General features: G+C 37.4%; 2 protein-coding genes across 8 annotated transcripts in view; both read left to right on the forward strand.

Moving 5' to 3' along the window:
* The first annotated feature begins 330 nt into the window (after positions 1-330).
* Positions 331-48,318, forward strand: ZNF280D (zinc finger protein 280D). 5 transcript variants are annotated; one of them, XM_085233647.1, is made up of 18 exons: positions 331-608; positions 5,483-5,628; positions 9,345-9,431; positions 9,532-9,902; positions 15,751-15,868; positions 20,906-21,015; positions 22,672-22,901; positions 24,407-24,564; positions 25,002-25,102; positions 25,222-25,368; positions 25,920-26,054; positions 27,520-27,755; positions 28,890-29,030; positions 30,730-30,792; positions 31,313-31,431; positions 31,622-31,658; positions 41,911-41,966; positions 46,561-46,918. In XM_085233647.1, exons 2-18 carry the CDS (start codon positions 5,490-5,492, stop codon positions 46,764-46,766), a joined length of 2,454 nt encoding a protein of 817 aa, XP_085089773.1. In that variant the 5' UTR covers positions 331-608; positions 5,483-5,489; the 3' UTR covers positions 46,767-46,918. The 5 variants fall into 5 exon arrangements, with proteins under 5 accessions (XP_085089773.1, XP_085089771.1, XP_085089770.1 ...); XM_085233645.1 differs by lacking the exon at positions 41,911-41,966 and adding an exon at positions 2,568-2,659 and having other exon boundaries at positions 333-608; positions 46,561-48,318; XM_085233644.1 differs by lacking the exon at positions 41,911-41,966 and adding an exon at positions 2,597-2,659 and having other exon boundaries at positions 333-608; positions 46,561-48,318.
* A 23,419-nt stretch (positions 48,319-71,737) lies between these two features.
* Positions 71,738-72,089, forward strand: part of MNS1 (meiosis specific nuclear structural 1) — a 7,093-nt gene continuing 6,741 nt past the window's right edge. The window contains exons 1-2 of one of the 3 annotated variants that reach the window (XM_085233649.1): positions 71,738-71,890; positions 71,966-72,088. In XM_085233649.1, the coding sequence (XP_085089775.1) occupies positions 71,888-71,890; positions 71,966-72,088 (126 nt within the window). In that variant the 5' untranslated portion in view covers positions 71,738-71,887. Of the gene's footprint in view, position 72,089 lies in introns of all 3 variants that reach the window. The other 2 variants (XM_085233650.1, XM_085233648.1) reach the window with 2 other exon arrangements.

The raw sequence follows: 72,089 nt of genomic DNA on the forward strand, positions 1-72,089 counted from the left end.
AAGGGCTCGTCCCGCCGGTCGGCGACGTTCCATCGGAAGCACGGGCAGCGCCGTGCCGCTTTCGCACTCGGCCATCATGCAACCCCTGAGCGAACCGCTGTGAAAAAACAGTGGAAAAACGGGCACGCCACAAACCCGCACCAGCCCCGCGTTCTACATCTTGATCTCGAGTACTTTCGTTCCTACGCTCTCCGGTCAGGCGGTTGCGTTTCACGGCTTCGCCTCAGACGCCCGATCCCCGCCTCTGAGGCCGGGCCCGCCCAACGAGGCACAGGGGCGCGAGGCGCGCGGCCGGGTGTGAGGCCCGGCACATGGCACGCGGCACATGGCGCCCGGCCCCGCCCCGCGCGGCCCCGGCCCGGCCCCGCCCCGCGGCGGCGGGAGAACAGGCGCCGCTGTGGGGCTGCCCCGCGCTACCCGTCAGGCGCCGCGCGGCCACCCACCCCCTCCCCGCGCGCCCGCCCTCCTTTCCCCGGCGGCGGCTGAGGTGGGGCGCCGCTGTTCGGCGATGTGAGGCGGCTTCGCCAACGCGGCCATTCCCATCCCCCCGCCGGCCCGGCAGCCAGGAGCGGTGCGGCGCGCCGCGGCTCCTCCGGACGCGGAGCACGGTAAGCCGGCCCGCCCGCCGCTCTCAGCCCTCCCGTCTTCGGACCGCGGGGAGCTTCGCCGCGCGGCGGGCGGGCGGGCCGCGGGGGGATTGTCGCCTGCGAGACCGACGCCATCTTAGGTCGGAGCGCGGCCTTGCGGCCTCCGGAGCGGGACCCCGGGATGCGAGGGCTTCCTCAGGAGGCCCCGCGGGAAGTTGAGGCGCTTTCTACGGAGACCGTCTCCGCGAAGGTCTCCCAGGCCGGGCCCCTCTGTCTCGCGGGGCCGCGGCTGCCGGCGTTGTGCGGCGGGCCCTGGCCAGGCCTCCTCCCGCCCGCCGTGGCGCGCAGGCCTCGCCCGAAGCCCGGTCCGCGGCCCTCGGCCGAGTTCCTGCGGGCTGCGGTGCTGCCGGCGTTCGCGCGGCCCTCGGACCGTGGCGGGAGCGACGCGGTGCGGGCGAAGCGGCTCCGGGCCGCCTGGAGACCCGTTTGACTCCTGCCGCCTCGCGCCCATCGTGGCGCGGGGTGTGAACTCCTGACTTGTTTGCGGAGGCATTGCCCTTCCCTAGGCGGAGCTTACGGCATCGCAGGGCAGGGAGTGCGGCGCTGGTTGGGTTTGTTTGGCTTTTTTTTTTTTTTTTTTCTTTCTCCTGAGGGAGGTTAGTTTATGCTTTTAACTTTTTAAAACTTTTAGATTTAGTTTTTGTTTCGTTGTTGTTTCTTCGATGCAGAAGAAAGTGCGGCACCCAACAAAAATGCGGTTGCTTTCATTCCTCAGGAAGCTGCAGATCTCATGCTCTTTTGCACCTAACGTGGCACCAAGCTTGTGTGAACTTGTGTGAGAGGTTGCTTGGAAAATTACGTGTAGGTGCTCATAATATCAGCTCGTGTTGTAAATAAAACCATGATCCCTTTAATTTGAAGTGTGGCTATTAAACCAGAGGGTAATAAAAACAAAGGTTGAATAATTCGTTGATAAGTAATATGGAGAGATGACAAACAAGGCTGGTCTGGAAGCTTTCTGACTAATCCAGGTACTCTCACTCTTCAAGCACGCCACCAATTTCCAGGCTGGTCGTTCAGTTTCAGGTACTCTTAAAGCAGTCTGAAGAAATGTTGATTGTTGGAACTTTGGTAGTTGACCATAAGAGTGGAACAAGAATCTGAAGAAACACTGGCTTCCAGTAACTTTAAATCTTATTGCAACTGTATTTGCCATGATTTTCTATAGTACTAATTTCTGTACATCTCTAACACCTCCTTCAACAGATTGCCTTCTGGTGTTCCCCATGGTCTTATGTTTTTTTTTTTGGGGGGGGGGGGGGGGGGAATGTTAATTATGTATGTAAGCCTAATAAATTTCAATGACTAGCCTTAGTTTTTGCTGGCCAGAGGCAAACAAACATCAGCTGTGCAATAGTGAAAACAGGAAGCCTTTTTTTCTTTTTTAATATTGTTGCCTTTTTAAGCTGTATCTTTATGAATTCTCATGTTATTTTAAAATGTTTTGAAGAACTTGTTCACAACTCTTGACGCTTTCTAGGTTAGAATGGAGGTTTACATATTTTAATTACATATCTGGGATGTCACTGGAGTTACGGACCTTTCTGATCCATTGGCTGCTTTTGAGATGTGCGTACGAATTCATGCTTGTATTTGTACAGAGTAAAAACAAACTAATAAACAATGCAGTGGAGGCTACATCCACTGGCAGATATTGGTGGAGAGGGCAGAAGGTGTCACTGTTATTGTTGGCTTTGAGAGCAACCACTAGCAGAATTCTTGACAGGCATGTTCTGCATTTATGAAGTTAAAGCTGTAAACTTTGAAGCAAACTGTACACTAAAAACTGATGTAAATGTTTCTTTTGGCAGTGAAGACTATTTGAGCAGTTCCTGCAGATTTCCTGTAGTGAAACCTGTTCCCCTTTACTGCACTGTGATTCCTTAGGCTACTGATTTTTTTTTTTTTTTGACCTTTCAGTCACACCAGGCTATTTTTAATGCGCACAGGTTTGTGTCCTAGTGCCTTGAAAAGCTATACTAACACAGCTGAAGGAGCAGCACAGGAGCAAGGTAGGAACTTGTTTGACTGTGTTGCCAGGGAAAATGTCAGATAAAGTATGGCTTCCCTTCATGGCATTGGAATGAATGCTATGGAGAGAACTGAAATAATTTGGTACTTGCTTTTAAAAAGCATTGCTTCTTTTTGAGTCACCTCTTGAGAATTCTTTGAGGTGCATTGATTCATAAAATGGAATGGCTCATAAGAGGTGATACCAGTTGATATAACCTTCTAAAAGTCCAGGCTTATGTTATCAAATTTACATTAAAAAATAAAAATAAAAATCAGTCACATTATGGTGCAACTGAGGTTATCACATGCTAATGTAGTTTTCTTGGTATCCTGTTTTTGTATAAACTATTTGTGCTCTCGCATTCTCTGAGTATGTTTTATAACTGATTACTTTTTTCCTAAGGTGAAATAAAATTAATTTTCTTAAATAAAAATACTTCTTGCCTTCATATATATGTGTTCAGTTACATGAGCAATGGCTCTTAAAATGCTCTTTGCTTTCTGCCTTGAAGTTTGACAAACATCATCTCTCAGTAAGTAAAAACAAAGGCATCTACAGAGGAAGAGTTGGCTTTGACTCTTAAAACCTGGCACATGGCCCCTCTTGTTTCTGTAACATGGAAATAGGCTTCACGCTCTTTTTTTTTCCTGTGACAAGAGCTTGGACTCGTGTCCTGTTTTCTTAGCACCTTGTTGAACTCCAGCACCTTAATCTGCAGAAGTAAGGAAGAGTATAGCTCTCCACTGTTAGATTATCTCCAAAATGTGGCATGCAACATTAGCAGGCCCGTTCTTCACACTTCAGTGCAAATAGAGGCAGGATTTTGACTGCTTCTCTGTGATAAGCTGTCTCAGACTTGCTGTCAGTCCATCACCCAATCTTGCAGTGCATTCCTCCTGTCCTGAAGTTGTCTCGTCTTATTAGATATTAGATGTTTTCTTACTGAATATATGCAGAATACTTTGGTTTCAAATACTGTTGAAAGCTAATGAGGAGGTATTCTTAGCTTTGAGTCATTGTATTTTCAAAAGAGGAAGTTGTATCAATGTTTAATATATATGTTGCTCTTCAAATATTTAGGGAAAAGAGAAGATCCTGGGAAACCACAAGGAAAATTCTTGAGTAAACACCCTTTACGCATTAATTATTCAGTTTAAGAAGAATCAATTCATAAATATAATCTTGATTTTGATCACTTTGTATATAAGGCTTGATAGTCTTTAATGCCATAATCATCCATAATCTTTATTTCTAAAACATCCGAGCTTGATTGAATGTGGGCAGTTGATAAATAGATAAACAGAATTAAGATTCAGCTCAATCCCTGAAGTCTTAACATTTACTAAGGGTTTTGGTGTTAGGGGTCTAGACAGTCAAAGAAAAAGATCAGAGTTCATGATGCGTTTCCAAAATCAATGCCTAAATGAATAGTTTTTACCTTCACATAATTCCAGCTGCTTCTGAGCAGAGATTAGCTTGCAGCTACAGAAAATTGCAAGGCTTTCAATTAAGTGCTATGGGATCACAGACTGCAGGGGTTAGAAGGGACCTCTGGAGATACCTAGTCCAGCCCCCTGCAAAAGCAGGCTGCACAGGAAAGCATCCAGGTGGGTGCTGAGTATTTGCAGAGGAGACTCCACGACCTCTCCAAATGGTTTGTTCCAGTGCTGTATCACCCTCAAAGAAGTTTTCTCATGTTTGTTTGGAAATTCCTGTGTTCTACTTTGTGCACGTTGGCTCTTGTCCTCTTGCTGGGCACCACTGAAAAGAGCTTGGCACCATCCATTGACTCCCGCACATTAGTTACTTATAAGCATTGATATGATTTTCTCTCAGTCTCCTCCAGCATGAACAGTTCTAGGACTCTCAGCCTTTTCTTGTATGGGAGGTGCTCCAGGCCCTTCATCATCTGTGTGACTCAGCACTCCAGATGTGGCCTCAGCAGAGCAGAGTAGTGGGAAGCACTGCCTCCCTTGATCTTCTGGCCACGTTCTCTTTAATGCTTCCCAGGATGTTGTTGGTCATCTTGGTCACAAGACGCAGTAGTCAGTCTGTTGGCCATCAGAAAGCTCAGTCGGTCTCTAGAGCTCATTTCCAGCAGATCAGCCCGGAAGCTGCACTACTGCATTCAACTTCACTGTTTTACTGTGAATCCTGATCCTGCTTATTGCAGAGGCAGCCCTTTGGTTTTATGAAATGAAAACTAGTGTAATGTCTTATTTCCTGTACTGTTCAGAAATGCTTTCAAGATTATTTAACAAGGGATGGGAAGCCCTGGTAAAATCTTAGTTTTTGCAAATGTGGTGAGTTGTGAGCTTTTGTGTTTACATGCGTTGTGTTTTTTGGCTTGATATTTTTTTAAAATATGTGAATAGAATACAGCTCCATCTAGGCTTTAAGTTATTCAGTTTTGCCATGTATATTACATGTTTTGTCATGATAAAGGCATTCATATGACTTATGAGTAATATAACTGTAATAGAGGTGTTTTAAAGGATACCTTCCACTGTAGTTTAGAAGCTTGCTCTTGTGGTTACTTACATAAATGATTCAAAAACAGTTTAAGTGATATGAGAAATGTCTTGGGAATTTTCGGAAGCTTAATAGCAAAGATGAGGATTCAGAATTATCAGAAGTTAAATGAACTGTTGATCTTTGGAGATCACTTAGATCAGATCAGGTTGAACCTGTGTGGAATGTGGTGGGGAGGAAGCTATTCTGTGGGGATCATTGGCAAGTACAGTAATTTTTGTTACTTAACAGCTGTCTCACTAAGTACGAATGTTTATTGAATATTGTTTTTAATTTATTTACTGTCTAGTCTCAAGATGGCAGAGTTGTTCATGGAATGTGAGGAAGAGGAACTAGAACCATGGCAAAAGAGAGTGAAAGAAGTGGAGGAGGATGATGATGATGATGAACCGATCTTCATCGGGGAAATCTCAAGCTCAAAGCCAGCTAGTACATGTAAGATAACATTTTCCATAATTTGACAGATACTTTATAGTGTGAAACTTCAAACTTGCTTTAAAAATACAGAATTTGTAGTGTTAAGATTTAAGGATTTCTTCATTTTAGAGCTGTTTTTTAGTTTGTTGTCTTATACTGAAGCTTGGAAATTTTAGTTCCTAAAATATGCCCTAAAATATGCGTTATGTGCAGCTGTGTGTACCAATAAGCTTAAATCTCTCAAGTAGAAGCAAAGACATTTGAGGATTTTAGCATTGATAGTATGGTTAAAAGTCTAGTATAGACAATGCTGAAAGCATGCAATTGCTCTTAATAGAGTTGATATTTAAGTAGATACCTCGCCTCTCCCTGCTAAAGTAAATGCATGAATTCTAGTCTTCATGCGGCAGTTCCTCTTATTTTTCTCTGCTGCTCATTTTGTGTGTTTAAAGTCAGTCTGAATGTGTGGACATCATTCTGGTAACTATCCAAGTGTGTATTAATAAAGGCATAATCGGGGAAAGTGTATAATGTGAAAATAGTACGAGCCTCTCTGCTAAGTTAGAGGTTTCTACTAATAAACTCATTCACTCCCTATAAACTAAGAGATTTTTCATCGAGTTCTGTAGTTTTCTCCGATTGCAGGTAGTACAGGGAATGAGTGTAGGTGGTTATGGTGACAGCAGATGTATAAGGATTCAGTGTTTGTCCTGTGCTTGATCTTTGGCAGGTAAGTGAAGGAGAATACTTATTTTTGCTACTTCGATTGATTTGAGAATGACAAATTTTGATCCTATGTGTGGCTTGTAGTCAATTGTTAAGAAGTTTTGCCTAAGCATTCTCTGGTTATCAAATACACAAGACTACCTGGTTTCACGCTGTCTGGTTTTGCCTCATCTCTGCTGTGTTTTTATTTGAGATTGTCATAGGCATTTTCTGAAGGTATATAGTTTATGGTAAAGAATCTCAAGGCAAGATGTTAAACTAGGCTTTTCCCCTCGCTCTGCTGTGTGGACTCTGGAGCTATTACTGGCTATTCTGTCATCTTCAATCATATTACTTTCATCTTGCATCTGAGCTCTGTTTTACTTTGTTACTCGCTGGGAACTATCTTTAATACTTTTTTGCACTAGCTTAAAATTTTTGAAAATGATGTTTTAAATGTTAAAGAAGTTGATGTTAGAGCTCACCTAAAAATAGTTATTAAGGGTTAATGGTTTTGAATGCTTGAAAAATAGTCTAGATCCTCTTGAAGATTTTGAAGAATACTTGAAATTTAGCCTAAGAATCTGTCTGCAGTTATAAGCTTCCAGAAGGATAGAAAAAACACCCTTTACTGTAATGTTATGAGCTCTAAGACCTCTGGATTTCTGTTGGTTGTTAGCATTAGATCGTGGAATTGGAGGATTATTAATGTGCTAGACATACATTAGAGCAACAAGTATGCCAAGTTTCATTGCATCGTTCTATCTAAATGTTTTTTTCAAGTCATAAAGTACAGAAACGTGTTGCAGGTGAGAACTATAATTTTCATACAATTCAGTAATTTCAAGAACTGCGGGTAGAATAGGCTTGCAATGTATGCATCTTATTCTAGAGCTGTCCATGCTCAGTCCTGACACAAGTAAAATCACTTATGGTGTAACTTCTTACTTTCTCTTTTCCTTCCCTTTCCCAATTTTTCTCCTTGTAATCTTCTACTTCACTATCAAAAACAACTATGGAAGAATGACCTCAGTTCTTCTTTGGCTTGTAAGTAGTACTGCCTGGCAGTAGTCAGGCTTTGGTTTGCAGAATCTTTGTTGGTAATAGGCAAACCACAGCACTCAGCTTTCCTTACCACTGCTGTTTGGTTTTTACACAAGAAAACTCCTATCTGGTCTGATGGCAAATGGAGGCTTGCCTATTATTCCTAATTTTTCTGAAAGGTATGTTTTCTGCAATATATGGCCATCTTTTTAACCTTCTGCTGGCAGTGCAGTTATTAACTGTTACACAGACTAATGTGGAAAATTGGAAGGAAGTAGTTAAGGACCCCAGCTTTGACATGCTGGCTCAATGAATGTTTGGTCAAGTGACTCTTCCACTTCCGAGGATCAGTAGAGTGGGATGAAAAGTAATTTGCACTTTATTTCTTTTAATGTTTCTTACAATTGTTCTTTTTTTTTTTTTTTTTTTTTCAGCTACTGTGTGTGTTTTTCTTGCTTACGTTTTTTATGATCATATAAACTTGCCTTTTGGTGCTTTAAAATGTTCTTCTGTTATGGTTTGATACTGTTTTATCTAAACAGGACAAATAATACGTGGGAAGGAGAAGGAGCAAGTCAAGTCTTTGAGAAGTCGGTTGTCACGCAAGTTTAGTTTCAGAAAATCAGTGCTTTGAATTTATAAATGTTCTTTTTTTAAACAGTAAATTGTCAGTATGTTTTTAGGATATGAATTTTCAGTGCATCAGGCTGCCTGAAGCGGAAAATGTTCTGTGAACCATAACTTGTAGGATTTTACAATAGCTGTTTTTTTTATTTTCTTCTGTTTTTTTTTTTTTGTGTGTGTGTGAGGATAAACAGAGGCTTTTGTTTTGTTGAACTCTGGAATTTAAATACATGGTATGGATTTGCTAACTGAAGAATATACATTTTCAGGTGAATCCCAAATTAAGCTAATCCTTGCTCATAGGTGATGTTGTTTGAAGTAAGAATAGTACAATTTTTGCAGAAGTAAATTTATCATATCTTGAAAATGCAAGCCTGCTTGGATCTGTTCGTTGCAGCTGCTTTTTCATTAGTATTATCTGCGTGAGGGTAACAGGTTGAGAGCTGTGATCTGAGCTCTGCTGCCATTCAATTTATTTATCAGTCTGAGTACTATATGAACTTATCTGTGAAAACAGCCTTAAGATGGTTAAGCATGATTTATAGATGTTCTAAGATCTCTTGCTTGAGATTCTGATGTAATTTGACCCTGGTTTGAGAGGGTACTTCTGATCTTGTTGATTTGGAGCTTTAATATATGCGTGTTTTCGCATGTTTGAGCAAGAAACCTGGCAGCAACATGAAATTAATTGAGAATCTGGTGGTAGAAGAGTATTTTGATTTGGTGAATGTTATTTTAGCATTCTAGAATTAACCTAAAACCCCATGTGAAGATGGAGATAGCTGAGGAATATTGGTTAGGGAGTAAGCATCAAATCTAAGAAACTTAACTTGTTTCTAAAAAATTAGAGTTCTAGTAATAGACTGCTATCTAGGATATGTTAGAAAATCAGTCCACTCCAGTATGACTCTTAAGTCTTCTCTTTGATTTCCTTTGGTGCTGGAAACTGGAGTTTAGAAGTTATTGAGAGAAGATGGTTCCTTTTTTCTGAAGCAGTGGTAGCATTTGGGGGACTTCTTACATGCTACAAAGAGAAGTGAATAAATGCATTTCTTACAATCAGATCAGCTAAATATTAATGAAATGTTCATACTTTGTTTGCACTCTTATTTGTATGTTCAACTATCTCCAAGAAAATAAAACTGAGATTCTTAGGTAAACTAGCCAGCTTAAGAGAAATAGGGTAAAACATATCTTAATTTGTACAAATGATGTTTGTTTTGCCAGGTTTTTAATTTAGAAATAATATTATAAGTCAAATCTTACTTGGCTTAATTTGTGGTTATGAATGCTTCTTTTAATTTGCAAAGAGATAAAGCTATTAATTTAACTGCAATTAAGTTAAATGTAACTTTTGACAGATATATTGAACAGAGTCAACTTCAGCTCATCACGAAGGCAGATACAGAATGGTGCACCCAGTAGCGGTATTATATTGTCCTCATATGGTAATTGGAAAAAAAACGAACACACACAGAACCACAACTCTTTATGTAATATCTGGCCACAAAAATTATGTAATGTTAACTTTGGAATCCTTTGCAACAGGTACAGTTACTTCATTCAAGTCTGACAGTCACCGTTATGCAACACCTGCCTCCAGTCCCAGTGCCATGCCTGTTTCATCAGTGTTTCAGTCTGTATCCAGATCTACTGCTAGCTCTGTAGCAGTTCAGCCATTGTCTAGACCAGTGAATGTTTCAGGAGCTTCACAGACGCTGCAGAGACCGGTTGCTGGATGTTTATCAACACAGCAGATGACCCGATCAAGTTCTGGAATATCACAGCCTGTTAGCAGACCTGTAACCATTCCAGTCACGACACAGCCAGTATCAAGAAATATCACGGTTCCTCTAGTGGCCCAACCTGTATCCAGGCCAGTGACCTCTGTAACAACACAGCCTGTCATACTCAATCAGGTGAGTTTTTATTCCCTTAAATTTTAAAATACTCAGATGTAATAGTGAATAAATTGAGGAACATACTGATTCACATAGTTAAATAACTTGAAGACCTTGATTAGACTTAGAACCTAGTATTACATAAACTGTAAAGATTGTAGAACCATAATCTTGCACTAGTTAATGAAAATATATATTGATAATACTGATTTTACAAACTCTTTCTAAGTGTCAGATGTGCTGCTTGGCTTGAGAATGATAGCTTTAGCTAGTAACACTAGTGTTACATTAAATGAAACTCAGCATTGTATTAAATGAAATCAGTGGACAAAGGGAAGACAACTGATGTCATCTATCAGGAATTCTGAAAGGTTTTTGGCATGGTTCCCCACCACATCTTTATCTCTAAACTGAAGAGTTATATATTTGAAGGATGAACTATTAATTGCATAAGGAATCACTTGGAAGGTGGCAGACAGGCTTGTGGTCAACATGTCCACATGGAGGCTGATGGATGTCCATCCTGGGACCTGGACTCTTTAACATCTTTTATCAATCACATAGGTGATGGAATCGAGTTGCACCTTCAGCAGGTTTGCTGATGACTGGTGCAGTTGATATAGCAGAAAGAAGGGATGCCATCCAGCAGGATCTTGATAAATTCTAAAGGGCCCTTGTAAACCTGACAAGGTTCAACAAAGTGTAGTCCTTGTGCTTGGGTCAAGGGAATCCCAGGTATGCATACAAACTGGGATAACTCCTTGAGAGTAATTCTGCAGAAGGGGGACTTGGGTCCTGGTTGATGGGAGAGACAACATGAGCCAGCAGTGTGCTCCTGCAGCCTGGAAAGCCAATGGTATCTTGGGTTTCATCAGAAGAGGAGTGGCCAGCAGGGTCAGGGAGGTGGTTGCCCCCCTCTGCTCTCATGAAGCTCCAGCTCGAAGTACTGCGTCCAGGTCTGGGGCCCAGCACAGAAAAAATGTGGAGCTTTTGGAGAGGGTCCAAGAGAGGGCCACAGTGGTGATCCAAGGCCTGGAGCATCTTTACTATGAAGATAGGCTGAAGGAACTGGGCTTTTTCAGCCTGGAAAAGAGAAGGCTAGAGGGAGACCTCGTTGAAGTGTTCCAGTTTTTAAAGGGTGTTTGAGGAAAATCAACTTTTTACACAGGATAGTGATAGGACAAGGGGGAACAGTTTTAAACTAAAGGAAGGGGGATTTAGGCTAGATGTCAGGGGAACATTTTTTTAGTGAGAGAGTGGTGAGGTGTTCTAACACGTGTCGCAGAGAGATTGTGAATGCCCCGTGCCTGGTGGTGTTTAAGGCCAGGTTGAATGGGGCCCCGGACAATCTGATCAAGTACTTGATCTTGAGCTGGCAACCCTGCCTGTGGCAGGCGTGTTGGAACTTGGTGATCCTTGAGGTCCCTTCTATCCCAAGTCATTCTATGATTGTTAGTCATGCATCAGTGGTGTTTAGGTTATGTGGAGAAATGATGGAAATTCTCATTCTCTAGATTTTACAGAGATACATTCTCTGCTTAGAAATGAATCTTCAACATTGATGAATTAATTTAATATTTCAGTGACTTCTTTTGGTGCTTAAAGTAGTGTTGCGTATTTCCCACCAAATTTTTACAATGCTTCTTCTGGAGTTTTAGTGCTTAAGAGAATGTACTAGCTTCTTAAGTGTTTTTCTTTTTGGTTTATTTAGCAGCTGTAGTAAAAAAAAATAGTATGAGAACAAGGAAGCAAGCGATTAGAAGTTGCAGCATCAGTATTTGAAATGCTGAATTCTTAAGATTTGTTCTAAATCATTGTGGAGGAGGGGAAGATGGATTATAAAGAAAAACAATACAGTGGAATTGTTGCCTGGAGACTCTTGCTAGTTCATTAGGGAGGAACTCACACTTGCCAATTTTCAGTCTTAAGCAGCTGATTGGGAATTTGCAGAGAGATATTTTGGGTTACATCTAGTAAAACATGGTAGCTGAATCAGTATCTTGGTGTCTTTAAAAGCCTAAAATAATGGATATTTGGGCATCTGATTATATGTTATACCTAGATTGCCTCTGTAGTGCTCTTTAATCTGTATTATCAAGCAGACCAGGTTAACATGGAAAGGTCTGCTATTTCATGTAACATACTCAAATATTTCAAGTCTGTGAGTTTTCTTTTAATAAATATTTATTTATGCCATAGTATGCATGTTAATTCTTTTGAAAGAGTGTTAAGGTGTATTGCAGAATCTCTGCTGCAGAAGATTGCTTCCTTCCATTTTCCATCCATCTTTTCCAGAGAAGTCCAGTGCATATGTATTCTGTGTTCTCTTAAGAAACTGGCACTGCTGAGTTGATCTCATACTGTGTGGTTTCCTCAAAGTCTTTACGTTTTGGTCATGGCTTTCATGAGCTCTGTAATATTTTAAGTTTATCCTAAGTACGTTCTTTGCATGGTACTGTTAGGAAGATTGTTCTGATGGTTTTGCTGGTTATTTTTTTTTCCTTTCTTAAAACATACTGAAAGTGGGTCTTTCATGTGTTCAACTGAAATCTTCCAGATTTTGAATTAATTTTCAGCTTCAGCTTTATCTACAATAATTTCCCTTATCCTTTTATTGTTCCTGTCACTTCATTATAGTATACTTTATTTTTTTTTTCCTTTGAGGTGGGGGAAAGGCTTTTATGATGTGCTGCCTGTTTTTTAGTGAGCTTCTTGGTTAAAGTTCTGTGATTTCTTTTTTTAAATATCACTCCTGACACTTTGTCATTTATTCTTCTTAGTGCTGTATGTATGCTACCTGTATTTTGGTTCATGTCCTTGGTTTGAATTGTCTTCATTCGATAACAACTTAGGCTTTTTGCATTTTTTTTTCCTTTTCTCTTTATTTCTCTCCAAATCACCACTCTATATTGATGGTTTTCTGCCTTGAGCTTTCCTATTACATTTTCATTCTTGCATTTTCTATTCCTTCCCAACTTGATTCTTCCTTTTTGTATTCTTGTTACAGCGCTATTGTTAATTCAGTTTCAAAATGTTTCAAATTGAGTTTGGCTTCAGTGGTACTGTCTATGCCAGTCCTAATGAATCCAGAGCTCCTGCTATTGTATATGGTAGCATAGGCTTATTATCTTCTTTAAGATGCATTCGTTAGGAGTGATGAAGATTTTTCTATAAGTCAGCACTCAGAATGCTTTGCAGTAAGCCAGTGCCACTTCTGTGCTTTTCTCCCCTAACTGGCTAGGCACTTTCCTCGGTGTGAGCATATTCAGGTTTCACTTCCCCCTAGTGAAATTTTGGGAGAGCAAAGGTCTGATACCGTGCATCATTCTAATTCTGTGTGGATTGGCTATTAATTAGCATGTTACTAATTAGCATGGTTCTGGCAGTTTGGGAATCTAGCCGTGCACCTTAAGTTTAGTATTTTTGCTAGTCTTCTGGAAAACTGAGTGGTGGCATATAGTTATTTTTACTTACTTGAGCCCTGGCAACATCATTTATAAGAATATCAGTCTTAGACTTTCTGCACATGAGATCACCTATGCGGATTGGATTTTTTTCATTGATGTGGTAAAGTTCTGTTATTCAGAACATCTTTGTTTTCTGAAGCGTGAGAAGATGTTTATTTTCATCCACTTCGCTCTGTTGTTTTGCATATAAAACCAAAATATTTTAAACAAAAGGGGACATTTGGAGAATATTGTGACTGAATTTCCAGGATGTCAGTTTTTACTTCCTTCCTCCTCATGCAATCAGTACACAGTAGGGAGATGTACACATGCCGTCAAAATTCCTGGTCTTTTGGAGAAATGGTAGCAGCTCTCCAAACAAACAAACAAAAAAAGCCCACACAAGGTAGTAAGAAAGGCATGTTTTACTTTCATGGATGTACTGATCATGTTTAAAGTTAAGGTGGTTCTGCAAAGTCTTCCACCCAGTCTAAGAGCTACCACAGGCTTACTAGCTGAAAAGAGGGGTTTACAGGATAAGCTGCTTTGCTTGTAATTTCGCTGTCTCGTACGAAGCCATCATGGATTCAGTAAAACCTGATGTGTTACAACCTGTGTAGTTGTTGCTCATAAAAAGTAGAGCAAAGATGTTTAGTAACTATTAATGTTCTTAGCATTATTCTGATTTGCACAGCTGCTCTTGAACATTTATGTTTAATTTGGTTACATTGGATTAGATCACTTGCCAGAGAAAAGAATGGCTCTTCATTATCATTAAGGTCCTATAGTGTCTTCATTTAAGAGTTATACAATAAGAAGAGGGGGTGGAGAGAAACACCTTTTGTTTTATTAAATTCTTTCCTGGTACTTAGGAGTCCTAAAACAGGTTATCATACCTGAATGCTGTATGTGTATTTGTGTATTCCTTGAGACTTGTTTCCATCAGTCTTAGTGTGGTGGTAGTTAAATATGTAGCAATTTAAATGTGAAAATATCCCTTTGTATGCTTGCTTACTAGGGTGAGAAGCATTCTAAGGGACTGAACTTTACTGCATAAGATGTTGTGGTCTTTGTTTCATGAATACGTTGATGACAAAATGCACGTATCGTAGAATCATGGAATGGGTTGGTTTGGAAGGGATGTGGAAGATCGTGTAGTTCCAGCCCTCTGCATGGGTGCTGGATAATCATTTTTTTATGTATGTGCATTGGGTTATCATTTTTTTTCCAAAGGATATGCAGCTAATCCTTTCTAGTTTTGTTTCAAGTGCAGTTTGATGAGGTGCAACTAATTGTGTTATTCCAAAGTAGAAAGGTCAAGTGCCACCATAAGTGCCATTCATACATTAATGTTGAAATTGAATGCAACTCTATCATAAGGTTTTTCTTAATGCATTACTACTATTACTGAAAATATTTCATTTTCCAGATTTGGTTAGTATGAATGGCCTATTGAGATGTGAGCAGCACTGATGAAGTTTGGGCAGTGTTTTTCACCAACTTTACCCTCTAGCTTTAAATATTTGTAAGGAGAAGTAACTTTCATGGTTCTCTCAGGTTTCTTCAAGCAGTACTTAGTAAGTGGTCACGGAGGTTGTTCAGTTTTAGTAGTTTTCAGTGCTGCAGCTGAGAAATGAAGACTATTTCATTTTTTAAATAATGGGTCTTGCTAAAGGACAAACCTGTTAAACTGAAGGGTAGAAGGGTACCTGTACTTGCAAAAGCGTCAAGATGCTGAGAAACATGAACCTACTTTTGCATTAGCTGTGCTTTGAAAATCGTGTTGGAGTGTATTATTCCAAAAAGCCCTTTTGAAATTATTCTATGTTTAAAAAAAAAAAAAAAAAAAAGGCAAACCATAACGACATCACGAATTTGAGTGCTGCTCACAGTCAGTGTGCTGTAGGTATTGTTGGCTTTCATTAAAGCTTGGTCATGTGCAGCAAGTTTGTTCACCTGAGTTCTGATTTCAGATCTTTTAAAATACAAGTAGCTATTACACAGGAGTGAAAGAGAAAAAGATAAGTGTCTGAGTTTGTGTTGAAGGAAGAAAGCACTACAGTTTTCTTAGAAAAATAATTGAGTACAATTTGAAATATCATAAGACTTGTACAAAAGCAGGTACCATTAGCAATCTACATAGTTCAAGTTGTGTTTCATAAAATGTTCTTTCTTGGGTCTTACGGCTATTTTTTGGAGATACAGCTATGAGTAATTTAACAAGCACTGGTAAGAATTGCATACTTCTAAAATGTCAAAATAAACTATTTTGGGGACACTGTAATTAACTTGATTTACAGATGAGTACTTATGAGTACTTGTAAGCAATCATATGTTTTTAAGAATAAACCCTTTGAAGCCTGAAATTAAAAAAATGTTAAACCTCAAATTTCTTTTCCTTCTTGAAAATATCTTACTAGGATTATATTATGGATTCTCCACCAGATGCACCAGATAATACATCTGGTATACTGTTCGGTGTGAGACAGAGCTCGGGAGTTCCACAGTACCAGACGGAGCCAACAGTGAGTCTGACAGGTGGGTATGACTGTAGTAGTTGGTAGAAGAAAGAAACAGAGTAATGGCATTTAAGTGTGGTGCAGATCTTTGGGTTGTAATTTTAAATAAAATTTTTAGAATGTAGAAGTCTAGCGCTTTTTTCTTCCCCTGTATATTACACTGTGGCTATATAATGCTTAATGAAATAAACCTCAGAACTTTGTGTTGTCAGACTTGGCTTTTTATTGCTTTAGATTGAATTATTGTGTAATGTTCATTTAGATTAAAAAAAGAATACTGCCAGATCCACTGTAATCTTTTTGACAGATAAAGGCTTATTTTCTTCATATCAAACACTCTTTGGCTAACATGAATAGGAATGGCTGTTAGCAAGAGAGGGGCTGTGGAACAGTGCCAGAAGAACTTCCTGTGTCTGCTGAGTGGATTCCCAGTGATGATTATCTTGGTTTCCTGACTGCTATATGTAGCACTTTGAATAAATGGGATCAAAAGGATCCTTGTAGAAAGGGAAAAGGAAAGAATATTGTTTGGCAATTTTTTTTTTTTTTTTTTCAACTAGCTAAGTTGTATTTCAGCAGGAACTATTTTACCTACTTAAAAACAGAACAAACCACTTTTTGGTCATAGCAAATGGAAGCATGTAGTATCTTCAATCGTAAACACACTGTAATTTGAAATTTCCCCTTTTTTTGTAAAGGATTGCACTTTTCTAATAACTGACCATAATCCTATCAGCAAGTTATAGATAAAAAAATTTCTGGTTTGTATGGTAATGGGCTATGTAAAACGAATGGCCTAACAGTCATAATAGAAGTAACATAAACCCAGTTGTAGATTGCTAGTCTCTTCTGCTTGATATGATAATTTTTTGTGTGTCTAGTTTAGGTATTTGCTGCAGCTACTCATCAGTGAAGGCAGTACATTTCTTTGCATGTGTCCAACTAGTCTGTGATCTGATTCTCCTCTTAGTGGAACAAACAGCTTTTTCTAAAGTAAGCAAGGGTTTTATTCATTGCACATGGTTTGGTTTCAACTCCTGTTCTTCAAAGCACAGATATTAGTATAGTTATAACTTTCTAATTTAGGAAACTTGCATATTTAATAATTATGTATATTTGGCTCTTATCCAGAAAAATGAAACACTTAAAGGCATCAAGGATTGTAATTCATTGTGTCTTAAATATTCCGTACTTAGTGTATGTCTATTTCAGTAAGATACGTGCACAATTCAGATATTGAAAGGTTTATAATTCCTGTTTCAACCTTCATTAAATGTCTTATGCTCCTTTATGACCCTGAAGGCTAATGTAACACATAGATAATTCTAAATATCACATTCAATGATACAATGTGCATTGCAGTAGCCAGGTGTCTCATAATGGCTACAAAACATTTAGGAAAGTTTTCAGCAGGAGAGTGAAGTGAAGGTGTCTGACAGTTTTGGCTGTGTGGTCTGTTGCATTGAACAAACTAGTCTGAAGCATCAGTGATACCAGGAACTTCTGTTTCAGTGTATCAGACCGAAGCCACCTTAAGATGACAATCAAACCAAGACCTGTTTTATACCAGTTAGATATTAAATAATACTTAAAATAAATTTTATTTTTGAAAAATGCCTTAAAATAGATGGTTTTTTAAATGAATGAACAGCAAAATTCAAATGCAAATGGATCTGTGATCTAGTATGTTTATAACTTTTTTGAAAGAGGGAATTTATTAGGTGAGAGGTGTATAAATCAAGGTAAGAATGCTTGCTTTATAGCTTACTGTATAAAATAATCCTCAGGAGATTTTAAGTGTCACAGATAGGTGAAGGTTTTGGGTTTTTTTTTTTTTTGTAATAGGAATTATTACTAATTTTGTTAACATGTAAGGATTTTTTTTCTTTTGAAATCAGGGTTTCTGTAGTAAACTGAAGTATTTTACTGAAGATTCTTGAAAAAGGCCTTCTGTCTTATCCCTATCCCTTACTACCCAGCTATACATAATTAAATATATAGCATTCATGACTGATGTGGGTTGGTGGCCTTGTGCTGAGGTGGATTCAGCAATGCAGAAGAGTGCAGAAGTTGTAACAGCTGTATGAAAACTTTTTGTGGTCAAGTAAAGAAGAAATAGGAAAATATAGCAAGTGAGTACATATGAGGCATAATGTGATAAATTTCCAGATGCTCAAACATCAGCCTTTCCTGCTGGGAATCTGCCTCAGAGGACTGGACAGGAAGACAGTTTGCTTGGTGTAGGTAGTTATCACTGAATACAAACAGCTTAGATGTGGAGCAGAGGATTGTTTTCTTAAATATTGGAATACTTCTATGTAACAAGTTATCTCTGATCATTAAGAAAGTTCTTAAGATAATAGTTCAGCTCCTAATTACAACAAGAGAAATTATTGGAACAGTTGGATAGATGATAGTGGAGATCAATGTCTTGGACTAGTTTTCTGCAAGTGCATACCTTATTATGCATAGTATTAAGGCTGTGTGCAGCCTGTGATTGTGAGATTCTGACAAGACCTGTGCTGTGACCTCAGATGTGCTGATATGGTGCTTCAGGTTTGCTTAGAGATTGATCTCTGTGTCAAGATAATGTTGACTGGGTCCCTAGTCCAAGGATAATCTTATAGTAATGGATGTGCTGGTTTCAGGACAAGATGAAGTCAAGTACTTAAGGGCCAGATTATTAGGTAGTAGGCCTCGACATTTTTAGAAGTATTTTTAGGGACTTTTGTCTCAGAAATATTGCAAATAATCAGTGAATTGATTTATTTTCAGAAACGGGCAAATTGGCATGCTGTGATCACTTGCTGGAAATAACACTGTTTTCATCTTAGGTATTATTTTATGTACAAAATAAAATCTCAAATGTTTTATAGAGTTAAATTAGCTTGAACAGAAGCTGTTCATGAAAGACCTTTCCATCAGAATGGCCTAAGTCATTCCAAATAGCAGGCACTGCAGAAACCAGCTGGTTAGTTATTGTGAATCTATCTGAGATTAGTGTGAGTGAGGATGTAAACAGCAGACCAGAGAAGTTCAACTGAGCATAATATGGTCTTTGAGCTCAGGGATGGGGCCATAGATCTTGGCTTTTGTCCTTTTCTCAGCTGATTTGAGAAAATTGAGTTGGATATCATTTTGTTTACTCCTGTATGGTTTATTATGTTAGGGAGATCTTAACTGCTGTATTGCTTTGAGTGGGGTGCAAGACAAAAACACCTGTGCGCGTTCCTCCTGAGTTCTGTGATCCTGCTACTTGGACTAACTGTTGCCAAGTGTTTTTTGCAGTTTCTATCCTTCTTTTGCAGTGATTGTTTTTGATACAATTTAAAATACTAATAGAAAGGGAGGAGGAGAATTCAAGTTTCAGGTTGCTCTTTGAATGACTTTCCCTTCGAGAAAAGAGGTAGTCTGGCTATCTCAGTATATTAATAAGCAACCATGTTTCCTTCTCAGCCAAAAAGTGCTTTCCAGCTGATCATAAAAGATCAGGACTTATTCTCAACTTTGAGATATTTCCATCTGTGTATTTTCTCCTGTAATACTAAAATGAGAAGCTACCTACAGAGTGATTCTATTGTATGGAATCATTTCATATTTGTTTTTACATGTCTTGTTTGCAGCTGTTCTACTGTCAGACTCTTTCCCAGCAAACAGCAGAGAGTGGCTATAAGATGAAATATTGATGGAAATGTTTCCTCCTCCCTGCGTTAGGTAAAACAGTGCATTGCAGCCTAAAATGTACAAAAGAGGTTCTTATCTGTATTCAGGAATGAAGAACTACATCATATTTACTGAGAACCTGATTTGTATGAGTTTGTCTCTAAGTTCCATAATTGCATACAAATGTGGTGTGCCTCAGAACTGAGGCACTACAGAACACTAGGTTTGCTGTAAAACTTTCCAACTTAGTTTGCCCTCAGCAGACTTGTCAAAGTATTTTACAAACTTCAATATTAAGGACTATAGCATCGCTGTTGTGCACTACATCTCTTGCACGGTCATCCACTCGTGTGAAGGATTACCTGCTGAATTATGATTTTTAGCAGTAATGTTATGCTCTTGGAAAAATACTGCTTGATCCATATTTAGTGTGTGGCTGTGCAAGATTATTTTTCTGACGAGATGTATGAGGCTGTTGCGTAACCATCTCTTAACCTGTATTTCTATCCTTGCTATAAGGTAAATGTATCTGTGTTTCATAGCCTCGCAGAGTGCATCTGACCCTGAAGTTGAGATATTACGTGAAACTTTTTTTTTTAGTTTAATCTGTTTTAACCTGCTTAGTTTGCATGGAGTCCTCCAGATCTGTGAATGACTTGTATATGCAAGAGAACTTCTGAAAAAGTAGCTCTCACTGGTGCTTTTTTGCACTTTGGAGAGGACTGGAAGATTGGGTTTACTCACTAGAGTTAGAGATGAGACAGTTTTTGGTTTTATTTCTGTTTTAATTTGTGTGAAAGGTATTAATTTAGTCTGATAAGAACACTATTCTTTACTTCCATCCATTCCTGGGAGTAGTTATTTAGAGGATTTGTTCTCTAAAGACACATTTGTTCAAAAGGAGTGATGCAGCTGAATAGGCCTAGGTTACAGCTACTGCCAGAGAGAAGTAGGCTGATTATTGAGAACCAGGTGGTGAAATTACTTTCAAAAACAGTTCTCTTATCCCTGTATGATGATGACTAGGTCCTGACATAAAAGTAGTTCTGTGTGCTTCTTCAAGAATTTAAAGCTCTTAAAAATATCACAAAATCTGTCTCGTTTTGGGGGTATGTGGGAAGGACAGAATTAATGCTTTGTCTTTATCATGTTCCTGTCACCTCCCGTTTTTCTGTGATTACTAAGATTTTGTAAAAGTGTATGATGAACTGAACAAACTGAAGTTGATTTTGGGCGAAAGAATTTTAGTTAAAAGATGGTAGTAAAATGTTGCATATGGTCGCTTCTGTCACATCAGTTGCAGTTTCATTTCAAATAGTATGTTTTGCTAGAATAATAATTAACAAATCAATTATTCTGATTGCAAATTCTGACTTTTATATGTGTTTTACAGATTCAAATACTGCATCAAGCAACATTAAGAATGGAGGGCCATTTCCAAGAGCTTGTCCGAAGTGCAATATTCATTTCAATCTTATGGATCCTCTAAAAAATCATATGAAGGTAAAATAATTTGAGGATGATGAACGTTATAAACTAAAGTGGGCTTCTGGTCGTGAAAAATGTTTCAGTTTGTAGATAGTCTGGCAATTAGCTTTGATTAGGTGGGGCTGAAGTGTTGTGAAGTCAGAGAGATAAAGATTGGAGATGTAGAGCCCTAAGTCTTGTTACTTTGGGCATTGTTTTTTCCAATGAAATGAGGCATATATGCTGCCTCTGTGAATTCTCTCTCTCTCAGCTGTGACTTTTTGAACATTTGGCCAGATAATACATGAATTTGATGAAAGGAATTGTCTATAGTAGCAATGCAAGTTGGCCCACTAGTACTGCTAGTAGCAGCCTGTTAACCCACATCTGTGGTAGGTGATAACTAAGGCAAAGATAACCTTGTAAATTAAACTTTTTTTCCTTTATATATCATATGGAAACTTGAAAAGTCTTCTGAGGGAAAAACGTTAATTTGTAATTCATGCTTAAAGGGATAAACAAAGCTTTCATAAACTATGCATCCATTACTCTTTATGAAGTCTACTTGTTGTTTTCAGAAACATTTCCTGGAAAATGCTTTTTTTATAATTTGGTATAGATTAGCACAGTTCTCAGGCTTCTATTCCATTTCAGAGAGAACAGAAATGTCTTTGCATGCAAGAATAAGTCATGCAAAAAGCTGTATGAATTACTTTGGAATAGAAGTTTTTGATGCTCTCAGTTGCTGGTAACACAAATTGTTGTAGTTTGAACGATTTAAGATAAATTATAGCTAGTGTCCTATTTTGCTTCAAAACACAATTAAGAAATGTTATCTTTCTCTAATCATTTTTTGTAAAGAACTGCTTTTGTACTTGGTACTTTAAATGAATGAAAGAGCCATGGATGACAAAAAAAAAACTTTCTAAAATTCCTATTTACAAAGAGTGTGCTGTCTTTGATTTCTGCACCAGAAAATGAACAAATGCATGGTAGTCATGCATGGTAAGACCTGTTTCCCAGTGGGAGATGAGCATTCTGGTTTTGTTCATGGTTACAAACTTGATAGCACGAAGTATCTCATATAGGATATGCTATTAAAGCATTAAGCTTTGTAGTACAGCTATTGGGTTAAGCATTCATTGTCTACTCTTTCAGGTGAATACAAGTGAGGTGTCTGCTGTGTGACCTAGAACTTCTAAATTTTTCAGTAAAGCTGAAAAAAAACCTTGCAATTCTCAACAAATGTCCTCCCTAAGGAAGTAAAAGAAAATTTTGTATGAAGTCCTCAATAAACTTGTGCTTGTCAGTAAAATACTGTATAAGAGTTGCTTTTCTTTCTTGTTTTTAAATTTTAGGAAATAGACATTTTTCTAATGAGTAAGGCACCACTAGGCAACGCTGACATTCTGATTTGAACTGGAAACTTATTTACATGAAACTATGAGAATAGTTATTTAGTGTTAAAAATACTTTGTATTTTATTACCTAAATGTTACTGAAAGATCAGTTCAGAGTTAAAATTGCGTATGTGAGTGTGGGTTTGAGTCAGTGTGTCACAGAATTGAAAAGCTTTGCATGTAGCTCTAATTAGCAGGCAGTTGCAGTTTTAAGATGCTGTTTTTGCTGATGGAGTTTGTTAAGGGAGTCTTACACCTTTTGTCTCTGTCTCTTCTATCCCTTTCCATCTAGTATTGTTGTCCAGATCTGGTTAATGACTTTTTTCTGGGCGTGGTCCAAACCGAATGTTCTACTGCAACAAGCAAGACTACTGAATATGAGAAAGGAAAATTGATTATGTTAGTTAATGATTTCTATTATGGGAAACATGAAGGTGATACCCAACAGGTACAACAGGAGCAGAAGACTCATACAACATTTAAGTGCTTCAGCTGTCTGAAAGTTCTTAAAAATAATATAAGGTACTTGAACTTGCTTCCTTAATGTTTTAATGATTTACAACCCGTATCAGTTAATGTCATGCGTTTGAAATTTGTCTATTTGGAATAGAAAAGATTTGTTTTGTGCGTCTCGCAAACTATTAATGCTGGATTATTGAACCGAAATTGAATTAATTTTTAGTATTTGTGTTTATCTGTAGCTTTTAACTTATTTACAGATTAGAGAACAAATCTTGTCTAATGGAAATAGTGTAGTTCTAATGAGAGCAGTGATAGCACTTAAAGGTTGGAAAAGGCAACAACAAAGTATTCTACAATTTACCATCCTGATTGATGGTGTTGTCAGTAGATGTGAGTGTTGTTTCTCTTTAGGGATTCACAGTGACTAATAGTTGGTCATTTGCTTATGTAACAACTGTTATTTTGATGGAGTAATTTTACTTCCAAGTGCTACAAAAAGCTTCAGTAAGCTGTTTTAATAGGTAGACCAATCCATGTCATTGTTCATTTGGAAGTTAAGGTCATTCTCTTTTTTCATGTGCATTCTTTAGGGGAAGCTGAAGTAGCAGAACGTAAAACTGAAAAATGGACTATTCTTTCAAGGGCATAGTCTGCAAGTCAAACTGAACAGCCTTGTGCTAACATCAAACCCATGTTTTTGAACAAAAGTTTCTTTAAACTCTGAACATTAAACTTGCTGTTAATATCTGTATAAGTGAAAATGCCAATATTACATATTTAAGCAGAGTTTACTGTTCTCCATATGAAATACTTATTTTTGTTACTTAAGAATTTGTATTCCAAGGTATTTTGTGTACTTTATTTATTATGGTGGGCAATGTAAATACATATATTCTCTCTAATTCTAGTGGAAAATTTTTTGGACCTTTGTTCTCAAAATGAAACCCATTCAAAATAAATTGATTTATGAAGTCAGCAGTAATGGGTTATGCAGCTAGCCTGTTCTTGTGACAACTTACTGTTCCACAAATGACTGAGCTGCCAACTTTGTGATAAGTTTCAGCTTAGACTTCTTAGCTACAATAGATCCTTCTACAGGCAGATGGATATATTAACAAGGAAAATACAGTGACTTTTGGCAGTGAACTGCCACAAGTTTCTGATAACCTTTTGGTTGTTATTTGCACAGTGGAATTTCTTGAAAACTGTCTTTTGTAAGTATTTAGGTCTGAAGACAATTTACAAAAAAGAAAGCTCTTGAAATACTCTCACTTTTGTGTGGAGGTGTTTCCAGATAAAGCTATGAATGTCCTACATGAAGATATGGTCTTAGTACTTATTAGCTTTCAGCAGAGCTGCAGTTGTGCTTCACAGTGTGGATGTGAGAACACTGGTGGTGATGAGGTCTGAGTGGCTGGCATATTTTAAGTATTTACTCTCGAATTTCTTCATATTCGAAAGTGCTTTCAGAACAGTGTTTCTAAGGTTCCTTTGTGTTTTGCGTGTGATATGTAATGCATAATGTCTGTGTACATCTTTTTTCACCTGTTTACTCTCATTTTAAGGTTTATGAACCACATGAAACATCATTTAGAGCTTGAGAAGCAGAGCAGTGAAAGCTGGGAAAGCCACACCACCTGCCAGCACTGTTACCGTCAGTTTCCCACCCCATTCCAGCTGCAGTGCCACATTGAAAGTACACACACACCTTATGAGTCTTCTAGTAAGTTGGATTATGTTGCACCGAACCTTTTTGTAGCCTAAAATTTTAGATATTTTTTCACTTGTCTTTTGCTGGTTAGTAAATTCAGGATGAAACCGTTGTACTTCAAGGGCAATAATCTGGAGGATTGTAAGCAAAAGCTGGACAGTCATTCAGCTTCTGTCAGAGCAGTGTATCTGGAAAACTTTTTTTTTTTTTAAGTTGGAGGGTATTCCTGTTTTGTTGGTTTTTTTAATTGCAAACTTGATTTCAAGAGTTCATACTGTTGAAGGACCTCACATTCCTGAAGTTGTTGAGAGTCTCATATGAAGAGCTGGAAGATCATTAGATTGTTTTCCCTTTATATATTTATACGGTTCACGTGTATGTATGTATTATAATTGATTGAATTATGATCCCAAACTAATTTGTGTTTTTTTGCTTTTTGCTTTTTCTAGCTATTTGTAAAATCTGTGAATTATCCTTTGAAACAGAACAAGTTCTTCTTCAACATATGAAGGACAATCATAAGCCAGGTGAAATGCCATATGTTTGCCAGGTATTTCAGAATTTGTTTTGTTTTTACTTACTCCCTCTGCCCACCCCATAATACACACACACCACGTCTGTTTTTACTTTTTATAGACTTTTAACAAGAAGTAACATTTCTTATTTTAGGTATGCAACTACAGATCCTCAGCTTTTTCAGATGTAGAAACACATTTCAGAACAGTTCATGAAAATACAAAACATCTGCTATGTCCATTTTGCCTCAAAGTAATTAAAATTGGAGCACCGTATATGCATCATTACATGAGGCATCAGGTAAGCAGATGCTTGCTTAATGCTAGAAAAATGCTAAATATCAAGAATCTCTTCCGAAAAAAAAGTTCCTGAAAAAAAGTAATTGATTTGTATAGTTGTTAATAGATAAAAATAGTCAATAAAATATGAAGACCTAGAGCTGCTTGTTGTGAGAAGTTTTTAAGTGAATTGTTAGACTGGCATGTTTTTGTATGACAGGAGTTTCCTGCTTAAAAATCTCTGGATATTCTTTAAAAAAAAATCTTTCTTCATTAGGTCATTGCCAAATGTTCTGCTTTATTTTTGGAGTTTACTAGAATGGCCTTCACAGATTCAAGTAGAGAAAAGATTGTGGATTACCATGTTGTCTTACTGTGACTGGTAACCTGATTCCTTCTTGGAATCGACACTGCTTTACATCTGTACAGAGTATCTTGACCTTGTGCAACATTAAGAGTTTGTCAGGTTGATCTTTACAAATGGAATAGCCGTTCTTTGAGACTGAATAGGGTTAGAATCTTGTTTTCTGTGATGTCCTTGCTTACTCTAGACTGGCTTCCTTTTTTTCCAAGAAAAAAGGAATATACCGTTGCACTAAGTGTAGACTGCAGTTTTTGACTTGCAAAGAAAAAATGGATCACAAGACTCAGCATCACCGAACATTTAGAAAGCCTAAACAGTTGGAAGGATTGCCTCCTGGAACAAAGGTAAGTAAAGAAAAATAAAGGGAGCAAATGAAAGAAAACATATTGGCAGAGAAAGTGTTGGAATGGAAAGAGTGCTTCTCTCCTTTCTTTTCCATAGCAAAGAAATTTTTGTTACCTCTAAAACAGAATACTCATTTCCTCTTAAAAGAAGGGCTAGCAACAGTTCACAGCTTGCAACAGTTCACAGCTTCCACCAGTTGGTCTGTATCGTTGCCCTGTCCCATTCCATTCATGCATGTGGTAGTAGTGCAGTCAGTGATACCTTCTTGAGCTGTCTGTTAATTTGTCCCTTTCTATTTATTATTTATTGTGTTAGGAGAAAAGCAGATAATGTGGATGTTGATCTGTAGTGTCGTCATAATTTCTTATGTAAGACTTCCAATATGTGGAAGGTAGTAGCAAAATGCAGGTGGAGTGCAAGATGGTTTTCCATAGGCATTATGCGCTTACAGCTGAGTACACAATGTCTTTTTATCTTCTGCATTTCAAGGGGTGAGGAGAAGAACCCAACAGTGTGTTGTGATGTGAATTTGGTTCCAATTAAAATATTTAGCGTTAAGTCCATGTCTTGAGAAGGAACAACTTGCCTGTAGATTTCAGAACTTTCTTACAGCCTTTTATTGAATTGTGAAGATTTATTGCCTTTCACTTGAGGTGAATAATAAAATGAACATTTTAATTAACTACTCACAGTTAATTTCCTCTAAAATCACTGTCTTATATTTTGTAAGGAAAATGACTGAAGTTGAAGTTCTGTTGCTTGGTAGTGATTCTGGGTTCTGTGATGTCACTACAGTATTTTGGAAGATTCAGAGTATTTGTAATTAGTAAAAGCTTAGCTTTGTGTTAAAGTTTTGGTGTTAGGAGACCTTGACAGTGTGTAGATGATAGAACTGAAGAGCCTGGAATAAGACTTAAGAGCTGAGCTGCTTCTAAGCTGTAAGTAGGGGCAAGAAGTATAATTCAGAAGCCAGAATTTGTCCTCGAAGGTTCTAGAATGAAGAGCAAAAATTATCTGAAGTACCTTGACTAATCGTGAGGCAACAATACACAGAGGTTTAGTTTAATTCAGGAACTAATTTGTTTGGTATTCTTCTGAGCAGAGCTAATTGATCTGACCCATCTGTCTCTTATCCAGAGCTACTTTTTCTTGCTTGGTTATTGGTTTTAAGAATAGGATATAGGCAGTTGCAGGTCTGAAGAGAGAGTGGTGTTTTTTTTTGTCATAGCTAATTATTTCCACCAAAACAAGAGCTTTTTAAGCATCTAGTAGACTACTGAGTTTAGGTTTACTCTAGTCAACAGTGTTACATATTTTTCAAAACTGTATTTACTGCGGAGGATTTTGGATGCTATGCAAGATAGTCACTTCTGTCCTGAAGTAACTGCAACTTTGAGAAAAACAGAAATGGGAACTTAAACAGCTTACATCTAAATAGAGAAACTTTTGATTTTGTACTTGTAGGTTACTATTCGAGCATCTATTGGATCTCTTCAGACAGGATCTTCAGTTAGCACAAGCACATCTACGTTTCAGTTATCACCTAAAGCGAAGAATACAACTGCTAGAAATCATAGCAGATCTAATTCAAATAAATCGAAAGCAAAATCAAAACCAACTGCATTGAAGAAGCAAAATGCATGGACCAACAGCAGTAGCAAAAAAAAAAAGGTTACAAATACAGCATTGCATAATCTAAGGTAAAATATGAACATTAAAAATACACTGAAGTATGCTTTGAATATAAGAATTCCAGTAATTTAATTATTATTCAATAACTTACTATCCTGCAATATAGAATATTTGACAACTTAATTTTGCAGAAGATGGCTCAGACTTTCCATATATTGTGATTATAACTCTGCATTGTCTTTTTTCATAATTTTGTTGGTGATGGACTTGATGGGAAAAAAAAAAAGCTCTCGCAAGTTTTCTGTTCTAAATTTAGATTTCTTTTCTCTGTGCAGAACTCACAGTTATTGAAATATTGATGCACCAGGCAGATTTATGTTGAAAAGTGACCTGAGAATGGACTCTGTTTTTTGCAAGCTTAATGGAGAGAAAAGTGTTTTCCTCCTTTAGTTTATAAAGTGCTATTTGAACCTGTTATTTGAAAGGTTAAAGGTCTGGTTACCTCAATTTGGGAAAGTATTAAAAGAGTCAATAAGATAAAAGCAAGCTGTGGGGAGAATGCTCTCCTTACATTTACAATTTAATAGTTTTCACAGTTCTTTAATAATTCCATGGGTCTTTTATGGACTAGAATATAATTTTGTTGGTTAATGTGCAGTAGCAATTCTCTGTCAAAGAGGTTATGGGTGACTCCCTTTCAGTAAGGTGCTAGCACTCAGAATTTAGCTGCTTTAAACGTCTAAAAATGACCAGCAAGCATAAATAAGAGCAGGATTACGATCCTCATCTGTAGTTTTCAAAGCTTGCAGGGAATACTGGATGATGAAATCCATATTTGCTTGTGCTCACTGTGTGAATGAAACGTTTCTTTGAAATTCTTTTCAAGCACAGAAAGACAACAGCAGCAGCTGAAATTGGAGTGTCTCATCTGCAGTATCTTGTTTCCAGAAATGCTCAGTAACAGATGCTTACACTGACCTTAATAAAAAAAAAAAAAAGTAAAAGCTGTAATGACCATAATACAAGAAAAAACAGACTTATGTCTGCTATTATAACCTGTAATAAATACTTATCTGATACTTTTTTTTTTTTTTCCCCTCCAACGTGGGCAAGCTTTTTACAGATGTAAAGCAAAAGGTTTGGAATAGTTATGTTGTCCTAAGGTACTGATGTTAACTATGAACTTTTCCATATTATGTTAGGTGTCGTTTGGGAGCTCACAAATGCATTGAGTGTTACTCAGAAATAAAAGATTTTGCAAGTCATTTTCCTGCGTATGTCCATTGTAGCTTATGCAGATACAATACTAGCTGTAGCAAAGCCTATGTGAATCACATGATGAGGTAAGAATTCTATACAATTATTTTGAATTATCATATACTTTTAAAGTTCATATAAATTGTATGAAGTGTGTGTGTTAACACGTTGTGATATAGGTCTGACAGGGACACATATATGTTGGATTTTCACTTCTAATGAGGACCTAAATCCAGTATTTTTCTTGTACCTTAAAAAGCTAGGAGTTCAGGCAGCTTTCTGTCTTAACCTCACAATTTCAGTGGGGTCTTTCATTGTCATTTCAGCCAGACTTAACAAATAATGGTTAATTGTTGCATATTCTCTGAGTTTCAGATTTAAGACCTCATCTGTTTTGCTATCACTGCTATCACTAATGAAATCCATGCTCAGAATGCCATGTAAAGGGTGTCTCAAATAGCATAATCAAATGGATACCACTTTGATCATCTGTGAAAATAGCAACATCTGATCTTGTCTGAGGTTTGTTGCTGTAAGACAGTTTAGGGTATTAGTGATGACAGATGTAAAAGAGACTTAAGAAAACAACATGCAAGTTTTCAGAGCAATGGGAGTATCACATACAATGAGTGGACATAGATTTTTTTTTTTTTTTTTTTTTTGCACTGAAGTTAAAAATTACTTTGAAAACCTACTTGTGAATCCTGTGCCTTTAAAAGGTCAAATGTATTGTGGCAGGAAAAAAAACAACTGAATGCAATTATCTTTTTAAATATTTATGTTTAAAATGCCTCAATGTTTTTGAAGTCTAGAATACTTAAATGTATGACTCATACACTTTTATGTATATCTTCTGTGCATTGTCCTAGTCACATTAATGTCAATGTTCTTGTATGAAATAGTTTACAAAGTTCCGTGCAGATAGCCTGTGGGTTAACACAAGTTGCATGCTTAACAAATAATAAAAATTAATCTACCTAATTGTAATCATACAAGAAAAAAGGCAGAACAGAAGAAGGGAATCTACTGTAAACTATTCCTGCTGTTGTCCATGCTCTGGCTGTTGTCCAGTTCAATCATGCAGCAAAACAACTAGTCTTTTGTCCTTTATCTCCTCAGTGCTCTGTCTTGACTGTCGCACTACTTAGACCTCTTGCAGCTATCACCACCTAAGGAACAAGAAGTGGTGTGGAAGAAGGCTGTATGTTTTTGCTGTAGCAGCATCTGTATTTGGTTGCTTGTTTTTCTTTAATATTGGGAATATATTATGTTGGCACGTGCTTAACCTGCATGTGTGATAACTTGAAGTCAATTTTTAATGTCTCTTGAGGAAGTTTGTGTTGAGAAAAACTTCTTCACCGTATAGATTTCACTGTGTAACTTAAGCACGGTGCTTCAAGACCTAAATTGCTGATGGAAGCAAACTGTGTTCGTGCAGTACTGTGCCAAAAAAAATTGAAGTCTTGCCCCTCCCAAGCTCCTTACTAGAGAGCTCAAAAGTAGAAATGCTTGGTGTTCCTGAGGTTGTTTGTTTCTTCTGCTCTTCAGCACAGCAATGTGGAGTTTTCTTTTACCAGTGTTTTGAATTGGAGATGAGATTCACAAGCATGTACAATTTCATCAAATCAGTTTTTTAGAATAATGCAGGTCAGTAGTTGAACACTGTGTTTTCTTGCCTTGTCAAAAGCAAATTTCAGTACCGTGTGTAGTATGTAGGGAATACGTGGAGTAATAAACTCAAGAAAGACAGATTAAATTATGGTGGTTTGTTTTTTTGTTTTTTAGTTTTCACAGTGCTCGTCCAAGTAAAAGATTTTGGATATACAAGAAGCATTCAGAAGAGCTACGGTAATTCTGCTTTTATTCAATTGTAGATCATCCTTTTTGCTTTATGATAGTGACTTGATTGTTTAAAATAAATTAGAGCCTCTTGAATTTCTAGGCATCCACAAAGATCAGAGAAGTGAAAATGTTATGACTTCTACTAACAGTGTTCTCTTTTTGACAAACTTTTTTAATCCGCTTCTGTTGACTTCTTTCTCAGGGCTTTTTAAAATATTTTCATAGCTTTGTTTTCCAATTATTAATAATGTGCAAGGTCTGAAAGAAGAGGGAGGTGGAAAAAAACCAAGAAACTCAAATTCTGTCTGTGGTACTATAGTACTTTTTTATAGTACTTTGTTCTGTGTTCAGCATGGAGATGTCCTAGGCAGCGACTGGAATTTCCACGTGCAGCTCTTCTATGAGTCACCTCATATAAAACTGCAAAAGCAGGGTTGTTCTCTTCAGTGTGTCCAGTAGGTGTAGGTTAAAGCTGTTTTCACAGCCATATTGTGTTTACACATACTTTTTACTTTCTCTCCTCTAGAGGTGTGACTGTAGTATGTCTTAACTGTGATTTTCTGACTGATGGTTCTGGCTTAGATAGGATGGCCACACATCTGAGCGAAAGCCATGCTCATGCTTGTCAAGTTATTATAGAGAATGGTGAGTATGTGTAGTTGTTTTCTTCTTACATAGTACACGTACAAGTACTCACATGAAGGTGTCTGTCCGTTATGGTAGTTTTTTTTTTCAATTACATTATAATGTCTGTGCATAGATTTGAAAGTGAGTACTTGTGTATTTCCACATTTTTTTAAGTATTTCTAACTTGATCCTTTATTCTTATTTTCAGTTTCTGTAGATTTACCAACTGCTGAACAAGTATCTGAGTAAGTTTTGTTTTACCACTCAATATTTCTTCTTTTCCTATTAATTCAGCGACAGATGGCCAAAAATTGTACTTTGAACTTGGATTTCTTCCAAATTCATTAGAACCAATAATGTATGGAATGTACATTTAATGTGTTTTTACTCTTGACTATGTCCAGAATTGCAAAAAGGGGAAGATAAATTGCCTAGGTCATAAACATAACAGTTCTTGCAGTATTAAAATTTCTCCATCTTAACTGCTAAGCCTAGGCCTAGAGAGACTGTTATTTCAAGTTGGTTTTAATGTTACCAATATTAAATGTGTTTAATGTTCTTTACACGATGTTGATATAAACACAAAGAAAGTAAAAACCTTTACGTGACATAGGGTACATTATTTAGAAATTGTTTTCCAAGTAATGTCATTTATTTGACAAAAGGTATACTAATTAATGTCTTAATTTTTTAAATGCAAAGAAAAATTTGAAAAGAAAAAATATGGAAATTTTGGCTTTTGGTTAAAGATTTGAAAAAAAAAAAAAAACCTGTAATATTGCAAAGGCCACGTTTATAGATTTGTGTTGTGGTTTTTTTTTTTTTAAATGTTAGAAGACTCAAATATGCTAAACCTTTCCCTGTTTGTGCCAGAACAGTATCTGAGACTTTACAGTGTAGTTTGTGAACCTACTTATGCCTTAACTGAAGGTTCCGAGGTATGCCAGTTGAAACAAACATTTGAGTTCTCTCTGAACTTCATTTGAAGGCAGGAATAAAGATGTCAATTATACTGCAAAGAAGGAAGTTTTCAGAAGGCAGAAGAATAAAGTTTAACCCAGATTTGACAGCAGGGTGTCATTGAATCCGTATAACCTATAGCAGGATTCTAAAAGAGATCGGAGGTTCTCATGCACAATGAGGACTTCAGCAGAGAGAGAGCAGTCTTCACTGGGTGTTGAAAGTATTCCCAATAGGTTATCTCTGATACAGTGAAAGGTGTCATATTCATGCCAGGTAGGTTGGAGTTAGATGACCTTAAAAGGTCTTTTCCAACCCCAAGTGTTCTATGATTTCATTACTTTCTAATAATATTTATTACTTATTATATTGTTATATACTTGTCTATATAGTTGTCTTGTAACTTAAATTTTCTAATGAAGTAGTCAGAAAGAGGACATTCTGGAATAATCTCTCAACTGATCCAAACATGGAAATACATTTATTTGGTTATGAGTAATAATAGCACAAAAAGTATGCTGTGAACTTCAAACCTCTAATAGTAACTGCTTAGCATTTGATGTAGTTGAATAGAACTTGTGATTTGATAAGATGAATAACAGACATTATTAAGAAGAATAGAAGTTATCCTGTAAGGAGCAGATGGGAAGGAAGTTAATTTGGGAAACCATTCCAAAAAAATATTTAAGAACGAATGAAATTTCTCTTCCTGGAGTACTGAATATTAAGATCTGACAAAATACTAGGAAAAGTCACTTAAGAGAGTGAGCTGGATATTCCCTTCATTAATCCAGAGTGGCTTGTGTTCTGTTTGGATTTCAGTGAAACTCAAACAATGGAAAAATAAGTGTTGAGCTGTGATACAACTTTAGTAGCTGGATGTATGTTTGGAATTCATATCTGCTGGACTATATGTGAGGAAAGGTTACAGGTGTGTGATGGGTGCAGATATATACTTGTGGCAGGCTGTTGTCAGTACTGCACAAGTATCTTGTTATCTTGAAAATATTGCACAGATGTCATACAAAAATACTTAAAGAATGTTGGATATGCTAAATATCTATTATGCCAAAACAGATGGGTAAGCACTGAAGGAGTAGATCTGAAGTACAGTAAAGAATAACTACAGGTTTGTTTCCACAAGCTGTTAGTGTCTTACATTAGGATAGATGAGTATAGTCATTATTTTTGAGAGCCCTGGTTTTGCTGTTGGATTACTTACTGGTTCCACGTGAGGTGGTATAAGCTGTTATTAAAAAAAAAAAAAAAAAAAACAAAAAACAAACAAAACAAACAAACAAACAAAAAAACCCTGCCATGTTGATAGACCTGGTTAATCTCATGAATCTTGTCCTTTTCCATGTAATATTTTGCTGATACTTGGGACAAGAACTTAACTGCTAAGTCTAATAGCATAAGTGCATCTAGGTAGCAGACCTTGTATTCATTTGCAGTACAGAGTACACACAAATATTTATCCTCATCGTGCTCTGTGTTTAGTTCTGCAAGAAGAGGTACCTGTAGACAGTGCTCACAACCTTCACAGTGTGGTTTCTCTGTGATATGAATGTATCTTCTCATTCTTTGACCTGTAATTTGGTGAAGTGTGTGTTGCTTATGGATTTCTGCAACATTGGCCACAATGACTCGTAATTAGACTCTTGGATGGTTTTGGATCTTCTCTTGCATCTTTCAGACCTTGGTATCTTCCGTGGTCTGTAAGACTGACTGCATGTGTTATACAACTCATCTTTATTGCTAATGACCAGACATGTTCTACAAGCTCTGTTCAGTATTGATGAGACTTGTGTTAGGACCAAGATTCTGTCATTAGTAGTACAGATAATCTAGGTGGAGATGTTCGAGCAGGATTTTCTTTTGAAATTGCTCCTTTACAAAAGTTGCCTTGTTTTGTTGTTTGGTGATCCATCTTGTGCTGAGGGAATGAGCCTTGTTAACTATTCCAGTACTCTTCTAATGCTCTACTCTCTGCTTTGCGCAACATTCACATATTTTTAAATGAACTGACAGTAGACATTTTTGTTGCAGGGGAGTTGAAAGTGAGCAGGTATCCTATGCTGCTTTGGCTCACTGATACATCATTGTGGAGCAGCAAATTGAACCCAGTCGAGCTTGGGATTATTTTGGTATGTAAGCGAACAAGCATCTGACCAGACCTTTTCTTATTTCTTCATGCACTGAAGCTGTGGGGTATTCTCTTTTTACATCTTTTAGGCAGCAGGTCTGGTCTTTTCTCCATTACTGTAGTCTGGCAAAGGCTCTTCTGTGTTTTTGTTCTCTGCTTTCCAGCATTAATTTACAGCTTTTGGGGGCTATAATCCATGGAAGAGAGACTTATCAGTAGTTTCATTTATGTGATGTAGTGTTTCTTTGCTGCTCATTGTCCCCTCGAGTCTGTCGGTATCGTTCAGAGTTAGAGTAGTGTATAAATGAGGGCATATACTTAATAGCACCAAAGCCCATTTTGTTCTGAACTTGATCTTAGCTTTTGAGAGTTGAGGGATTTGTCATTCTCTTTGGGTATTCACTAAAACATACAAGTCCTTATCTGTTTAATAATAAAGTTGCGTTTTTATCTAGCAATGTCTTTACAGTATATAGTGGTAAATATGCTTTGGAAGACTCGTATCACATGTAACTACATAAACTGAATCTTGGCCAAAGGAATTTGTTAGCTGTACTTTAATGGCTAAGCTTCTCTTGGCTCCTAAATACTTTAGGAGGAAATATGATGGAAACGAATGTATTTGCTGAGCCTTGATTCTGAGAGTGCAGCAGCCACGGTTCATTCATACCTTGTTCTTTTGGTATCATCTCTCATCTTCAAAGATGCTCTACTCAAGCTGCTAAGACATCTGCCAATTTTGATTTCACCGCTTCTGATCTCATCTATAGTTCTAGATAATCTGTGGCAAGTTCATCCATCAACGAGATGTCTAAATATATGATGAGTTTTCATTTTGTCATGATGAACATCTAGTGTTCCTCCAGACTCAACCTCCTGCTTACAGTGGATATATTTCTTGATTGAACCTCACATTTACCAGCTTCCAAGTAACTTAGTAGATAATCTTACTCTGTGGTCAGTTATCTCTTCCTGGTTATAAGAGATCTGATGAACAATCTGATAAACACAAGCTGTTCTTGATTTGCAACTCTTGCTTTTTCTGCATAACTAAATTTTCCAAAGTTAATCTGTTTTGGCTGATATTTTTGTCCTATTCCCTTTTCATGTAGAAACAGAAACAATTTTAATTGAGCTTTTGCAGCCACTGTGTTTTTGCTAGTAACAGCAAAGATCATGTCATCCATTGCCTTTGATGCATATTTTTGAATGAGCATCTACACAGTCAGAACTCTTAAGTCTTGTTCTTTTTGCTCCTTTTTAGTCTGACAATGTGTTCTGTCTCGTATGCTGTTCAATTTCAATCATCAGCTGTGTACTATAAGTTTTTCTTACAGGACTTGTTTCTGTTTAGACACAATAGCATTCAGTAAGTAGGATCACTTTTTCATTATGAATATGCTTTTGTAAATCAGAGGAAGCTGAATCTGTGATATTTCACTTGTGTTCAGATTTCTGTCAGCAACCAAAATCAGAGTATGGTTGCAGATTTTTATGGCTTTGAAAATTTTTCTCTAAGAATTTACTGCAAATTACACTGGATTGATACTTCACTTTGAAGTTAGATGATTTGGAAGATTATCATTTGGTTCTTTTACCGTTTTGCTATGGAAATTAGTTTAAAAAATGTCTAGTTAAAACACTTCTAAGTTACCTACAGATTTTCTAGCCTTGTTTAAGTAAGGGTAGCAAAACAGCTTATGTAGAAACGTATCATGGCATCCTGTTTCCATTTGCATTAAGTTTGGAGAAGTTACTTAAGTGAAAAACTTGTAATATAAAAACAGTACTAAATCATGTAGATAAGCCTGCATGACTCATGCCTTACTATCCCTGATAGTCCTAATTGCTGCCAGCTTACATGAATAATGCAGCATATTGGACCATGTCTGCAAAGACAAAGCATGAGAGTCTGACAAGAAAGTGAAGGCTTGTTTTAGGCTTTAAGAGAAGTGAAAATATTTGACTGCTCAACTTTGTATGTAATTACACTTACTTATGCATAATTATAATAAGTTAATTTGTGGCTGTATCCATTGCTAACCTAATTTACAAGTGAGAAACTGGAGACTGTATCAAGACAAATGTTACCATCTTTCCTTTTCCATTCATTCATTACCAGTGTTAAATGCCTTAGCATGGAAACACCTTTTTCTTCTAACTATGCATTCATGTGTACTATACCATGTAACATTTCTTCAAAGTAAATTTTTTTGCATGTAGTGGTAAGGGAAAATTGAGCTTTACTGTGAATCTCTTGCCCTGTTTCAAGTTATTTAAAGTATTGTCTACTAAAAATTCTATGGGTTTTGTTTTTTGCTATTTAAATATACCCCAAAGCAACAAAAACCAAGATGAAGGCTCTTCCATTCTTTAGTTGCAAACAACTTGTTCATTATTCTTGGATGTGGTTGAGCTGAGTAGCTGGAAAGTTCCTTAAGCCATTCAGTTACGGCTTAAGATGTTAGCTGGAGCTAATTGTCCTAGAAAAGGTTATTTCTTTTTAGGAATGGTCAGAAAATGGATGTTTGGTGAAAGATTCCAGCTGTTTTTCAGTACTGTTTAACCTAAATATGGTATGGGAGCAACTGTGTGGCTGTAGGGGTAACCTGGCAGATCCCTGGGAAGAGTTATTCATGATTTAAGCTGTGTGTGCGCACAAATGTATATACATTCCTTAGTGTGAAGGCAAGCAAAGCTGTGACTGCATGAATTTCAGAAATAATAAGTTATCTGTGTTTGGACTGTGCATCTAAATGTTTGCTTCTTTTGTTGACTCCAGATCTGTTCCATTAGCCCAACATGACTCATTGTGTAGCAAACGAAGTTTCAGATCAACCTGAATTCCGATTTAAAGCATCTAAAGGAATGATCTTAATAAGCCAGCTTTTATTCTACAGTCAAAGCCTGAGTCTCTTTGGTTTTTGTGGCCAGTACTTCCTATTAAGTATGTCAGTCTGAAAATTTTTCTTCAGCTGTTACATTTTGTCTGAATTATTATTGGATAGAAGACTGGCAATTAGGGGTTGCTTTTCACTGTTCTTAACTGGAAGTTTATGTATAGTAAAGAATCTTTTGGGACCTGTAGAAAGATTTCAAAATTGTGGACCAACAGGCTGTATTTACTAAAGAAGATCACAATTTTTGTATTGTTTTCACAAGATTATGTGCAGAAGTACTGTAGCTTCAGTTACATAAGAAAGTAATTTGCCTATGTTGCTTTTTGAAAACGTGAGTTGGAACTCTTTGGAAACTGAACTACTGGACCTAAAGATTTAAGGTTTCTTAGCATAAAAGAGTCAGGAACATAACATCATAGAGTGACTGTCTTTGGATTTTGCTAATTTTGAATTAGAGCTGCATTCAAGAACCAATTCTGAAATAGCAACAAGGTTGAGAATATGTATCAGTAATCCAAGTTGAACTGTATTAACCAAGAGGTGGTTATAACAAAATCTTATTCATCTTGTTTGCTTTCAAAACACTGTGATCTGTCCCGTATGTTTATAAGATATTTAAAACTATAAACAGGTATTGGATTCAGTTCATAGCTGATGAATTTTTATGACAAAGCTTAGATTTATTCATTCAACAAGAACAGTGTTTTATCCTTTAGTATCTGATTTGTCTAGGTTGTTTTGCCTTTTCCAGAGTGGTTACTGATTGGTTTTGGGCAAATGCAATTTTGAATGGATTTGTTTAAACTCTTGTATAGATATGATTAAAGCAGTGAAGTTAACCTAAATATCTTGTTCTGCATTATCTTCTACTGATATTGCTACTCATGATTAAACAAAGTATTTTAAATCCCTACCCCCCCCCAAAAAGTGTTATCATTTGATTTATCCTGACACTTTTTCTTTCTGTTACCTAGATGAGCATTGTAACCATGCTGAAATACCAGTTGTTATTTAAAAAAAAAAAAAAAAGTATTTTCCTAGTTACTTCTGCCATGCTTTGTTCCAAATTAAGGTGTAATAATAATAAATGGTAGTAACATTAATAACAATAACATTAATGTTATTAATAGAAGGTGTGCATGATGTGCTGGAAGGGTGGGCTAAAGCTCTTAAAATAAAAATTCTTGAAAGAGCATGCTTTTAGCACCATTTTAAAAATTAATTTAGGAAAACAGATGTGGGTGCATATCAACCTCGTATTAGTATACTTTTTCATAAAATTTAATTTGATTAAGCTGTTTCTTTTGTCAAGTGTGTTGTACTCTGCAGACAGCCATTAAGGCTCAGTAAGATCATGAATCAATTTATGATTAATAACATAATTTAAATAATAACAGACAGCACCATACTCCAGTGGAATTAATTTGCTTTTAATGCAGCATCGACAAAGAAGATACAGATGTAAGCAATTTTTAAGGTGTTTGTGCAGGTTTTTTATAGGAAACTTTTGAAAGCTTAGCTTTTATATTAGAACAAGGCTTGTTAGCCTGGTTAAGATAGTCCTTGCTATCTCTACAATAGCATTTTCTTTTCTAAATACAGAAAATCAATGTTAGTGATATTGTGATAAGCTGTTTAATTAATGTGGTTTGAAAAGTCAATAGATCTTAATAATTTATAACTCATCTAATGCACTTGACTGTGCCTGTATTTTGAAGGAAGTATCTCCTCCAAGTTATAGTTGGAGTCAGTTGCAATGTTCTACAGTTGCCCTCAAGTAAACCACAACTTTGTCCTGAGTAATTAGGTAATGGTAGATATTTTAAATAAATATAAGTATAGTTTTATGTACTTTTGAAAAATAATTTCAGCAGATTTGTCATTTCAGGTCTTAAATACTTGAATCATTATTTAAAAGGCCTTTATGGTAAGAGAATTATTCTTCTTGTAATGCTAGAAGTACCAGTAGCAGTCTGAAGACTGTTGATTGCTGTTTTTCATGAGATTAAATTGCTGGGACAGGTTACACAGAAGCAATTTATATCACAGTTTCTGTACAACCAGTAATATATTTTTAGAATCCTTAAATGTTCTCTTAGAACCCTGAAGTACATTTAAGCTCAAATTTAAGTATGAACTTTGAAAATTGATTTCAAATTACCAAGTTACTTTCTTAATTGCTGTAAATATCTTCATCTTTTGTCTCTGTTTTCACCATACAGTATTGAAAATATTGAATCTTAATTCATTGTCCTCTAGGTTAAAGACTAAAATCTCCATTAGAGAGAAAGAAGCTAAGTTGGAGGTAGCGTCTTTTCTCCACAAAATGTAAACGATATCTCTGAAATTCATAAATAATCTGAAGACATGATAAAGTTCTACTTTAAATATATATATCCTACTGTTTTATGGAGTTCAGAAGATATGCATAGTGCTAAGGGAGACAGCTTTCTGTGTTTTACTACTACAGTGGTGGGACATTTTTGTTAGGTCAGCCACAGAAACATTCCCAGTTTGCAGTCAGTCTGGCTGGTTGATTTGTAGTTCAGAATCCAAGGAAGGAATGATTTAATTGCCTTACATATGTATCTTTGTCTTCAGGGAACCTCAAAATCGACTTGAAATATAACCTGAGATTTGGCTAGGTACTGATTTCAAACTCTTCTTTACTTATTTTATTTGTTTCTTTAAGGAGGAAAATGTTTGGAAATGCCTCTTGAGGCCTGAATGGCTTTCTTGCTAAGCATGTGAGCTATTATGCAGCATTCTGATAAGCCTGTCTGTCTTAATTCAGTTGTGTTAAAAGCGAAAGGATTGTGAAACATAAATAGCAGAATCTTTTCTGTCCGTAAATTCCGTTACCACTTTAGGCATATTTGTTTTGTTTGTTTCTTTTCCTTCTTTTTCATGCTTTAGAATTTTTAGAATGCATTTCCTACAGTTTCAGTGGGGGACCAGCTGTGTAAGAAGTAGAGAAGATCTGGAATTTCTGTATTTTGCTTCACAAAATGTTGTCTCATAATTTTGATTTTTATTTAAAATACAACAAAACAAAACAAAAAAACAACCGGAGCCCTTATGAATGGAGAAGGTGGAGAATACAGACAAAATACCTATGTTGGTTTTAGCTCTCAGTTCTCAGTTGTTACTCAGAGTACGAAGCAAGACTTGCAGAACTGTGAGTTGCTTTTCACTGTGGTTTGGGCCACATGGAAGCTCTGGTTACTGGGTTCTGAAGAACCAAATATTTAAATGGTCAAATTCAATTGTTTAAAAACGTAGCATATGAGATTTAGAGAGAAGTCGAGAAATCTTCCTTTCCATGTAGTTCCTCTGTTGAGTGGGGAAGGCTCAGTGAGACCTGAGGAACATGATGGGTAGAGAAGAAGGTTCTGTAGTAGACCAGCTAGAGCAGTGTAGATCCATACTTTCCAGAATGTGGAGGTGGAGACATGAAGTTGGAAAGTGTTTCTTGTCATAGATTTTATGTCTGTAGGAATAGTACAACAGAAATACAGCAAAGTGTGATAGAAATATAGCAGAGGCTCTTTTAGAAGACAGCATAAGCCTAGCTGACCATACGCCTTCAGGATATTTGCTGCGTGATTTGGTCCTACTGAAGCAAAATATACCACCTCTGTGGAGACAAATATTAACAATTTATAATACTATTGATGCAGGTTTAAAATATCTTAAGAGTTTGCGGTACAAGTGGTTGAGGTGCTTATATTTCTGTACAAAAACCTCTTTTATTGTAAAACCAGAATTCACTTACTTGAACAAAAACTAGGTTTCTTAATTTTTTTAAGCACGTATAATTTTCCTAATAAGAGTAAGATAATATATGGACAGAATGCTCTGTGGTAGAGGAGAAGCTTTTAGAAGACTGCTTTGACAATTTTTCCACTGGCAATTAAAAAAAAAAAAAAATTACTTTCTACTCTTCTTTAAAAAGAAAAATAAAAAAAATCTGATCATGCTGTTCAGAGTTCAAAAATTGTTTCATTGGGCGGATGCATTATAATAGACTCAGGTTTGTCCTGTGATGAGATTTCTGATAAGAATCTTCTTTATAATTAACTTAAAGACATCTGTAGGGCTAAAACACTGCAGTGTTTTAGTATGCTAACCTCAGTTTTCTCTCTTGTTTTTCTGTTGGCTTTTTAGCAAAACAAATTTTGTCAAATTAGTTGTTCTGGTTTTTTTTGTTGTTGTTTGCTTTTACCTTCCAAATAAAATGCTGTCAGGACGTAGTTCACGAGATCCTATTCAGTAAGATGTAATTACAATTGCATATATGAAAAAGGCTACAAGGATTGCTTTAAAGCTTTGTTGTTTTTTTCCCTTAACTTGCAAGATTTTGCAAACATCTGTATTAATATCCAATCTCTGCTTCTTAGATGTATGGGATGTCAGTGTGAATTTGTCTCTGCAACTTTATTGTAATCAGTTGATCATGGATAAAAAATAAAGTATCATTAATTATTACAGAAAATTTCAAGACCTAGTTTATCTGAAGGAAAAACAGAAACACCAACATATGAAAGGTAATACAATAATTAGCTGCATCTTGAAGTTCAGTTACATAAAATAATACATGCTGTGTTATTTCTCAGGTAATTGAATGAGAATATTTTAATTAGTATTTTCATGATGTGTTTTTCTTCAACAAAAACTTTTGAGTAGCAGCTATAATGTACTCTAAAAGACACAAAGATTTAGGTTCTAATTGTCAAAACAGTGCTTAACCTACAAATAAGTCAAAGTTTGTGATAAATTGTATACAGTGTTAAAACACTTTTTTGTATTGCATGAATTAACAGCTTTGAAAGGGAAAATGGGGAACAATTCTACAGCAGTAAATGTTAATCCTTGGGAATTCAGTATGATGTGTAGCTGTTACAACTACAGATCTGAGGAAAATAGTAATTGTGAGTTTTAATGTCTGTCTGGGAAAATAGCTGAAATTTTACATGGCTTTGGGCAAATAGTGTGGGCAGACTTAGGTATATGGGTGTATATACATTACTACTCCAGATCCCATGGCCTGAAGTATCTTACTCCAATTAGTAGTCTTCAACAATTTTGATGCAAAATTAACCTTTAAAAGGTTAGTCAGAACACTGCTTCAGTAGTTGTAAATACATTTGTAGTACCTTCTTTTCAAAAATAAATTAAAAAGTAAATTAAAAAAGCAGTCCTGTGCGTTCAGTTTCTCGCTATAGATTATTTTTCTTCTCAGAAAAGTTTCTCCATTACCTTTCTTTAGTCGTATGCAGAGTACCAAATAAATAGAATTTTACTTTCACTTCTAATACTTAAGAATTGAGACTGGTTCAGGTATTCCTCCATCTTTAAACTACGGGTAAGTCATTATAATTGAATGCTATGTACTGCATTCTTCTATCTTTACATTTAAGTAGGTAAAATTAACGTCAATATATACACCTGCTCTTTGTTTCCTGTTGATTGGATTCTTGAGGGCTCTGCTAGAAGTTTGAGCTTGTTTGATGCATTCATGGATCAGAGCTTCTACTTCTGTTTCCTCAAAAAGAAATTTAGTTTGCACACACCAGAACAGTTCTATAAACCAAACCAGTGTTTGGGAACAGTTAGGAATTTGCCTCAAAACTATGCTGTTGGTTTGCACCAAAGTAAATGCTGCTATAATACTGATTTTGTTACCTGTAAGTACAGTCCACAAACTGAGGGTCTTCATGTGCATGCCTTGCAGCTATTGTGTATGCAGATATGTAAATGTCACCTGAAGCTCTGTGGTTTCTTTTCTTGCTGTAAGTATTTTCCCTGAATGGTTTTCAGGAGCTTAGTAGAAAATACTGATGCTCTAAAGAACGTTGAGTGAATGTGCATTGCAAAGGGCAACAAAGAAAACTTGAGCTAGTAGAGTTTAAAAACAAAACAAAAAAACAACAATCAGAACCACCAAAACTGAAAAAGAAACAGAGGCAGAGCCGATCTTCCTTCAGCCTTACTTAGCTCCCAGATCTTACATTTTCTATACAATAAGGAAAAATTCCTTTTAATTTCTAAGATTCTCTAGCTTGTGGTATTTGTATGCTTTCATTTAGTAGATTCATCTCTTGGACTCAAAATTATGTCTTCTGCAAGTAGCCTTATTCAAAAGCTGGAGTTCATACAGATGGTACAGCGGCTGGTTCATTAATATGGCCCAGTTTTCACAATCTGTAGCCATGGCTGGTGGCATGCTTTAGAAAATGAGTTGGTTGTTTTACTAAACAACAGCCAGGTTTTATATTCTAACTTTTCGCCAAAATCCTTATTTGATATTTTCATTTTCCACATTTCCTTGGTCTCTTTTTTTTTTTTTTTTTTTTACAGCTCTTATACAGTACTGTCTGCGTATAGACTGGAAAGAGTCTTTCATTCCTACCATTACTTAAGTCTTTTTTTTTTTTCAGCTGCTGACTTACTATCAGAATGACTTTTTGAAATTCCGTATGTCATGAGTTTCTTTTTTTTTTTTGAGGGTTTGAGGGTGTCACAACTACTGAGTTTTTGCTTATTCATCAGCAGTTGTCAGCAGAGGTAAACTATTCCATTGGAGAATTGTTCAATATAAAGGAGCTTACTGATGTGTTTAGCAATACTAGATCACTGTTTTCTGTATATTTGTTTTTGTGATGGTTATTGCCTTACATAAACTGAGCAGTTTTATTTTTAAACTCTTGTTTTATTGGTATAAAACATTGGGGAGTTTTTTCTTCTGCATGAGAAATGAATGTAGAAAGTTTTTCTTCCTTCCCATTCCACACTTCCCACACTTCACCAAAAATGAGTTGATAGTGAAGAGGGCTGGATTTGGTCAAAGTTGGGGTTTGACTGTATGAAGATAAGGAAGATTGTTATGGATTTCCATTTTATGTTAAAGTTGGTTTGTCCTTTAAGAGTTTCTTGGTGTGAATGGTGTGTGAATGTAATCCATCTGGAGTGCCCTGTGTGGAAATGTTGTCAGTGCTAATGAGGAATTAGTTATTGCTTTATTTAAACCCATTTTTGCATACCTGTGTTCAAAAGTTGTCAAGTAAAGCATACTATTTTGCTTGTTAATTCTTCTCAAAGCTGCTTGTTGAAGAGTAGCAGCTAAAGGTCACATATATAGTTTCATAGAGTTGATTGGATTTTCATATGAAAGCAGTTCTAAGTACTTACTAGAATTTCTAAGGCTCTGTATAGCTAAAGTATTTTTCTGGAATAGGTGAGGTAATTAGGAGCAGGTGTGGTAAGGCTAATTATCTGTAGCTGCTGGGTAGTGAGCCTAGCTCCTGTGCTGGAACTTTGTCTTAAGTTTTTTCTGAATCATTACATTTTCTTTCTTTTTCTAGTAGTTTGAGATGGAGGAGAATAATTTGGATAGAAAAAAATGTATATCAGGAAGTATTGTTTATTGTGTTAGTCTAATAAGTGAAAAAGGCACGTGTACTTGTCTGTCAGTAGGAGCTATTGCAAGTTACAATTTGGCAGAAAGGTTCACCTCCTGAGTTAATAACTGATTATGAATGAAGAAAATGGTGTCACAGTGAAATTATTATGACTATCTTAGCAGGCAGGAAGAGTTCACCATTTAAGATTCTTTGTAGTCTTTTACCCCATTCAAAACATTCCTGTGTCTTAAACCTAAGTAGAAAGTTGAATGTTCTTGAATTAGCTTCTTTGAGTGAAAGTAAAACTTGAAAACAAACTTGAGTGTAGCTTGTAGCACTTGGACTAGACTTTTGCTGTGCAGTTCAATATCATTTAGCATGTAGGCGAATCACTTTAACTTTTAGTTTGAAGATATATTGTAAAAATTTAATAGCAAGAATCTGATTATTTCCTGTTCCTTGAACTATCCATTGCTTAGCAAGTGGGTTTAGCCAGAAATGGGTTTCAAGCACATTTAAAACTATTTGAAAAAAGTACAGATGCTTTTTTGATACATTTAATACTTGATGATGCCATCTCTCTTGCATTTCTTATCTGCATATTACTGTTCAAATACTATTTGTAACTTTTAGACTCAATCATTAAACTGGGATATGTACTTGCTCCAAATTTCACTTCCTATATAAACTTACATCTGAAATCCAGCTTGTTCTTCCATGCCCTCTGCCACCTTTCACTGTTTTTGGTTTATTTAACAGCACCGTTTAGGGCAGTTAGAGATACTTGTCATTCTGAAGAATCTTGAGTGGGTTTCAAACTGTGTTTTTTCCAAGCCTAAATCTTCACAGCAAAAAAAAAGGGCTTCCTCATTGAAATGATGAGAGAAGCCTGATGTTCCTATAACAAATAAAGAGAAATATCAGAAGGCAGGGTTTCATCTGTTGGAATATGAACATGAGCAGTTTGCATACAGCATGTGACAAAGTGTTTTATCAGTAAAGGTGGCATCTAAATACATAGTTGAATCTCTTTGGAGGATTCTCATCCCTCTCCCACTTCCCTTTCCTGATCACTTTACAGAACTGCATGTGGCTTTATTGAAAAAATACAAAAGTAAACAATAACTACTTTGTATAAAAATTTTTATATTGTGTTTTCTATGTTACTATATAATAAGATTCTCATTTTTACTTGCATGAATCAACACTGTTCTTTCCTTTATCTGTCACCATGTGGTTTTACTCTGAAAAGTGACTAAAATGCTCGTTCACCAATCTATTTATTGCAAATTTCTAGTTGATCAACTAAATTTTAGATTTGAATTAATTGTGGCTTCCAACAGCTAGCTTTTTTTCTTTACACTTGTTAGCAGTGCAGATTCAGTTTGTCAGTATAAAGGTATGAACTGGCTTATTTTTCTTGCACATCATCAACAGAAGTTTTGGTTAGTTGTATCTGCATTTGTGTCAAATTTGTGCTGTTTTTTTTTAAATTCTACATGAGAAGAAGGAAGCAGCCTTCATTTCTAGTGATGAAATGCAAGAATTAAAGATACTAAAGCTGAACATATAAATGGATAAGAAAAATGAATTTGTTAAATTCAGCCCATCTTGCTATGAAAATTTTTAAGAAATAACAAATAGGAAATCTGCAATGCCATTTGGCTGTTACTTTGCAGAGTATAGCCACATGTTGCTTTATTATAACTTTTAGAAAAATAACACTTTGTTTTTTCAGCAAACAGGAGCTTGATTCTTCAGAGGAAACAAAAGAATGCAATAGAAACCAAAATGAAGTTGCATCGGTTGAAAAGACTGAAGAAAGTTCATCATTGTCAGATACAGAAAATGTTCCCAATTTGGAACTCCATGATAACAGCACGAAGAAATCTTTGCATGAGAAAGGAACATGTTGTGATTCAGATCATAACAAACAATTGGTAGGCGAGAAACAAAAATGTATTCATGGAGAAAGTGAGTTGAAAACTTGCCAAAGATCAGATGATGTTGTCTTGACTGATCAGACTAAAGTGCAAAACTTGGATAAAATTACACTTTCAACAATGAATGCAAAGGACTTAAAACTAACTTTGGGTGAAGATGTTAGTTTTGAGCAGTTCTTGAGAAAAAGAAATGAACCCGAATCAGTTAGTTCAGACATGAGTGAACAAGGCAGTATTCATTTGGAGCCTTTGACTCCGTCAGAAGTACTAGAGCATGAAGCAACTGAAATTCTTCAGAAAGGTAATGTTGCACCTTCATCAAAGCAAGCTGAACAACTCTCTGAACAAATAGACAAGACTTCTCAAGAAGACAGTCCCAGCAGAATGGAAACAACTGTAAACAAAACAGATGAAAACGAAGCAAGCTGAAATTACATTCATTTCCTTGTGTATTATATATAGTGATAGGAACACCATGGACCATTCCTGATGAGTGTGCTCATTGATGCTAAAGGTTTGGAGGTTGGGTTTTTTTGAGAGGAAAATTTGGCATATACAGATAACATATGCACAATCAAATGAATCAAGTAAATTTAGAAAAGGTAATGTGTTTTTAAGTTTATATGCCTGTTTCTTCTCTCATATAATATCTGAATAAACTGAGTTGAAAGGAAGAAAAAAATCTATTTTTTGTATCTGGAATAAGATTATTTGCAAGCCAAGAGAAGATTTTAAACTCTTTTAATAAAACACCAGAACTTAATATGAATTTAGTTCAAATGTTAAAATGAAGCACACTTGTAGCAATGGTTGTTGGTCTGCTGATAGCTGGGTAAACACAAGCTTTGGATTTGGTATCACATTCCTGTCTGTAAAAGCATGTAAACAATTATATGAATCTATGCACCTCTGTACAGGTGTAATCCTGCCAGACTGTAGACTTGACTTAAACTTTCAGTGAAAGTGGAAATATTACAATAAAATATATATATTTGTGGGGTTTTCAGTATGCAGACTGTGCAGAAATACCAGACATAATTGTACAAAGTAGGACATAATGCTAAAAGTTCTGTAGCTTTTAGGCTTTTACCATTGTTTTAAATATTCTTAGTGGTAGACCCATAGAAATGGTCTGTAAGGCAAACCAAAGTATGGTTTAATGTAAAATGTTTTAAGCAAGAAGGAAAAAACCCCGAACTGGAAGTACCAGCTGGCATGTGTTCTGCCATTTAGCAGCTGCTACTTGCTAACCCTTAGAAAAAAGGACACAAGAGCATATACTGTGGGAATGTACAGTTCAATTTCACAACTTTTTGTAGTCTAAGTTATATTCAAAAAGATAGCTGCTGGTTTTTTTTGTTGTTTTTTTATAGTTAGCAGTTAGGTGTAGAAATGAATATGACAGTAGCTTGCTCTTACAACTTCCTTGCTCCATTTGAAACATTCAGAATGTGCTTTTGACCTGGTTTTGTTTTTAATGTGTTAAATGTTTTGAACAGCTGTAAAGCACTGCTGTAAATTATTCCTTTTTTGAGTAAATATTTGCAACAAAATTTTGTCTTTGTGAATAATTTCACTGCTCAGCTTGAAACTTTGGGCATAATATTCCCACCTTCTTAAAAAAGATTTAGTAGCAGTTTGCAGGAACAGTTTCATTTTAAAGTTTTCATTTTAAAATTGTGAGTTTGATGCTTAAGTAATTTCTTTTTTTTTTTTTTTTTTAAGAATTAAATGAGCAAGTGCCTATGCATAAGAATATTTTTCTAGCTGTGTATTGTGGTTAGATGTGCTAACTTCTCCAGATTACGTAGAGATATTTTTCTGGACCATCAGCATGCAATTGAAGTTCACTTTGTCCTTCTGTGTTGTCTAGACTTGGCTTTTAAATGAGTCTAATCAGCAACAGCATTAACTTATGGAGACCATCTTGCTTGTTGTTGAAGTCTCTAAATAAACCACATCTCAAAATTGCTTAAGACTCTGAAGAGTCACATGAATTAAATTTTAAATTGCTCCTTAATTTTCATCCATGCAGATGAAATCCATGCCTATTTAAAATAAAAGTGGAATGACTTAAGTAGTCACAGCTCTTCTGCTTAAAGAATTCCAAATAAAATGAAAACAGACCAAAAAAAAAAAAAAAACAAAAAAAAACTGAGAACAGTAAGTGGCAATATTCTTCTCTCCTTTGAAGTTATACTGAAATTGTTAATTTGAGGTGTTATTAACAAGTCTATTGTCTTCATGCAAGTAGACACGAGGGAATATAAAATACAGCATCCTAAGAAGGAAAGTTCAAAGGAGTAAACCAGCTATGGAACTTCTTGTATATGTTACTGGAGCAGCTCATGAGTGCATATGAACAAAGAGAAACCTGTGATATTTTTAATCTGAACGTTGATTTTACATGCCAATTAAATACTTTGAAAAATTCGTATGTGGTGTTGGCAAAGATTTAACTTCAAATGGAACCAGTTCTATGATACTTGCTTGTAACTTCCTCACATTTGTCTTTTATGCAATTAAATTTTTAAAATATTTGTCATTTTAATAATATGAATTTGGATGAAAACATTCTCAAAAGTATCGGGCATTCAAACTGTATGTGGAAAATGCAACTGAGTCTGGAAAAACCTGAGTATTTGACAAAAATACATGTGAATTCTCAGACACTTAATATGTAGAGGGTTGTTCATTTCAGTCTGTGTAGAGATTGCATATACATTACAAAGTAACGTTAGGTCTAAAACCACCCAGATGTTTAACATCTGAAATAGCAACCCTTCCAAATGGAGCAAGAGAGTACTAGATAGTTTTGTAGCAAGACCATCAGACTGTTTAAATAGACTATTAAATTGTATAATGAAAGCAGTGGTATGCTATTTTTGTGAAGAATGGAAAATGTAGTTGTTTTTCCTATCTGAAGAAATCTGTTAACACTGCAGGAAATTGCATAATTATGAAAGTTAATCCCTTTCATGTATTCTGTTTGGTTCTTAGAGCAAACCTAAATAGATGCTTTTGGCTTAAGTCAAAGATAATTTACACTGACTACATTTGAGTTATTTGTATGTAACTGCACGTAACTCTTTTTTTTTTGGTGGTTTCTGTCACATGAAAGATTTTTTTATTATTATTTTTCAGCCATCATTAGTTCTTTCTCTATGCCGCTTTCTCTTTGAACTTAGGAGAACATTTGAGCTCAATTTTACGTTGTCTTGCAAAAAAAATTAACTTCAATTTAATTCTCAGTGTTCATACTAGAATATATGTTTCACTTCAGGAGAGATTAACAATATTTACTTGAATTATAATTTCATATTGGGTGTATAACTTGCTATTTTTGAAAAAGATACATGCCATGTACACATTAGCTTTGTTTCTGTTCGGTTGAAAACTACTGAAAATCAGTAGCTTATGGTCATTCGGTGCTTCCTCAAGTGCAGTGAATGCCTCAGTTTGTCTTGCGCAGTTTGGGCAAAAAATACTGCTTTTGGACTAATTTGTAGAGGATTGTAGACAAATTCCTATTGTTTAAGGGGGAGAAAGCATTGCCAGAAGAGGAATAGGCACAGTATACCCAACAGCTGCAAGTTGTGAAGCTATTGGATGAGAGTCTATTCACTTTTTATGGCTGGATATCCAGAGATGTTACAGGTTCTGTATATTTCAATCAACTGTTGTCACTAAAGTTAGAATTTTTAAGTATGGCCTTTGCATCTTTCAGTGTAAAGGCTTTAACTTCCACTATTTGCGTGCATGAAACATGTTTATAGCAATAAGCAAATTCACAGTATTTGGTTTATTGTATATTGCAGCATCTTACTGCAGAAGTTACAGAAGACTAATTTAATTCTAAATATGAATTCTGAATTCAAATGTTCTTTGCATAGGATTTCTAAAGATTAAAAACTAGTCTACAACCCTGGAAAACGTTAATCACTTACACTTTAATCTTTATTTACTTCGTATATGAAATCTCATTACTACATAAATCTGAGACAGAGTGGAGGGATGTGAAACGTAGCTTAAGTAATTGGGAAGAATTTAGCCCAAAGGAAACTTCTAGAAAAACTGAAGGTGGTGGAGGGGTAGGAAGTCTTCACCATGCTGAACTGCTACTGCATGTGCACAAGTTTTGCTTTGCACAAACATGCTTGTATTTATAGGCAACTACACTGAAAACAATTAGGTTTCATTTTCCCTGATGCAGATGAACAAAGAAAGAAGAAAGCTCTTTTTTTGATTATGTTAAAAAGAAGGTAGGTTTTAGCAACAGTCCTTATACTCTCTAGAGCAAAAACTTACGTACAGCATTGTAGAACTGCCACTGTACTGGATTTAGGTGTTCTCTTAATCTGAGCGTGCTCTTGGTTAGGTGAGCCAACCATTGAAGGGAAATTGGATTCCATCTCTACTGTCTGTGTAGGTAAGTTTGATCAGTCAGGTTGAGCTCGTGGGGCTACTAAAGGACTCTGCGAAACATGACAAATCTTTTTGAGAATTATGTTTCTAAAAACACTGAAGAGACTTGTGCATTTCTGTCAGGAGAAAGCTGACCTTTCCATGTGTTCTTGCCAGTACACACTATTACAGGTAAGAGAAAATGTATTCCTTGTTGAAATTAAACCAAAACAGAATTCTGCATGAAAGCCAATGTCTCTTCCTTAACTGTGAGATAGCACTGAGTGATTTAACTGTACAAGGGAATTGGTGTTTGGCATTGGTGTCTTCAAAGCTGTTAAGCTGTGACCTCTTACTGCCATTTGTATTCTGGCAGTAAAAAAATGTATCTTCTGTCTTCTCACATCATATGTGGTTTATTTTAATGTATTTGTTATTCAGTGTTTGCGTGCTCCTTAGAAATGCATTGTTTGAGAAGGGTTACTATCACTTCTGTGAGTGCTTCTTGATTGTATCTCTTACATCGTTTTGTATGTGACCATTCAATTCTGTGAAATGAAGAGATGGAGGAGGAACAGTGATAAAGTACTTTAAAAGTTGTTCTCCTGCTAGTACCAAGAGAGTGGGTAAAAACATATCCACCCTGAACTTCAGCCTCTGTGCAGTAACACCTGTATTCTCTTCTTTTGTAGGTGGTGCTAAGGCTGCTAGGAATTTTACTGAACAAAATCTCCAGAGGAAATACAAAGCAGCAAATGATTGGTGTGTCAAGATGCCTCATTGCAATAAAAGATCAATAAGAAGCTCCAACATGGAAACTTTACTGTGAGTGGAATATAGAATATGTAGGAAAAATTGCTTCTGCTTTTAGTGTTTTAGTTATTGTAAGTAGAGGTCTCCCTGAAGAAACACTAGATTCTATGAAGCTTCTGACCGAACTGTTAGGTGTGGCTTCATAGCACAAAAAAGTTGACGTGGATGTAGTCTGATATTCTTGGGTATAATGTACACCAATTAGGTAAAGATCAGTGATCGATAAGGTCACTTATTCTGACATCAGATAATTCCTGTCTGTCAAGCTAAATATATTTCACTGCCAAATGTTCTAGGTAGGTGAAAAGTGCTTTTTATATCTCATCCATGGCTATGTTAGACTATCTGCCTTTTATTTAATATGCTGAAAAAAATAGAGCCAAAAACTATGTTTGTTGGAGACCATATTAAGCCAGTACTGACTTCTTTATTTGTACAGCACCTAGAATTTTAGAGATGCTATAAACAACAGTTTCACTTGCATGGCATTCTCCTAATGTAGGAAATGGATTTTCACTCCTGTGCTTTTTACACAATCATATCTTTATTTCTCTGCCATCAGTTTAAGAATGCGTATAGTTGTATGTAATCAATTTAACAAAGCTGAGATATCAAACCAAGGAGGTTTAGAAAGAAGAAATAGTTCTAGGTTACAGAGTTAATATTCACCAATTTCATGGGAGCTCTCTTAATACCCCACCCTCCTGAATAGTCTGCCAGATCAGTTCCAAGATCAGGAATGTACTGAGCCTCACTGGGGAAAGAATTTTTGTTTTGTTGATGGCTGATAATCCCAGGAACCAACATTCAAAGGTATAGATATTAAAAAAGAAAAACAGAGAAAAAGAGATCTTATCTCACTCACTGCAACAGTAGTTAGAATGTGCTAATTGTACAGCACATAATCAGACTTTCCTATACAGTGCCCAGTGGAAGCTGTAGAGGACATTACTGAAGCTGAAAACAAGTGAAAGAAAAGCAGATTAAAACATCTGAATTTCACAGCAGCATCCTTTAAAATTCCAGTGGGTTCTGTGTCAGATGCTCGTATTTTTCCATTCATATCATCAGCAAGATTTATGTTACAGGTTGTGCATGACTGAAAGAACTAACATGTAAAAGCAGATCAAAGAAAATTACAGAAGAACTTTATTCTCCACATAATTGTGCTAATAAACTTATTTCACTAGGAACATGGATGTCTAAAGAAAGATTCCTAATGCATGTACTGAGTTTGAACAAAGATGTTCAAGAGCCATTCTGCTGATTGCAGAAAGCCTCTGTCTCTGCATGTGCTGTTAAGGTGAAGCAGGCAAGCCATTACTGTGGTGTAGAGGGATGGCTACAGTAGATGCCTATGGAGCAATAGCTTACTAATCTTTGCACCCTTTCATAGGCTGTTAGAATATGAGGTGAGGTAAAAGAGTTTGCAAGGTTAACCAGCTGCATTTGTGAAATGGAGATAGTTTAACTGGATGAGATTTCAGATGTGAGAGCTCGAGTCTCTACAGGCAATCCAGGCAATGATTTCTCCTATTACCACAGGAACAAGAGGGTTTTCTTTTTTTTTTTTTAACAACACAATATATTTTTCAAAGTATGACTGAAAATCTGGATTGAACTCTCTAAGGCTCAACTAATTCAGTAATGAGCTAAGACTGTTTGGTATGCAGTAGCTGTACTGATGATTGCGTCTGTAACTGCAGCAACAATATAGAGCAAAATTGAAAATAGGAGTAATTGGACCACCTTCAGGCTTTGAAAAGCTCTTTGCAAAAGAGTAGAGACAGCAACTGTAAAATATTCTGATTTTCCTAAACTTGTATTCAAGAGTCTTGTTGTCAATGAAACATGATAGGTTTATTAAATATGCTATAGAATACTGTATGAGAAGGTTGCTTATCCCATACAATTTTTCTCCTTAATTTCAGCTGTATGTATGCTACTGCAGCTTCAGAACATCTGGGTACAGCAGTTTTTTTCTTTTCTGCACCTGCAAGTGTAAGTACACACATAAACAAAAAAGAAATTAAATCTTTCACAGAGCCAGAGAGAGGGGAAAAAAAAACCACAAAAAAACACCAACCAGTAAGCCATGAAGCTCAGGGGAGCAGTATGACAAGTGCTGAGCTGTAAACAAGCTTGAGAGGGATTTAATTCTTATGACAAGCGCCAGTGGTAGCATCTCACATGGACTCAGCATATGCACACATTTCAGAGGAGGAATCACAGAGGACTTAATGCAAATGTAAAAAAGCTTAAAGCACAGCAGCCTGTGCTGCTCTAAAAATAACCTCACAAATCAGGATGAGCTAGGGTTGTAATTATCTTGATTTTTCAGAATTTTGCTTGTAAGAGAGTTTCTGGTTTACACTCATACTGTGATTAGACTTTGTACCCAAACTGCAAATGCTTTGGGGCAGGGATTTTGTTATAGGACAAGTATAGGACCTAATTAGGTGGTATTTTAAGGGTGATAGTAGAATATAAAGGCTGAGTAACAGCTTCTATTCTCAGGTTTAAAGAAGCTTATTTTAGGTTGGAAGCTTTTCGTTGTTGGTTTGTGAAGGAAGGAGAACTGAGATGTAATTTGGTATCCAGATTAAATTTTAAAAACATCTAACGCACACTTGTTCCCTAATTACAGTCATGTCTTTTCTCTTTCAAATATGCTTATAACTACCTTGTTACTTCAACAGCATTTTGAGAAGTACAGGCTGCAAACCATAACCCGCAGTCTGTATGCAGGCAGATTTCCCCATGGCAATTGATCAGTTTGTGCTGCAAGACACTGCCAGTTTTCACATAACCTTCAGGCAGGTTTGAGATGAGTGCATGCTCCCTGTGCTCCAGCTGTTACACAGCTTTGACTCGTTTACAAAAACAGAGCAGTGCTCTATTCACCTTAGATCTTCAGTCAAGCTGTTTTCACAGATTCAGGGAGTTGTAGAGGTTGGAAGGGACCTCTGGAAATCATCTAGTCCAACCCCTTGGTAAAGCAGGCTCATTGCAGTAAGTTTCTTTTCTGCTTTCCTCAGTCTTCCATTAATTAGATTAAGTTTACTAGAAAATGGTTAATAATCCCTGGCGGTATGGTTTTTGATTGTCTGCAGGCTGAGTTAAATTCTGCTATGTTGGATTGTAATTAGCTAAAACACTTTCTAATCATCGTTTCCTAGATTTCCTAGTAAAAACAGGCAATATTTACAAAAATAGTCTCTTGGACCACGTCTTTCTTGCTCACGTTGGTTGACAACTGGGTTTAAAATATCAATTACCAAAGTAGTATTATGTTTTTTTTTTTTAAATTGGACTTTAAATACAGCTTTATGATACTGATATTTCTGAATACTGATGCTGATGTTTTTGAATGAGATTTTTTTCACAACTGGAAATTGGGTATGCAAATTACCCTTCATTTCACAGAATCATCAAAATTGGAAAACACCTCCATGATCATCCAGTCCAACTGTCTACTTACCACCAGTATTTCCCCCCTGAGCCATATCCTTTAGTACAGCAACTATCTGTATAATGTAAATAAGCCTTCAGCGTAGTCATCATCATGATGTAGTGGCCAGAGTTGATCGTTTGTCTGAGCTCGAGGAAATCCAGAAGGCTTTCTCCTTTCTTATGCTAAAAGACAGTGCATGCCCCTTTACCCACTGAGGGTTGCATTTTGAACTACTTTGATGGAGAATTCACTTGTTGCCCCTCAGTGGGTTACTGTTTTAACGGCTCCAGCTCATAGCAGTGAATCTGCATCCCATCACTGTTAATGACATGATCCAGGAAACTGTCATCTTTGGCCTCATATTGGTCCTGACAGATTCTCGTATGGTGTTCTTTCTGTTCCTGAGAGAGCATTTGTGGGACCCACATGGTGCAAACATTGTCATATTCCAGCATTGCTACCATCCTTTTCAATGCATTGAAGCTGATACTCAACTCTGTACACAGTTCCCTGGTCGTAATGCAGATGAACTGATTCTAATGCTCTTCCTTTCGTGGTGTGACGACTGCTCATGACTGTCTGGAACATGGTTTGTGTTTCACGTTGCTGTCATCACTGCAGAAAAACACCACCCACCACCTCACTGTGCTCACATCCATTGCTTGGTCTTCATAAATGTTCAGTAAATGTCAATGAATGTCAGTGGATGCGTTTTTTTTCTACATAGAGGAATTCAGTTCCACCCCTTTGCTTCCTGTGTGCTTCCATGGCAGACACCATTCTGTCAGACTGCCCCTTTGCTGCCATCTGTTGCATGGTAACAAAATGTAACAGAATATTGGTGGGAAGGTTCAGCCTCTACTGCCATATCACCAACATCCACATCTGGCATTGTAGGTCAAGGTGATAAAATAGGAGGCATTTCTTTCAGAGCAGCACTTTCGTAATAGAAGCTCAATTTGTTTTGAAATTAGTGTTATAATGATTTGCAAAACTGCAAATGAGCATCCTCATTTAGGAACCTGGAATTATTTGCCTAATTTAATACAATTTCCTGACAGGAGCAATGTATGGGAGAAGAGCAAAATATATTAAAAAAACAAACAAACAAACCATTTGATGTATAGTAGTGGACAGAATTTCTATAAATAGGATGAATATCCAATTCTTTAAGAGAGTCTGATTTTATTGTTGTTAATGAAAAAAGGCTAATTGAACTTTGATTTTGCATGCTTTATTACTGAACCTTGCTGACTATTCTAGTGCTGTAACCAAAAACAAAGAAAGAGCAAGCTGCCAGTTTGTATAGCTACTTCAGGTAGCTTACAATTTAAATCATGCTTGTGCTAAATTTAATAAGAGTGAGACTACTACTTGTCCTTTGGCTGCATATATTGGTCCAAATACTTAGAATGCTGAAGTACTGAGCTTCTACAAAAGAGAGATTTCACTTAAAAAACGCCAGAGACTCAGTCTGCATGAAGATCACAATTACCAGAATACAAAATTATCTTAAACTCACATGCTGGGTTTAAACTGCACTACATTAATTTCAACCCTCTGTGGATGCATAGGCCAAACATCAGTAACCTGCAAGATTTGTTAAAGGCTTTACTATTCTAATTCACACTGGAGTATTTTAATGACAGCTGTTAAAATTCTCAGACTTCACATCCATATTCCCTTCCTCGCAGACACCTGTAATGGTTTTCATCTGTTTTCTTTGTTATTCCCTCTGCTCATTTAAATGTAATGTAGATTTCTCATCGCTCCAAGTGGATTAACTTTTATATAAATTACTGAAATGCACAGATGCAGGCGTGTGTGTGCACACGTATCCCAGAAGAGTAGAGGATAGAATTTTGGTCTGGAATGTACAGCGGGCTTAGAAAAAAACAGTGTAAAAGTCCTTATGTCTTTCTTTAAAACTTTAAAACAAAACAACTTTTGCATGGCCAGTAAGGTGTGGCCTTCTGAAGCTCCTCCTGAGGTTTCTTTTTTCCTTATCTGTTCATAAATGAATGCTGCTCCAGAATTGAAGAAATTCATTCCATTTACACTGTTGATATTTTACTGCTTATCACAGGGTCTTTTCCTTTTCCCCTTTCAGTCCATCTTTTATGATTTATGTTAGGTAGAATCACAGCTTACTTTTTCATGGGATGGATTGACCATGTTTGGAGGGTATTGTATTTCCTTAAGGTTTTATTCATTGTCAGGACCTTTATTCTGCAAATAATGTGTTAATGAGAAGCACAAATGAGTGTTTTAATGTGATATCTGATTGAGATTCCCTATTAAACTTGCCTTGATTCATTTCCAGTTTAGGCAGTTCAGGGTGCCAGCCTTGTACTTGCACTTGAGTTAACTCACAAACAGCTTGGGTACAGTGTTTGGTAAAGCTGAGGCAGGGCTTCTGAACAGTCTGAAACTGGTGTTAAACCATGTAAACTTTGCTACTCTCACAGCTGTGTTTCTTACAACACCTCACTCTTCATATTTGTGAAGTCAGTTGGTACTGTACAGTTGGACTCCACTGTGTGAGATCAGCTGAGATAGTCATTAATAATCTAATCTACAGAAGATGCATGCTGCAATATTGGTTGAATTCAATTTTAGTAGGAAATCAGGCTTGTTATGTATCTCATTTAATTCCCTTACTTACTGAGCAGGGAGCAAAAGAATAACTTAATGTGGGTGAATGTTATCTGCTCTCTGCAAACACTCCTCTCAAACCAGCGGTGTTGCCCACTTAGCTGAAAGAGAAGTCTACTGGCATGAAGGCCCTGGGCTTTGGGTTTGCTTTTAGAGCCCACACGTGAAGCTGATAAGCTTCAGTTCATCAGACAGGCATAGCTTTAAGGATAAAGTGATACTCTGCACTTGGATGAAGATGTGGTCCTTGTAGTTGATGACGAGGATTGGGATACTGTGAGACTTAGGTAGCGATGTAGTGGTGTCATGAGGAAAATGAGATAATGCAAAAATGTAAAACATTCCCCTTGAAAAAAACCAATTCTACTTTGTTTTGGCTAGTTAGAGAACTAGAAATAACACCCTGCTATTAGAACTATGTTACTTGGCTTTTTAACTGCAACACTTTGACATCTTACAGAAGGCCTTTATCTGACATACCTTAAAAGCAAAGAAGAGCGTGTATAGTACCTAATAATAAAAAAAAGTTGCTGTTTTTAGTGACACAGACCAGTAAATAAAATATTACCCATGCATTGTTTAATGTGTCAAAATAGTATTTAATGAGAAAAGGTATATAGAATGCACAGAGCAGGGTAAAGCAGCGCCTAATACCTTCATTGCTGCCTGTCAGAAGATGACAGTTCTATCAGTAAATAAATAAGCCTGAAAGAATAAATAGACAGCTTATAGAAATTGCCTTCGGAATGATCTCTAAACAGAGAAGATGTAGTTTAAGCCTGTAAATTTCAGTGTACTTTCTTTGGCAATAGCAATATTCAAATATCTGAGGTGTCAAAAAATGTTTCCCTCTTTCTATTCTGTAGTTTGGAATTTGCAGTGTTTTTGTTTTTTTAATTTAAATATCTTCATTAAATATTAGTTCTGTCCATTAAAAATTGTTTAGCCACAAGCATTATTCTGATCTGTAGAATTCAACCTACTAATGACACTGCTAACAAATACACTCATTGGGTTTTTTTTCTTTCAGAATTCACGGGCCTCTTTGTCTTCCTTGAGCTGTATCAGAGCAGTTCCATGAACAAAGTGCTAATCTGACCACTGGACGTGGTTCTGGGGTTTCAGCATAATGTTTTTGAGGCTCATTCCAATAATAAATTACTATTTTATTAGTGATTCTGCTAACATATGGCAAATATAAATTGTTTTTTCATAGTGTAAGCAACATAGCTTCCATTAAATCTCTGCTAAGACTAAAGAGCAGTAAATTGCTAATAACCCAATTATTCATTTGATGTATTTTCTGTTGAATTATTTAACACCTTCTTTTCTATCTTAACATATAATCTACTTTAGAAATACCACTACTAATCAGGTTACCAAATTTTAAATCGTATGTTCAGATTCATTTATTTTAAATCTGTATGTGATGTTTACCTGAGAAGCAATAAAGGCAGACTCAATTTCTGATAAATTAATGCATGAATATTAATGTAGCAGATGTTTTGTAAAGTGCTTGCCAGAGCTGATGATGTTTAAACCAGGACATTTGGCAAAAACAAAGCAAGAAGCTCATGAAAATATCTGTAAAGGAATAATAGTTTTCTGACTTCTAACAGCTTAATTCTTTATAGATTTGGAAGTAAAGTTTGCTTTGCTGATAGCTTGCTGAACTGTGAATTCTTGATCGTGCACCTTATCCTGTGCTTTCAGGAGAGTGCTCACTGCTGTACGTAGCAAACATGAGCAAAGATTGAAAGCATGAAGGTAAGAAGAAGGTGTAGCCATAGTGTTCCTCAGAAGCAAGAGTATCTCATTTTGCTTTGCACACCTTGCAAGGCAAAATCTCTGTTTAATGGTTAAGGATAGAAGTTTGAGACGTGGAGAAGGAGGGAGCAGAAGAAAGGTGGCAGTTTATTTTAAAAGACATATTAAAACCTGTACTTAGTTTGTGTCCGTTTTATACCATTGAAATTAGCTAAATGGTGGTGCATTTGTTTTAATGTACTTACCCAAGCAATCTGCCTGCTAGTTGCTAGTTTTTACTTACAGATTGAATTTTGGTGCCATCATCTGTTGAGAATGTATAATGGCAACATGGGCTGATCTGGATCCTGAAACATCTCAGATTACACTACATTGCTTGTTGCATGTTTTGCACGTAACTTCAATTCTTGTACTCACAGAAATGCCTTATATATGCTATTTTTAAAATATATATATATTTTTATATATATATATATACATACTCTGTAGCGGTCATTGTCTCTTGGGTTGGTTATCACATGTGAAAACCAGTAAAGACAAAGCAGAAGTTTTACAAGGTGATGAATGGGACAAGGTGAACTACCTAATTCTGTCTCTGAGTTGTGTTTTTGTAGCCACTTTGTCAAAAACAACAGTCTTTTCTGAAATTTTTGCAGTAAGATTGTGTGTTGTAGTTTGGAAACTTCTTTTGTGTTGGTGAAGAGTTTCATGAACAAAACTGTTTGAGCACAGTTAACACTGACTTAATTCTGCAGCTTTAGAATCTGGAGCTAAAGCTTCCATCTACTTTTCTGGGAATATTCTGTGTTCTCCTCAATAACAGCAATTACAGAAGGAGATACGAGTGGTTTCTTTGCATTTAAATTCAGAAGATCATCAAGAAACAAGAAGGTTCAATGTGAGTCTTAATTGCTGGCAGTAGATGCATAGTGTATCAAACTTCTCTAGGTGTGATCTGATAGGAAGGTTCCTTTCTACATATGCAGAATATGTAATAATTAATATGCTCGTTGTCATTGGGTGGTGAACTTCTTTCCATTCATCACTTCATTCTCAGCCTCAGCTACCAACTTTCTTCATGTTTGATGAAGAACAATTCAGACCTAAATTCCTGAAGTTTGAGTGAAAGTCTGTGTCTCAGTTGATTGCATTCTGGTAAAAGTCAGTACCTCGCCTTCAGGCAGACATGTCTGGCAGGTGTATCTGCTTCTCTTCATCGGCAGTAGAATGAGCTCAGACAGACTCGGCTGGAAATGCTACAACAGTGATTTGAGCTTTGCTAAAAATGGCTCATGTGTAATATCTCCACGTTGTCACAAAAGAAACTCCATGATGAATACTTACAAAACCCTACCAAAATAAATAATCTACAAAGTATGTGTTATAACTCAGTGTCTGTGCTGCACTTTAAGCTGCCCAGGTGAACTCAAAACTTGTCACTGATTTTTGCACTCTTAATCTTCCTGTTTATTCTGTGCTTCATTAAAGTCAATCTCTGCGGGACAAACTGTCACTCAGGCTGGGCCTGTCCTGCTGCTCGCAGCCTCTGGGGAGCACCCTTCATCCTGATAAATGGTCTATGAGGAGAGCACATGTCAGAAAGAAACCCTCTGTGAAGCTAAATAGATTAGTCTCTTCCCTCTGAACGGTCTCAGTGGAATGCAGTAGGCACAATCGTTAAAGCAGATTTAGAATAAGACACTGAGTTCAGAAAGATACAGATTGGTTCTAGTAAATTTTTAAAGGGAAAACTTGCAGCATGAAGCTTTCACCACCAGAATGGCCCAGAAGTTACTGAAATTCTTCTTGTTGGCTTTTTCATGGAGTTTTTGCTTCACTGGAAATCGGGGTGACCTCAGTTATTTTACAACACTGGCTCTATTTTTTCATTCAGTACTTACTGAGCTGATGCTTCTGGTCTAAAGGAATATCCCTCTTGTTAGGATTAGCTTAGCCAGACCTCACAATTCTTAGTGTCAATAGTCTTACTATCGTATCCCTTTTCCTGTACTACTGAGTGGGAATGGAGAGGAAGGGATTTCAGAGCTTTTCCCCACCTCTGTTTGTGTCCCGAGCAGCCTTTTTCTCTTAGCAGAAGTTTCCATTTCTCTGCTTTTGTGATTTTTCACCATTTTGCAGATGTTTGGTATATATAAAAAAAAAAAAAAAATTGGTAATGAAAAAAAAACAAGTTTCAAAATATGCATGTTGAAAACTTTCATAATCACATGATATTATTGTTTCTAAACTGGTTCTTGTTTTTTGCAGCTTTAATACATGTTCTGTCTGCCTGGGAATATTTGGTAGACAATAATGGCAATAGTAGTACAAAAGCTGAAAGAGGTAACACAAGGGAAAGAGAGTTCTGGGAGACTTTTAAACTCTCTTTTATTGTTGTTTATTTAAATGCAAATCTTTCAGAAAAAAAAAAAAAAGGAGAAAAAAAATAAAAGAAATGAAAAGAAAAAAAAGGAAAGAAATGTCCAAAATCTGATAAATATTCAGTAGCCTCTGTGGATTCATGAATGTGAAACTGCAGTTATGGAAACTGTGAGTCATAGAGAAGTTGGCCAGGAAAACAGAACACTGATTTTTTTTTAGGTTAAAGGAAGAACAGAGTGTAGCAAGCTCTCAAAATAAGCCAAGGCCCACAGTGTATCTTCACGTCTTGTAACTGTGTGCTTCAGAAGTCATCCTTTAAAAATAATCCATGTAGGAAAAAAATCCCTTTGGTTATCTTCTGGCAGACCGAAGCAGTTCTGAATTCAGACAGCTATAATTAGTGCAGCCTTCTGCTTTGGAATCAATGCATGACAAGTGCTGTGAAGGCGTGGTGTCTTGGTGTTAGCAAAGCATTGTTGCGAAGGCTGGGACCAGGTCACCGTGCACAACTGTAGTCAGGAGCATGGTATCTAGAAATGTCATTCTGCTGTGAATGCATTATTTCAGATTCAGTGAAAGTAGCCCTGCCTGGACTGAGGTGGTCAGGCTGAACACAGTCTGACGTGAATAGGCAGAAAAGCTCATCTTTCTGTCTGTTAGTAAGTCAGTGCTTGTTTGGTGTGTCTTTCGCTCCCTGAGCAGTGTGAGACTCGGCTCTGCTGTAAGTGTGTTAATGACTTAATTCTTTAAGTTTAAAATGTACTCAACGTATTTTAAAAAAGTCTCCCTGTATCCAGAGTATCAGCAACAAAAATATTTCCAAAAAGAGGCCTACAGGAAAGCCTGGATGCATTTTTACTGAAAGTGTCATGAACGTCATGTTATTCTGTGGCTTTATTGCTAAGCAACTTAATTACTGCATCTACTTACACGTGGGAGACTACCAGCTCAAAAGGATTCTAAAGTTTGTTTGCATTAAATCAACACAGCATAAACAGAACTCACAGAACACATCTTTGTGATTTAGGTAGAGATTACAGCAATCTGTGGTTTAGCATTTGTTGTGTTTTAGTATTTTTCTTTTTTCCATGTTTCTACTCTATCTCATGAGTTCATTACATGTGCAATATAACATGAGCTTGATTAGCATTATTGGTGTTATATCCTTTCCTTGCAAACTCTGCCTATTTTATACATTTTTATACTGAATTATACATTTTTAGCAATATTATTTAGAAAAATGTTAACAGATGCCTGGAATTTTTTTTCTGTTTTTACTCAGCTCAGTTTAAATTACTGTTCAAATATGAGGTCAAATACAGTGCTGTAAACTCTATATACTACCTTAACAGTTACTTAACATTGACTGGGACTGCCAGAAAATGCACATTCAGAGATTTGTGCCATTTTGACACAAAACATACTCATTTTTTGAGTACTGCTTTAAGAGAAATGAATTCTCTGCTGTAGTTGAGGGCACTGAAGGTATGTTTCCTACATCAAGGACTGATGCTTATTTGGAATTATTTATCGTCATGCAAGAAATTATTCTTTCTTTCTCCTTCTCTGAATTAGGTAGAAAAAGTAAATGTCCAGTCCTTCTGGAAACAGGCACGTTGCTTAACAAGTAGGTCAGAAGAAATTGTTCTTTTCAGGTTGGTTTTTAAAAAAGGAGAAAATACTTAGAGAGTGAATCTTGCAGCCTGGGTAATAGGAATTTTGTTTTATGTAGCTGCTGGTTAGGAGTCTGGTGTCAAAATGCAGTGATACATATAAGTAGCAATCAATAAAGATGAATTATTTAGGGGACAGCATAAAAATGGACGAGTATTAAAATAGAATCCATTCACTGTATGAGCACTAAAGAACACATATGAATTCCCAGAAAATTTACAGTGACATGTTTGAAATCTCAATTTATGTGCATACAAACAAAGCATAAGGAATATTTTAATATCTAAATATAAATAAGTTACATATAAATTGTAACTAAACTGTATGAAACTAACTGTTAAGGATCAGGTACCTTCAAACTTCCACAGTGTATGAAAGCAGATGTGTGAGTCAAATGATTTAAATGATGACCGTATTTCAGATAAATAACAACATCTGGGAATGGAGTGGGGTCAGTTAGGGAGCAGCACTTGGACTGAATACAACCTGGAAGGTGGAGATGAGGCAGTTTAATAGCAGCAGCTCTCCCTATGCAGCTCCTGGAAGGTTTTAACACTGCTCCAAGGTAGAGAGCAAATCTGTAGTAGAAATGATGGCAAAGGAGATTCAGGCAATTCTGTCTGCTAGACAACAAATGCATTTTGAGGCTACAAGTGACCGTTTGAAAAACAATCTTGGCCAAAACCAAGCAGAGTCTCTACATTGGGGGGGCAAAGAGAAAGTCTCACTTAATTAAATTGGGTTGCCTAAAATTCTTCAAGAGGAGGTGTGCATGTGCTTTTCCAGGTGCCATGGTATTGATACTTTCTGCTTTTTCTGTCTGCAGAAGCCAAGTCCCAGCAGTACTCTGGGATCCTGGAGAACCCAATAAGAGTTGTCATCCCAAACCCACTGGCGGAGAAGTCACCCCACGGAGTGGAAGAAGAGGAATAATCCTTATCTGTAAATTCAGATAAGCAAGGCCTGTAAGATGTTTTGCAGCTAGTGAAAAATTGAGGTCAGGAACTGGGAATGCCAAAAAGAGTGCTTGGAGAACAAGTGCCTGTGGGATGGTAAGGAAATGCTAAGTACGTAACTGGGTAAAAGGGATGATCTTCTTAACCTACAATTGCCTGTCCGTTGAACATGTCTGAATAGATACAAGCGTAAGAAGCTTTTAATAAATTAAAAAGGAAGAGCGAGGTTGTTTTTTTAAGGCAAAAAGTGACGTGCATAAACCTGGGAGTGAGATCATGCACCTCTTTAAGCCAGTGACAAAAAAAACTTTGACTTTTAAGTTAAGATGAAGGTTTTTACTCACATGTTGATGAGCAGAGAGGCTGATAAGAGCAGTGGCAATTATGCACCCGGGTGGTGTGTTCTGATAGAACAGAGATGTCCTTTGAGAGGTGGTGACGTTGCCATTCAGTGCAGTACAGGTATAGACATTCTCATTTTCGGGATGTTCCAGCTGTGTGACTATGACAAACATTGTTGCAGGGTACAGCAGGGCAGTAAGAGAAAATAGCTTTCTGAATGCTACACAGCACAGTTCAGACAAAATCAGAATTTAGGCACACCTAATCCTCGGTCTGCGTCCAATTCTACTAATTGCTCCAAGTCTCCATGCTGTTGTCACATACAAAAGGTAATTACATGTTTGAAAGGGTTCCATGCTAGCTGCTTGTGGAGCTGTTCAAGAGCCCATACGTGAGGGAGGAGCGAGACTGTGAGCTTCTCATTGTTAGAAGAAACAGGATGAGCAAATGCCATGTGCAGAATAAGTGCTCTGATTAGCAGAAGAAAGAACTCAGTACTACTGTTTAAAGTGAAATTGACAAATTAGAAGATTATTAATCCTCAAAATGTAAGAAAATTGCTGTAGGTGTTCAGGCCATCCGGTGTTTGGAATCTTGCTTTCAGGTACAGTTGGATTTCATGACTGTAGTATGTAGTATGCAGATAGTATTAAAATCCATTTGTGCCAACTGTTTGAAATACAGCCTATTGTGAATGCAGTGTTAAGCTTTGTGGGAGCTGGGAACATTATGAGAGAAACAAAATGTTGGTATGGCTATTTAGCCCTTCTTTGAGATGATGAACTAAACAAGCAGAAGGAGATAAAAAGGAAAAAAAAATCCTGAAAATCTGGATAGGTGGAAGTTCTAGCAAATTACTGATTACTTGCCTCAAAGACAAAAGCATCCTGTGTCTTCATGCTGCTGCTGGAGTTTAAATTCAGGATATTCATGTTCCTTGCTGTTTCCTTTCCTCTGACACAATTAAAACATCTCCTGCCCTATAGTCAGCAATAAAAGAAGCACGTTGATACTGCTTTGAAATGTATGTATTATCTAGAAGGCAAGCCTATGTAAAATGTTTTCCAAATGAACTTGGTTAAAATTTTAAAAGAATAGATGGATGTGAGGTTGGAATTTCTAGTATCCCAGTAATAACAGAAAAGTAGAAACTATATGTCTGTTTCAGCCACATATCCCTAAGGAAGAAGGAAAAGAAACACTCCAGAAAAAGTTATATACCATTAAAGCATTTAATGCAATTGCCATAAGGCAAGATAACAACACTTGAATGTTATGAACTGCAGAAACTCTATAAACACATTATATTTTAAATGCTTAATCTGTTTTACAAACTATGTACATTATTCTGCTAAATAAGATGAATTGGGATTCAAGAAGCAGCACATCCTGACAAATCTCCTCCTAAAGGCATCCATTAATATAAATCAACAGTAGCAATTTTGTTTGATCATTTATTTGCAAGAATCATTAAGGTTTAATTAGCATAATTATTCCCTGTGGGACTTCATGTCACATAAATGACGAATGGCATTATCAATATTTAAAAGATAAGTATGTAATGTTCAGAGTACTTAAACAGTACTCTGCAGGTGGTGTCCAGCTGCAGCAAATTAGGTTAAGTTTGATTTCTAAATTGTAGAAATGTAATTCCAGATGAACTGTTCATTTCAAAAAGTACCAAGCCCGTGTATTGCACAAAGCATCAGCACACGACCAACTCTGTATGGAGTGACTCATTGCAGTGTGTGTGCATCATCTTCTGATTTCAGGTGAGCAGCTCGGCTTACGTGATGTATCAGGTGAGATGTATTGATGTAGGGAAGTAAGGGAAGGATGAGAGCTCAGCTGTGGGGTGGGAAAGTGAGCACAACTTTTGGAGCTGGGGAGCCCCACTTCTGGGCACGCATGCAGTATGTGGAGGAGCAGGGTGCGAGGTGGGGAGCGTCACCCTGAGCTGCCACTGCCCAGTCAACTGGTGAATTGTATTTCTTTTACCACCAACTTGCTGTTATACCAGCAGTGAAATGTGTCGTTAACCACTGTGTACTCTTCTTTTCTCTGAAGGGCTTTGAATAAAACATCAGGGAATGTACTGAGCTGCCCCAGGACCCACAGATGTCCCTGCACAGGGCTGGGAAGCAGAGCTTTCAGCAGCCCAGGGCTTGTAGCAGTGGTAAGGCTGACTGCAGGGCCAGGCGCCAGTGTGAGAGATCAGAATCAGTTTCACATTGCTCTCAGCCCTTTCTGGGATTGACATTTCTGTTTATTGCCCTTCAGTTGTCCTCCCCATTAGTTCAGCCATGTTGTGGCTTAGGTTTGTAGTTATGGATTAGTTTGTTAAATTCTTTGTTAGATGCTGAAGTTTGAACATGACATCTTTCTTAATTTTTTCCTTTTGCTGAATTCTCTTTCAAGTTCCTCACCTGTTTAATTACCCACACATGTTAAAATGAACTCTTTGGAGTTACTGTGTTTGATGGTATCGTGCAGGAAGGAGAGAGGTGCTGCTTTTTTCTAAGCACTTTCCTTGGTGTTGTCTTTGCACTCTAGTTAAGATACGTGCAGACACCTGGGTTTGGTGCTTCCAGTGAAGTGGGCAGTGCAGGGTGTTGGTGCCATCCCACCTTTTTACTTGGTCACCATTTACTATGGGGGCCACTATAAGGAAGAAGAATAAATAAATCAGAGCTCATATTTAAAAGTCTGAATAAACTAAGTAAAGGCTTCTGGATGAAGTTTTATGTGCCCAGCTTCCACACCCATCAACATTTAGATCCTTGGCTAGATGTCAGTGTTAAATTGCATCAGAAAGAACTCACCTCTTTTGCTTGAATCACAGAATTGAACTTAGGATCTCAACTCATTTTCAGTTTAACTAGGGGGACAGGAGTTTGAATGTGAGTGCATAAAGCCCTTGCTGCACAGACCAGAAGTGCCAGTACAGAAGCAGTCATACAAAATTCTGTATATGTATTCTGCATCAGACATTTGCCTAAAAAAAGAAAGTGATTACAGGTGAAGCAGAAAGCCTGGTAATCATAGTTTGTATTTTCCCCTGTGTTTGCTGGTTGGATTAAAAAGAGCATGGTGGACATGGCGCTCTAATTATTTTTTAATCATCATATGCTAGCAAAGTTGTGCCAAATGCAGAGGAAAATGCCCTGTTCCATAACCCGTGCAGATCCAGCAGCCCATCAGCCAGCTGGCAGGGAGCTCGGAGTGTGCTGTGTGCTGTAAGAGCTCATTTCCCAGCTCACTGAATGGAACACATTCCTGTTGGATGGTGTACGAAACCTGGCTGCTGGTGGTGGTGTCGTCATTGTCTTTTTTCAGGATATCTGTAAGAAGGAATTGAACTGCAGTATAGATTAAAATACTAAGAAACTACAGAATATAGGATGCTTACAAAATGGCTAAGCAGGGTAAGAGATGCAGAAAGCCACAAACTTGGTATTGGTCGGAGTAGTAATAATAGGACAGAAACCATATGGAAACAGAAACGCACAGGGAAGACATGAAAGAAATGGGCAGTGAGCCGAAGGGAGTGCCAACACTGAGCCTGAACAAATCCTGAGGAGACATGAAACTGAGTGAAGAAAAATGTCCTGATTTTCTGCTTTTGTTTCACAGTGTCCAAGTGGGTTTGGTCTGCAAGGTTCAAGAAGTACCTACATTTAATGCCAATATGGAAACGCAGAATTGCAAGTATTGTGTAGAGGTAAGACACTGTGGCGTGAAAAAATGATTTTGTCAACACATAAGCAGGAAGGGATTGCCTCACCCATCTGCATGCACAAAAACAAGAATCAAATGAAACTGCACTACTCTACAGTTCCTAAATATACTCCCAGCAGAATAGCCAAGGAGTTGTGTTGGTGTTATCCTGCCCTTATAACAATAACCATTGTGCATACAGCCAGTAAGAATCCTCTGTATAAGAAAAATCAGAGTGTAACATCAGTGTGGAGCAGAATTCACCCTTGTGTGGTCTTTGGAATGTATGTAATCCTGTTATTTTAAAAACTGTTTCCTTGGAGGAATCAGCACACACCTTAGGTGCTTTGAGAGCTTTGTAAGTCAGAAATTGATGTTAATAAGAAATAAAGAACTCTGAGTTTTACCTGGAAATGTTACATGTAGATACAGGGTACTGTAGATAAAAATTCTGATTTATTCCACTGTGTTCCATTACTGATAGGAAAATAGGTGGGGAGGTGGGGACCTCATTGTGGCCTTCCAATATTTGAAAGGAGTGTATGGACAGGAGGGGGTACATCTGTTTACTAGGGTGTATAGCGATAGGACAAGGGGGAATGGTTTTAAACTGAGACAACGGAGGTTTAGGTTAGATATTAGGAGGAAGTTTTTCACACAGAGGGGGGTGGGGCACTGGAACAGGTTGCCCAAGGAGGTTGTGGATGCCCCATCCCTTGAGCAGGGGCTCAGTGTGGCTCTGGGCAGCCTGGTCTGGTGGTTGGCGACCCTGCACATAGCAGGGGGGGTTGAAACCAGATCATTGTGGTCCTTTTCAACCCAGGCCATTCTATGATTCTTGTTGGTCTTTGGATGCTGACAGCTTTAACTCTATCAGAACAACTGAGCAGAGATGGAAACCTATAGATGAGCCAGAGAAATGCTGCCCCTAAAGATGATTTTCTGGTCATGTGTTTTTCCAAGACGATCCTTTCTGGCCTGAGATGCTCCATTTGTTTTCTTCATGCTTTACAAACCCAAGGCTGTAAATAAATATTAAAACATCATCAGGAACAGCTGGACTTTTGCTGAACGGATCTGAAGCGCTGAGTGTCTTCGTTCCTTGTAGTACTTTTGTTTACAGTCCATAATCTCATAAGTAAAAGAACTTCTGTCTGCTGCTGTGCTGGAACCTATTTTCCCCTCTCTTGCAGAATAATTGAAAAAAAAAAATCATTATTATTCTTGGTGCTCAGATTTTCTTGACAGTGACAGCCCCTTGGCTGCTAAATCTGCTGTTCCATCCATCACCTACATCAGCGGTGATGCTTCTCTGTGACTTCTCTGGGTCTTTAGCAGATCAATACCACTGCTCAGATGTTTCAGACCCTTTCCTGTTAATTCACATTTATCTTTTCATCTGAAGAAAGAAAATTACCTTACAGTGACTCTGTTATCCCCCGCAGTGGTTTGTACTGTTGCAAAGTCAGCACGACCCACATATCTTATCTCAGCTGGAACGCATTTTTCACTGTCACATGGCAGGATCTGCTAAAATGCCCTGGAAAAGTAAACCTGTGAAGTGGCATCGACTTTCTCATTCAGTGACCTTACCTGCTGTGTGCTCCTGCATCACTTCAATTTAAGCAGCTGAAGTAAAGGGAACCACCTTTATCCTTGTAATGCTCTATTTTATCATGTTTATCATTAGCCAAATTCTCATTCCTCAGCAGCGTTGATTTGTGCAGCGATGAGCTGATCACAGGGTGGTGCTACTGGGACTGAAAACTGCAGCATTTGTTAATGCTGTGTTAACCTGAGGAAGGACTGTGCATGCTGCTGGCTGCAGAAAGCCTTCCAGGCCCCGGGAGTGTTTGATGCTGTAAGAAAAAGGGATGAGCAGCAGTCACTGACAGGCTGGCTGCAACCAGACTGCTGCAAGGAGAGGTGCTGTACGGAACGGCAGTTTGTGGTAGTTATGCAGCTGGGACTCCTTCCTTTCCAAACTGCAGCAAAGCAGACACGTCTGTGTCTGTTATCATTAGAACACGTTTGGTTGTAAGGGCCTCGTGTAGCTGGTTGCAGTACAAGTACGTTCTTACTCTGTTCTTTCAGATGTGTTGAGCAGCTCTGCCCCAGGACTGAACTCTGTTCTACAGCTTAAATCTGTGCATCTTTAAACGAGAAACATGTCGGTGCCATCAGGGAGATCTGCTTTTGGGCTAAGGGAAAGGTAGGTCTGCTTCCTACACAGTGCCGGGTCGCTTTGTGGGAAGGCCCTGCTAGGAGAGCAAAGCAGGTGGCTCATCCACAGAGGTGACCTTGGTGGCGGGAAGGGACGCACCAGTGACACCGGGTGCCAGCAGGTGTGCAGATGGCCCAGGGGAGTGTGAGAGAGTGTGCTGTGCCCTGGGGGCTGAACTGCTGGAGGCACAGCAGGACACAGACACAGGTGGCCATAGACAGTTCTGGGTGATACAGGGCAAAATGGTGGCAGGGGCATTAGGGCCTGCAGGCCTTGGGGAAGTGCTCAAGGAAGAGGTGAGACCAGCGGGTGTATTACTTTGTTTAAGGGTAGCAGCAGGGCAAGGGGCACACGGTGGTTTCCGTGGGGTTTCTGCAGTGCTTCCCCTCCCCAGCACGCGGTGCCTGCAAGGCCAGCAGGTCGCTCCTTTGTTTGAGAGGACAAGAGTACACGTGTTTGTGCACGTGTCTGCGGCCTGCGGGGGAGAACGGAGAGTGTCACGAACCGTGTCGAGGTGTGAGGGCACAGGAATTGTCTCTCCCTGCCCGTATTTCTGTTATGCGCTATAAGTGCTCTGCGGCACGCTGCGGAGCAGAACTGCCGTCAGGCGGCCCCGCGCCCCGCACCGCCCCGATGGGGGCGCCGTAGCCCTCGGCTGACCGGAAGTCGCCGCTCGCTTCCGCCGCCGCCTTCCGCCGTCGCCGTGGCAACGCGGGGCGCGCTCTGCCGGAGGCATGGTGAGCGGGCGGGATGGCGGAGTCGGGGCCCGGCGGGGCGGCCCAGCGGCACCGCTGCTCTCTTGTCGCCTGCAGGCGTCCGCGTGGCACGGCGTGGGGCTGCCGCCGGCGGCGGAGGAGCGGGGCGGGCGGCTGCGGGCCGCCAGGCTGCGGGCGGCGGTGGAGCGGGAGCGGCGGCTGGAGGAGGCCGTGCGGACGG

The sequence above is a fragment of the Meleagris gallopavo genome, chromosome 12 (assembly GCF_905368555.1).
Source record: "Meleagris gallopavo chromosome 12, MGAL_WU_HG_1.1, whole genome shotgun sequence".
Classification (NCBI taxonomy): Eukaryota; Metazoa; Chordata; class Aves; order Galliformes; family Phasianidae; genus Meleagris; species Meleagris gallopavo.

Excerpts from the sequence above, each read along its gene's own strand:
- ZNF280D (XM_085233645.1), top strand. The coding sequence starts at position 5,490 with ATGGCAGAGTTGTTCATGGAATGTGAGGAAGAGGAACTAGAACCATGG. Across the intron at positions 5,629-9,344 it reads CTCAAAGCCAGCTAGTACAT|ATATATTGAACAGAGTCAAC; the intron begins GTAAGATAACAT and ends AACTTTTGACAG. Across the intron at positions 9,432-9,531 it reads TATTATATTGTCCTCATATG|GTACAGTTACTTCATTCAAG; the intron begins GTAATTGGAAAA and ends CCTTTGCAACAG.